Genomic DNA, 72089 nt, shown 5'->3' with positions numbered 1-72089 from the left:
CCATTTGGTTCTGTGGTTATGGATTCATATCCATGTGCAACATATGTACAAACCACGATATCATTTTTATTTTGTGCTGTGAGTCTGACACCATTTTCCCAGACAAATACAAGAAAGACTATAAATTCCAAACTGTGCTTGTCATCATAGACCATTAAGGGTGTGTTGCTGAAGTATTACAAAGACATTTCATAGCAATGAGATTAATATATCAGTTTGACATAACAATTGGTAGTTGGTATATTATATATATTTTGCTGCTTTTATTGTGACACCCCAATTTTTACATGCATGTTTATGGAATTGGATCAGTGTTTAATTTACACGGAATGTTGAGCCTCATATTGGATGTTATTACATCAATTTGTGTTATATAAATGATTAGAAGGAATTTCAATTGTTACTAGCTATTTTTTTTAGTTTAACATAAATGTAAGCTTGAATTTCCTTGAGTTATAACAAATGATATCAAGACTATGTTAGTAAGTCATGCAACGTGATTCCTAACTATTAGAAGGAGATTCAACTACGCTATGAGAATTATATAAACAATTTCTAGCTTACAACGCAAATGCTTGTCTTAACATCCTATTAATATTACCAATAATAATAATTAGTAAAACAAACCAAGAAAACCCTAATATTAATAACAATTTTTATTTTAGAGAAAGGTTTAGAAATTTTTATTAGAATAGGAAATCCTGATAAAATAATACTATAAAAAACTTGCCATAGTCAATGTTGATAAGCTTCAAATACTAGACCGAAGTGATAAGCTTCAAACACTAGACCAAATGACCCATTAGAGTTCCATAAAAATAAAAAATAAAAAAGACTTAGGAGTTGATTTGAAAAATAATATCATTTTAATAATAATTATTTAAATCAATAAGTTTTGAAGCTATTTCGAAATCTAAAATTTTTCTTAAAATTTTGTTTTGAAAATATGATTTCAAGACATGATTTTAGTAAAGATGTTAAATAATACTTGATGTTAAATAATACTTAAAATCATGCTTTGAAAACATAATTTTTTTTTTATATATAAAAAGGATTAGATTCTCAAATAACTTTAAAGAAATAATAATAATTAATGAATTATGCTGAATGACTTCATTGTGCATTAGATGCGACTGCATGTGCAATTTGGTACAAGCCCAGTCTGAATTTCTCTCTTTCTTTTTTTTTTCTTTATTTTGCATTAGCGTAGGAACATAAAAAACTCAACAACTATGTGCCTAGCTATATCACTCACATTTTTTGATTTAAATGGTTATTGGTGAAAGGTAGTCAATGGTTTAGTTACAAATGGGAAAGGTTTCAATTTGTTGATTTGGTTGAAATAGAGGGACATGTACAGATTAGGGAATCAGTGGGGATGATTGAAAACTCTGCATTATGGGAGGCAATATATTAAAATATTACCAGATAAATCCAAGAATAATTATAAGAATGGAAAGCAATGGTTGTTAAAGAAGATAAGAATGACGTATTGTCATATCACAACTCACATATATAGAAATAGTTTATTATTGATAGTGCTAAAGAATGTTTCTGATTTTTTTTAATGGGGGTAAAATACAGTATTTGGACTGATACTAGTTGGGTCTAAAATTATTCAAAATTGACCATTTTAATGTCTAAACTAGTAAACTTAACTTGAACCCAGAATTGTTATTCATTTTTCTCCCCATTCTCATGATGATTAAGGATCAAATTTGTTAGTTTTATAAATCCGATTTAAAACATTAATATTATTATTTTCTATGTGTTTTAATAAATATTACTATTAACTCAAAAATTAGACCTAACTGACATTAGTCTTAACTTCAATAATACTTTAATGTTTCATTCATAAAATTTTATTAACGTTTCTTTCCTCAAAATTAAAAAAATAAATACTTTTGTTTTTTTGGAAACGTTTGTTCAAATTTGTCCTTCCAAAAATTTACTGTCACGGCCAGCGTCACGTAACTGACGCACCTGATGTATTTATTATTTAATGACAAACTTTTTTTACACCACGAGTACACTTTTCAGAAAATTTGTTACTCTATTGTTTTTTTTTTTTTTGAAATTTTGTTATATCTTAAGTGCACTTCAAAACATCTTTCAGGCTTTTTTACATGCAGTATCATCATTAAGAAACCTACAGGACTTAGCCACTTTTATTTATGGTTCATTTTCATAGTTTGTTGAGTATATAAAAAAAAAAAAAAAAAAAATGGACGACCCACCCATAACTTGAATTTAACTCAAACTTGATGGCCTCAGACATGTTCTACGTATTAACACCACACCAACACATTATTATACGTACTGAAATCAAATCACAATACAAAAAAGAGAGAGACAAAATGACAAGAAAAATTAAGGGTATGTATATATGTTTGGAATGAAAATGTTAAAGAAAGCCTCATTGTATGAAATTGTGTAAAATGTTGTATAAGGGATAAGCAGAATATGAGAGTTATACAAGTGACGAGAGTATGATACAATGAACCTAAAGTATTATAGGCATATATTCTAACGAAAGAGATGAAAAATGAAGAAAATAATACTGGAGGGAAAGATGACCGAAATATAATAACATTTAATACATTTGTTACCTTCGTTTCTCTTCTCTCCTCTCTTCTTTGCTCACCACCCTCCATCCAAACATAGAAATGATAGAATAAGTAATTGATTTCTTTTCTATTTTCACCACCCAAAAAGAAGTATTACATCCCACATTCCACTAGTGAGTTGTGACCAAAAATGATTTGAATTGCTTGTGCATCAAGAATTAATGTTCACGTTTTAAAGCAAGTTGGTTAGAATTTTAGAACATACCCTGTGCTACTTTAAATCCCTACTTACCTTTCACTTTATGCATTTAATGGATGCAATCTGGACCAGGGGTCAGTAACCATCGAAACTGAGGAGTAGTGATTGCTACTATAAAGTATAAACCAGAAACTCTCTTAACCATGCCATTATAATTATATCAGAGCTCTAATCATGATAAATTAAACTCGTGTATTGTTTGAGAATTGAGATTAAAAAATAAAAGTATATTGACTAAAAAAAATCAAGTACATAACAATTTACATAATTGTGGGTTCTAGTCAAGAGCATTCACACCAACTCATCTAAAATAGCATAAAATTCAAAATATAGCCAATTAAGCCCAAAAATCATCACATTATGATCTAGTTATGCAAATTAGGGTTTTGCTATGGTACTTATGCAAATATACAAGTCATTGTAGCTTATGCCAAACAATGTTTTGTTATTTCTTTGCATTTCCCTAGGATGAAGAAAAAGATTCGATGGTGGTTACTCTGTGTAAAGAGAAAAAAATGAATTAGAAAATAATAAAATTTGATATTTTAATGAAATAGAGTATATAATAGATAATTAGATATGCGTGCTTTGAAAAATGGTTAGCTAAAATAGGAAAAAAAAAAAGTAAGTTCTTATTCTAAAATTAACAATAATTATTGCATATTCTTATGTAAATGCTCTTAATTTGACGACGAGAGACTTTCTGGTCAAATAATAAAAGTTTGTGCTTTGGTTTGCTTCCTTAAAAATATTTCAAGAGCTGTTGCTTTAATATTTATATTCAAATGTAGGCATTATGTGTGTTTACAAGATATCTATGTTATTGTATCTGAATTAAATGAGAACTCTTAAATACGATCAAATTGTTTTGGAGATATTTGGATTACATGAGAATTTCTAAATACTATTAGATTGCTTTGGAGGTTCCCATGGCAGTGATTTTTAGGCTGTAGATAATATTATCTTAATACACAAAAAACTAATTGATATCTTAACTTGATTATAAATAACAATCTTCATAAAAAGGGAACCTTATAAATTTGCATGGAAGCCACAACCAACCCCATTGCAAATCCACCCATATTGAAAGTGGCTCCGATTCAATTCATCCGAACCCAAACATAAAGCCTTTGAACCTAGATCTGCCCAAATCTCTACTTTGAGTTAGCTTCAATTAGAACAATTCAAACCCAAATCTAACAATTTTGAACCCAAATTTGGTTCTTGTTGGCTTTGATTTGGTTCGTAACGATGAGATCTTCTTCATTTTTCCTTGTTTGTGTGGCTGGTATTCTCTTTTGCCTATTGAAGATCGGAGCACCAATGACCATGTGAACGAAAACTGCCACCATATATGCTAAAAAGCCAACCTCAGGCGGTCTTGAACAACAATGGTCAAAGGTAAACCACCCATAATGATTTGGTGATGAAAGTGCCCAAAAATCGTCTCTATTTTACCGAAGAACACCCCTGAGAAAGAGAGGATCGAGTTAGCGAGAGAGAGAAAAGAGGACTAAAGAGAGAAGAGACGTCTAAAAAAGAATGAGAAGAATAAAAGAACAGAGACTAAAGACAGAGAAGAGACAGGTTTGAGTGAAGAAAAGATAAATGAATAACGAAGATGTAACGGTGTTAGAGATTAAGTTGTCTTTAAGATAAATTGACTAATTTTGAAATATCTTGGACCTGAGTGGTATTAACCTAACCTCATTAAATATTATTATAATTTACCCAAAAATAAACCATATACAGAAGTATATATAAGTTGGGAGTCAAAACTAAAAACTAAAAAGTTGTATAGCCTCAATAGCAATGCCAACTAGAAAGTAATAAAACATGTTGAAGGGGGGAGACAGTAACAACTTGGACCGTGGAACTAGAGATTCCATATCTTTCTCCTCAGCAAGACCCAATCATTCAATGTGCCCATCAAAAGGGATTGGCCCCACAAAAACGAATGAACGGTCTAGATTAATGAGCTGATGGGGTGGGGCCAATTGTCTGAGTGGGGTCATTAACACCCACCACTGATCTCTCTCTCTCTCTCTCTCTCTCTATGGTGCCAGCAACTGCACCATAAAAAAAAAAGATGGGGAATGATCCACCTGTTTGTCAGTGACATTGTACATTGGTTTGGGCAATGACCAACACCTGGGTCCCACCCACCTGAGCCAACACCTGGAACTGATAAGGTCTGGGCCCCACCTCTCTCTATTACCCCTCCCTCTCTCTCTCTCTCTGGAAAATCTTAATCATTGATGCAGTAAAACAATTGAAAGATTCATGGCAGAGATTTTTTGGAATCAGAATGATCATAAAGCAGTGTAAATTTTAGGTAAATTTTTTTCAATACACATCAGTAGATTTTTTTGGTTGTTGTTATTAGTACATTGCAGTAACACTGTTTTATCCCTTTCACTACACAAACTTTCTGGCTTATTTGAGATAGGGAGAGATGAGAGAAAAAAGAAATATATATATATATATGTATATATATATGCAAAACACAATTGCTAGTTAGGTAGGAGTCTTTACCATTTCATGCATAGAAGTCATTTTCATCAACATAAAAAAGCGTAAATTACAAAGTTACAGCTTTGGGGGGAAAAATAAAATAAGAAAAGAGAAAAAGAAAAAGGTTGCACAAACAATGATGATAAGATATTGTGTAGTAAAAAATAAAAATAAAATATATAATAAAAAAACCCAAATGAGACTTTCAGCAAAAACCAGCCAATACCCATGTTAAATAGTGTCTTCCCAAACCCTAAAAAACCTCAATATTAATCACACAAAAGGGAAAAAAAAAAATTGGGAAATAAATAAAAACTCAAATTTTTAAGAGCAATCAATCAATCCTCACGTGTGTTACACATCAAACTACTACACATGTGGGGATGAGCTTGATGATGATGATTTATGAATGGTGACTAGTTGTGTCGTGCCGATCATCGCTACCACCACCACCACCATGATGTGAGTGAGACCCACTCGCCTCTGAAACACTAGGCCGATATGGATTGAGTCCTGCGAGCATATTCAAGTGTCCATCACTCATATTATTACCACTACTGCCGCCACCACCACCGCCACCGCTACCTATTCCCGACCCCAATTGTTGACTAGGCAATAGGGCCATTGGGGCAGGAAAATTCATAAAATGTAACCCACTAGACATATTTCCCCTATACAAAGCAGCACTATTATTAACCGAAGGAAATGTCCAAATAGGGTCACCACTCATAACCTGGTTATTAGAATTAGCAACCATCCAAAAATTCGCCGGAATCTGACCGTGGCTCGCCGGAATTGCTCCGGCGCTAGACTGCAACAAATAGCTCCCCATTTGGTGCTGCTGCGACTGTGGAGACAAGTCCTGTTCCTGTCTTCTCTTCCTCCCTCCTATACTCTCCTCTGTTGTCTCCGACAAGTCCAAGGATGACGTGGCGTCCCTCAATTCTTGCTTAGCTTGTAACATGGTGTTGAGGTTACTACTTGTTTGGAAATTGAGAAGAGTGGAAGTGCTTTCTGATGATAACCCAATACCTGGAAACAAGCTTGATGATCTCCTTTGCTGTTGTTGTTGTTGATGTTGTTGGATATTGAAGCTTGGATTGAAGTACGAGGATCTTAGTTGAGAAGGGACAGACATGCTTGAACCAGAGCTTCTTAGAGAGATATTTAAAGAAGTGAAATTAGCTGGGATGGTACCAGTACCAGTGGCAGCGATCACAGCAGGCTCAGCTTGTTGAAGTAGCCATTCAATGGTTTCACCATCGGACTTGTGACCCAGTTCACGTGTGAGCTGAAAAACCCTGGCGGCACAGAGTGCCGGCATTCGGATACGGCGGCCACGGCCATCAACTTTTGTGTGGCGGTCCTTGGTGGAGGTTCGCTTCGGTGGTGGCTTCTTTGAAGCTTCAGCAGCAGCAGCAGCAATAGCAGAAGAAGTAGTAGAATTTGTGGGTTGAAGAGTGGTGGTGAGAGCAGTTGTACAAGTGTTGTTGTTGTTGTTGTTGTTGTTGTTATTGTTGGGGTCTTGGGATATAGCTAAAGAAGGGTAAGGAGAAGTGGAACAAGGTTCGTCTTCTTTCTTTTCTAGCAATTGGAATGGGAAATTTGGACGGTGGAGTTGTTCATCACCTCCATCCATGATCGCATGGAAATAATAGGGTAAGTGTGTGTGAGAGAGAGAGTCTAAAATGCTTTTTTATGAGAGACTGTGAGTGACCCTTAATTTAATCTTTTGGTGGGTCTCTCTCACGCTCTCTATAAAACTATAAAGATTGTTTTTTTTTTTGGTTGGGTTTGGTTTTATTTTTTTAGGGTTTGTGGGATGGGCTTGAATTTTTGTTTTGAAGAATTGGTGTAGGACTAGGTGTATAGCTCTATAGAGAGAGAGAAGATAAGGAAGGAAGAAGAGCAAGCAAAGCTTTAAGCAACAAAGATAATGAGTGGGAATTATATGGGTGAGCTTTAAAAAGCAAAAAAATAAAAATAAAAATTTGAAAAAGAAATTGCTTTGTTGTTGTTGGGTTGAACTTTTGAATTATTATTTTTTTTAAATTGAATTTTGAAAAGAAAAAAAATCTGGGATTTTTATTATATATTTGTGAATGAAGGAGAGGGTTCCTTTTTTAATTTGTGGTTGGACAGGCCCTTTGGTTCAGACTCCACGTGAGGTGCTCTTTTTATCATTCAATCCATAAAGACAATGGTGGCCGAGGTGGGACCCAATCCCAAGTCAAAAAATTGAGAGACTTGGAAAGGAAAGATTATCAGGTGGGTCCCAGCCTCATTCAAGTAATCATTTCGTTTTGCCTTTGGCCTTTGCCTTTTGTGCTGCACCTTTGCTGGGGGACTTTGGGATTCCTCAACTTGGCTTTGCACCTTTGGGCTTCAACTTGATTATAGGGCATTTTTGATTTTTCAATACCTTAATTCAAAGTCTATCCCTCTCTCTCTCTCTCTCTCTCTCTCTTTCTTTGTGTTTGGGATGGGTTTATTATTATGTTTATATATGCTAATTTGCTTTGCTATATGCATGAGCATGACTGGGTTTTGGAGTTTTTGGGATTGGACATGCATGCTTGGGAATATCAAGAAAAAAAAAATGTATGGAAGAGACTAGAATGAAATGAACAGAACAATCGCCTGCCTTTTGGGGCAGTATAGAGACTATATTGAATAATTGATTGGTCCATGACACAATCAATGTGTGTGTGTGACATGACTCAATCAAAGTGTGTGACTTGACTCAAAAAACATGCAATTATCTTTCACCCCATGGATCCAGTTTACTGAGTCTAAAAAAAAAGTTCTTTTTTAAAGAGGAAATATAGTCCTTCTTAATCTATTCAAAAAACAAAAAATAATAAGAGTTAAAATTGAAATGAGAAAACTGTCAATTTGATGGGAAAGAAACCAACAAGAAGTAAGAGTTAAGAATGTTACATTTCCCAGCTAATTAAAAAACCCAAAAAGATTTCACAAAGATGGAGAGGTTTCTTCAATTAAAATGTGCACAACCCTTTTGTAAATCTCTCTCTCTCTTTCCAAACTCTTATTCATGGTTCAGCCTAATACAATTGTGTTCCCATAAACAGTCTTTGCTAAATATCATGAATTCATGATGGTTCACGTGATAATTACAATAATTACTCCGTCCCATAAAAGCACAGTTTGATGAATTTTGAATTGACCCAATTGGTAACTTGGTATGGTCAAAATAGTAGGGAAAACAAAAATTCAATTATAGCAAAATTTGCAATATTCTTTACAATATATTCTTCCCAAAATAAATATTTAGACAATAAAATACCACTCATAAAAAATAATTTAAATGGCTCTTTACTCTTTGATTTTGACTATACATCATTTCAAGGAATTTGTGAGATTGTGTGATAGAGAAGGAAAAGTTAATTATGTGGTAAATAAAAGTAGTGGAAGCCAAGAACTCTTTTATACCTACAAATGAACCAAATTGTTTATAAGTAATTGAAGTTCAACTCGATAAAAAACTAGTATATTTTGTTAGTTTATTAAATAAACAAGCTTATGCTTGATTTTAAGGTTTGTTTAATTTTAGTGACTTAAGCTCGAGCAAGACACAGCTCATCTCTCTTGGGTTTTCAAAGTAAACTTGTGTGCTAGTTCATCAACGAGGCTCATAATTCATAAATAAGGAACATGAAATATTGTGTGATAGAGATATGAAGGGAAGTTCTAAAAACTTGTTTATATATGTTTATTTATTTAATTACCAATCAAACAGACTCAGACAGGCTTTTAAGGCTAAATGAGTCAAGCTTGAACAAGACAAACAGTGTGTTGCTCAGGCTTACAAAAATAAAATTCGCAAACTAAATTATAAAGAAGGGTGGTGATCATCTAGGCTCATAAGCAACTTGATATTACAAAAATATATCTAAAAAGTATTGATATATTCTTGTTAAACTTCAACTATAATATATAGTTTGGTTTTCTTAATTCAATTTTTATGTTTAATTAGGCTCTTAATTATGCGCAGTTTACATAATTGCATACCCTTTTGGGCCATTACTTATCATTGTGTCCAGAATGTTTGGTTTCTTTTTTTTCTTTTTTCTTTTTTTTGAGAAGAAATGTTTGGTTACTTGGTGCACAAGTAGTGGTACATTGGTACGTATTATAAAACTAGTAAGTTACTTGTATTAGTAAGTTACCTGTATGATGTACGGATAATGTTGTAATATTTTATGTAAGATGGTTTTGGAGAATGTTGTATAAGTATTATAGCATAATTGTTATAGAACTTTATTTGTAATAAGTTTATCATAAAAAAACAACAATTATAAATTGTACACACATGTCTATTATAAGTATTCAATTGAAGTGATGAGAAATAAAAAATAAAAAAATTTGGAGGAATATTATAGAATAAAAGTTGATATAAAAGTTGTCTTTCTCTTTCTCCTTAATTCTAAAACAAAATACACATCCTAAACACCCATTGTCAATCACATCATTTACAAAACCCATAAATTCATAACGTATGACCTTAACATCAAAATAGTCATTGTCATTGTCACTCAATATAAAATGCAAGCTCCGCTTCCTTGGTTGTAGCTAACTCATACGGGGTAGGATTAGATAAAATAACAATGTTAGGGCTCCAAAAATTAAAGGTAAATAACATCATTTTTAGTTTATGTAGTTGACAGAGGATGGTATGAAGGGTTATGAGTAGGTACATATAAAGGAATAGAAGTGCAAGAGGTGAAAATGGTGAATTAAAATGTTAAGAGGTTTGTGGTATGTGTGAGGGATAAAAAGTCTTGAAACATTGAACCAAAGGATACTAAAAATATTTATTTTTTAATTAGAAAAGTCTTGAAAAATTGAACCAAATGAAACAAAAAGTCCATATTTAATTTGTTCTTATCTTGAGAATATTTTAATTCTCTTTACATAGAATGCGTTACTTGGTAGAATCTCATACTTTCTCATATGAAGAATTTGTTTATATATATAAAAGCTACCTTAACGGATTTATATTTAGTAAAAATCAAATTTAGGTTTAAAATGTCAACATAAGCTTGATCCGAGCTCAAGCTCATTTAATTTTTAACAAACAAAGTCTAAGAAAGTATAAAGCTTGACTCAACTATTTAACTGGTTTGCAGCTCAAAACTCTTAGATGTAGGGTTATGATTCAAACTTGAAGCAACAAACTAAGTCATTCATAAACAACTTGAGCTTGACTCAATAAAAAGTTCTTTCATGCTTATTTATTTATAAACAAGCCAAGCTTAAACCTAAGTTTTAGGTTTGTTTATTAAATGAGCCAAGCTCAAGCAAAAAAAAAAAAAAATTATGAACATATTTGTGAACAATAAGGCTTGATAAAAAACAATTTAATTAAGTCTAGGCTCATTTATGTGCTTGATAATAAGCATGATATGAGTTTGAAAAATAAAATCATATCTTACTAATCCTTTACTTAGTTGAGAGTAGGGAGAGTTGGGACCATTTGTCCAAATCAAATAAGCTTGATAATATGCTCATATGAGCTTGATAATATACTTATGTTTGATTTTGAACTCAAAAGCTTGATGTATTACTCAAACTCGATTTTATTAATGAATCAAGTCAAACTTAAACTTTTTGATTTTTTGACATGCTGAGTTCAAACACTATTTTATGTTTGATTCGTGCTTCAGTTAAACTTAAACATTTAACTTTTATTTTCAAGTCAAATTTAACACATTCAAAATCTCAACAACAAAAAAAAAAGCTTGTTTATTTGTAGTAGATGAGATTGCTATTCATTACAAGACGCTAAGACTTATCCTCTATTTGCTTTTCTTATCACATTGAAGAGTTTAAATTAGAATGATTGTTTGTGATTGACTGATTGTGATTTGACATAATTTGTTAAATTAATTTATGCAAAGCTCAAGTGGGAAATCATTGGTTTAACTGTTAAAACTTTGGATCCATTGTATACACACGATGAGAGGAAATGCATGTGATTCTAATGGTCCAATAAAAAGTATAAAAATGACCAACGGGAACGAAGTCTCGTGGAATTGGTGCTTTAAATAGATGCTTACTGCATGTAGCTAGGTTGCCCTTGAAGACAATCAAGAAAAAAACGACCAATGGCTTCAATGGTCTCCAAATTTTTTACATGACAATCATAAAACATACAATCATGACCTTACAGTAAGTAGGGAATAGGGATTGGTCATATATGGTACAAGCCATTCTTATCATGCATGTTAATTTGTTAGGTCTCATTTAAGGTTTATTTGTACAATTGTGACATTAATCTTTCATTTACTTTCACACATTTGAGCAGTTAAGTTTGTGAGGGACATCTCTTTTTTACCGCCTTGCCTTTTTCTAAGAGTTTATTTATGATTTGGATATATCTTAAATATATCTTATTTTATCTAAAAATTAGAGCTTATGTGGCTTTGATGATTTTAGTGGATATGAGCATTCTCTAGAATACGTGTACTCGTACCCATGTCGACAATTAAAATGCTATCCATAATGCATACAACAATGTCCTCCATGAGTGTACTAAGCCCATTAAGATTAATTGTTACTTCATCAGTCATCATCTTCACTAGAGTAGTCTTTATTGGTACTCAGTTTCTTTTAAAGACCAACTTGCTAATATGTTCACTAAGTTTTATCGGCCAGGACGTCTTTGTGATCTCATCTTCAAACTCAAGTGAACTTCCTCAATCACCTCAAGTTTCAGGGGAATATTAATATATTGCACGTATTTAACACATGTTGTACATCATAGTCAGCCATTGATTATTACTAAAGTCAAAGAATTGTTCTTGATTTTACTGTAATGAAGGACTACCAATAGATCAACTTGTGTGTGTATTCAACAAAGATTATTGAACCTTTCTACTTTGTTCTTTCTGTATTATTTTTTATTTTAATACAAACAATTCACATTAGGTTTGTAAGTTAGTATTTTCTAAAAGTAACAAATTTCATCACAGAATGCTTCATGATAATAATGAATTTTTATTATTATCAATGTTGTGGAAAAAAACAATGTAGGCGTTATGTGATTAAAATGCGTTAGTCTTTTATGGAAAAAATTGTAAAATATTTAATTATAACAAAACTAGAGTGTAGAAGGTTAATTGTATATGAATCAAAAGTCCAAAAAAACTAAATTGACACACACATTAAAACTCCAAGGATGATATTTAATTTTTAAAAATTGTTCCTGAGTTATTGGTGAAAATAAACTTACATTTTAAACCAAAACAAACCAACCCTTACTTAGATATTCAAGACATTCATTTTCCATTATGGATATGAAAGAATAGCGACCAAATGGTAGACTTGAGGATATAAAAGAAAACAAAGTGTTTGTTTGGCAAACAATGTTTCTTCTAACATTTTAAATCATTCGTTTAATTTTTTTTAAGCCTCACTTTTTCTTGCTAAGATTATATTGCTTTAACTAATTTTCATTAAATAAACTTCTAGTAAAAATTTACATCTATATTCTCGTAGTTAATATAACATATAGTAATAACATTTTACTTAATTACAAGTTTAAGTTTATAAATTTCTGTTTTTCAAAAAATAAAAAATAAAAGATTTGTGAATCCAATTATATTATATTAATTAATTATTATTTTTATTATTATTGTGGCGGGTAAAAAGTAAGTCAGGTCTATATCAAGTACAAACTTGTTAATTTTGCTCACACAACTAATTTTTTAAGAGATGAGATGCTCAATCAACCTTAAATACCCTTAACAAGATGAAAAGATTTAAATTGATGTGATTGAATTAATCCTAAGTGTGAATTAATGATCATAGATAAGAAGCAGCCTTGAAAGGTTTATATTGAGTTCCTCAAGTTTAGTTCGAGATAGTGATTACAAATGGTTTTCAAGTCTCAAAAAGTTCATCTCTTCCTTCAGGGGCTTCTTAGTTTTATATAATCAATCAAGATGCATCTGAGCCCTACATTTGAAAGGTCAGGATTAGATTTATCTGATACTTGTCCCATCAAGACTTTACTAGAAGGTTTCCACACTGGGCTATGAACTGAGTTGACATTGTTCATAGTTCATTTCTTCATTAATGCGGCCAACTAAGTGGGTGCAAAATATTGAATGCGGAGGTGATGGATGCTTTATCCGTCCTCTTTCTTTTTTTCCCAACTTGACGACAAATCTTCCTCCTCGCCCTTGGTTTGCATCCAACAGCTTTTAGCCTTGGTTCTTGGTTTCTGAGGCCATATTGGCATCCTCGGAGTCCTCGGGCGTTGTAGGCTTTCTGCACTTGCATAAGGTCACTTGTATTTTCCTGAGGACGTTCTAATGGTGATTTTCGAGGTTTGTACTCCTAGTATTGTCCTTAATCCATCTATCTATATTCTCAACTTTTCATCCCCACAATTATATATAATCTAAAATTGTATATTCTTTAACTAACTACCGTTCACACATGAATCTTATCAAGTACTATTTTTTCATTCCTTTAAAATTACACAATGCTTTCCTTGGTTTAAGTAATTCTTTTCCAATCAATTAGTACAACAACTTCCTTTAATATGATTAGCTCAAAGATGGGGACTCTAAATTGTTGATCCAAATAATATTTTTTTTATATGAAAATTTTAAATAATTTCTATTTGTCAAAGAACAGGGTGTCATTTATATGTCCCTAGTCAATGGTCGTTTAGTAACGTTATTCGAGTAATATTATTTATATTTTTTAAAAATACATGAGTAAAAAAGTAAGTAAAAATATATATAATGTTATTTAAAAATTAAAAAATATTGTTTAAATAACTATACCAAATAGCCTCTAAAGCTCTTGTTGCGTCTATATTTTTAATATTACTTTTTACAAGCCTAAAATTACATAAAGATAATCTGAGCTGACAGTCGTATTAACAGTAAAGCTTTGAGTTAAAGGGTCTTCAAATTATTCTCGAACAATTGTCGTTGAAAATCAATCAATAAAAATCAGGGGTCTGCAAATTGTTATGATTCCAAGGGTCTGCAAATCAATCAATCAATAAAAGTCAATATTTTGTATCAAAGGTCTGCAAATTCTTACATTTCCAACGGTCGTTTTTCCGTCATGGTAAATAAAGAAGTACGGATATGGACGCAATCACAAACTTAATAATACTGCAATTTTTGAAAAATTAAAATAGTGAAAGATATACATACTAATTAATTATTAACTATATTATTAAATATTTATTTTTGTATACAATATTAGATATATATCAATTTAAAAGTAATAATTTATAGTAAAGTGAATTTATGACTAATAAATAATGTTTAAAAATTAAAATACAAAGCAACAATAAAATTTAAAATATTAAATAAAATATTACTAAATAAGTGCTCAAGAATGAAACTAAAAAGGATTAAAAGACGAGCATACCTTCCTTATATTCGGTCCTATTCTGCCACTATTATTATTGTTATTATTATTACTATTATTATTTTAAAAAGAAATGGTTGAAATAGTTGTGTGGAAGTGTTCCAAACATGTCCCATGTTTGATACAAGTTCAGAATCTCAAGTGAAGTATCCATGCTTCATAATATATAGGGGTCAATTGCAAAAAGTACAGTGAGAACGCACTTCCCTCCAAAACAAATTACATTTCAGACAAAAATTATAACTTATAAGTATTTCAGACAAACACTTTTTTCTGTTGCAAATATTTAAATATTTGATGAACAATTTACTATGGAAGAGGTTTGTTGTCCAAAACGTAATTTTTTTCTTATGGCTTTTCATATACATTGGAAAAGTTCATTACAAATAGCAACTTTTTTTTGTAGTGAATATTGATCATCACAACTATGTATTTGAATCATGACTTTTGAGTGAAGTTGTGGTGTACCTTTATGTTAGAACTCATTTCCCTCTTCCTTGTATGTGTGTTTGTTTCTCCAAAAAAAAAAAAATATTTGAATTTATTAATTAAATTACAATAACTAATGAACGGTAGCTCATGAATTATATACTATCATTTTGAGGTCTATAATTTTCATAACTATTCTTTTGTCCAGCTAGCCCAATGGATCTTTTCAACCAAACTTAGGTTGAAAGCAAAAACTTTCTGTAGTAGTGCCTTTTTTTTTTTCATACCTTTTCGAATATTTTCTCCATGGCATATTCGAATTTTAAAAAGATTTATGATTTTCATTAAAAAAAAAAGAAAAGATTTATGGTCAATTTGGATTTTCCATCTTTCTCAGATCATATATAATATACGTCCTAACCTGCACATATCTTTCTATCTTTTTCCTCAAGGAACAAAATATAGAAAATTGGTTTGGAAACTCAAATACAATATATTATTCCATGACTCATTTTCAAAGCGTGTAACAAGTAGTAATCTATTTTTTTTTAGAGGATCAAAGTGAAGCATATTCACATGTGGGCTTGCTAGGTCTCTGATGGTTGGATTGGTACGACGATGAGTTAATATTTCATGTTGCACTCTTCGATCTGTACATGACGCTTGTGGGTTGTGGACCTGTGTTGCTGAGAAACATGGACCACAAATTAACCAATGCTGCCTTTTGTGAGACCACACATACTTGCCACTTATGTATACCATTGACGAAGACAGCTTAATATCTTACTTAGCTCAGAGTTTTTGCTGAAATCTATAGGAGCTGCTAAATAGCCAGTTTTTTATTTTTTATTTTATTTTAATGGGACCCAAGAGATTATCCTGGGAAACTTTGTGGCCCTAGCTCACTAATAATATAGAAGATCCATGATTATATATTTTGTACACCCAGAGATTTGGTTCTATTTTCATGTACAAAGATCATATTAAGAGGGTTAAAGTTGAGTGTTCTTACTAAAGAAGTATAAAGAATTTGACTTCTAGACCAATCCAAAATGGTCTAACATGTTTTTGCATGCCCCATGATATATAGGTAGGTCAAGCAACTCTTATTAATCACTTTCTATCATCAGTTCCGGGCCCTTAATGGTTTCTCAATCACAGTGAGAAGTTATCTTCGGCCTTAAAGCTTCCAGCTTCAATGCTTGGTAGTTGGCACTACCACGAGCAGGGTGTTTCAATTTGTTGGAGAAATTTAATTGGAACAGTCATGCAAAGAGACAAATGTGAATATGATTTCTAGGCATATACACAGCAAAGGAGACACTCCCAAGTTAAAATATGACTGATATTGATGCTTGACCTACACTTAATATTTCCACATGGAAATTGAGTTGTTGATATAACGTCTCGATAATTAGAGAAGGTGAGATTTGAACCTGAAACGCTTATTATAAATACCAAAAAATGTTAATATAAAACTTTTTCGTGATTAATAGGATATATAATAAGATACAATGCATGTAATTGCATGTCAATTATATGTTCCACTTCGGTTGTAGGTCAATTAATGCACCCATCAAGATTATTGTCTCGAATACCTTGACTTTAGGAGAAAAAAATAAAAATCTTGCATTATTGAGGACAGAGATATATCAGAGCAGCAATATCTGGAAAAAAAGATCCGATAGTGGAAGAAGGCGATCCGGGTTTTACCAATTCTAGCCAATCCACTTGGTTGTCAAATACAATTACTATATTGGAATGGTTGTCAGTCAGTGGGTGGTGCACCCAGCAACTAGTAAAATAGGTTTTGGCTTAGATTACCCAACCTTAATGAGGAATATTTAGTGTCAATTTGGGTCTAGGTCTGACCTAATTACTCAACCTCGAGCCGAAACCCAACCTAGTCAATATTCTTTTAGCTTACGACCGTCTTTCCTTTTACAGCGTTAAGAACACAAAAAAGTTCACAGCTTTTACTACAACTCCTCACAGAGTGAATTGTTACTGGTGGAGGTGTTGACCCACCATTTTACCTCCATCACTCACAACTTACCATGTGATAAAAATTGTAAACTATTTTATGTTCCTAATATTTTTCTACTTTTTGTGCTAATTGAAGATATATATCATTTAAACAAAGCTTAGAATAGGCCAGACTCACAATTGATTAATATTATATTCCATCAAAAATTAAAATCAAAATCAAAATCTACTTCATGCTTGTTTTTAGTTTTTTATATACCACCGACCCTAAATAACCAATCATATTCATATATACTAAATTAATTGGATATGCAAAATTTATAGATCCTGAAAGTTGAATTTGGGCTCAAACAAGAAATACCCAATTTGGAAGTAGATCACATTTTGCTAATTTGCTTTGTTTGAAGGCATTGATAGGATTGGTTAATTAGTTTGGCCCATAAAAAAAAAAATAATAATAATAATAACAATAGAGAAGAGAAGAGAAGACAGCTGGAATCTTTTAGGTCCAAGGAGTCCAAAAGGAGATAGGGTTTGATCATATCATATCACTTCTTCCCCATTGTCATTTTCATTCATTTACCAAGGTGGGCCCCACTAGATCCCTGCTGTGACTCAATTGGATGAAAGGACATTTCTATGCTTCCCACGCTCCTTTCTTCTGTGTGTGCATCACTCTCTGTAATTGTTTTAGATTTTTATTTTTATTTTTTTTTGAATTTTGGCTAAAAATAATAAAAATGTCAGGGCTTGCGTCATTTTTGTTTTTGGTCAGTGGGCTGACGTCATAAAGCACGTAATAATGTGGAAGATTCCTTCCTCATTGTTTGGATTAGAATGTGATGGGCTCGTTGCCAAACACGTTTTGTTTTTATTTTAATTTAATTTATTTTTATTTTTATTATTTTCCTCATTTTTCCATTCTTGCCCTAACCCTGATTAGTCATGGATTAGAGTTGAGAGCTCGATTCAGGGAAAAATATTTTCAGAAAAAAATAAATTTTGTTTGTAATTTTCAGTATTTAGTGCAACAAGAAATCTTGATCAATCAAAAAAATTTCGTTGTTTTTAATTTTCAGTATTTAATTTCCTTGACTTGACTCTAAAGAAAGCTTCAATATTTTCTAAGTAAATTAAATTGGGGACAAAGAAGTTCTAGGTCAATTGAAAGTACAATAAGTCTAAGGAAATTTTTTTTTATGATAAAGTTTTTTTTTTGTTGTAATTAGAATATGTTTAGATACCGCTTATTACTGAAAATTAAAAACTGAAAACTTAAAATATTGTAGTAAAATAATTTTTAAATATGTGAATAGTACCATAAGATCCAATTTTTATAAAAATTTTGTTAAAAAAAGATGTTTGTGAGTCCCGTGAACAGTGCATGGGACTTACACAAAACAACGTGTGAATTGGAAAATGAGCAAAACGCGCTTCCCAAACTCACACTTAATTGAAGTAATTGATAGTAGGTGTTAGAAAATAAGTAGAGGGTTCTTATAATTTTTCATCATTCACAATCGACCATTTTAACAAATTATAAAAATAAATAATAAAAAAGTTATGGCAAGAATTTTACTCCTAAAATTATTATTTGAAATAATTGCAAAGTTACTTTAGTTTTCTATTTTCAAATAAATTAGCAATTTTTTAGTACGATAAGTCTTTGACCCGTACTTGATTTAAACCCGGATTCATGCCTTGGATTTGGCATGAGTTTTTTTTTTTTTGGTAAGGAATCTGAATAGTGTCAAATTATGGGGCTTGGACTGCCAATTACATGGAACTATCTCAGATCAACAGTCCATATGAATCTTGCCAAATTCTTAAACTTTTCAATATGAGAACAATTAATTGCATGAATTTGTTTCTTTTTAAAAGAAATTTGTGATGCATGGTCAATTTCTAAAACGTTTTTACTTTTTACCACTCCATAATCCATATTTCTCAAATTGCTTCGAAAGAAAAAATAAAGAGCCAAAAAATTTCTTAAATAATAGTAGTATTAATATTTTACCAAAACCGTGTGGCCTATACTAAGTGAGTTTTAAGAAAACTGTTGGGCAATGGGAGCCTTCACAAATTCGTGTCTTTTAAAATAATTAAACATGTAAACAACATGAATGCATTATTTTAATGCGTTTATTCCTCAATCTAGGGTCTTGAGTTTGTCATGAATTGTATGCCTGTGCTTGTGCAAGAAAGACATAAACAAAATATTGATAACACTATCTATATAAATCCCCTAATGACCATTTCTTCAACTATCATAAAACTAAGCTTATCACCATTTTTGTTTTGTTTTTATATTATAATGACTCTCCCTCTTCTACTTATACCAATCACCTTGATCTTCCTTGTTTTCAAACTCTATAAAGGGATAAGGTTCAAGCTCCCACCAGGTCCATATCCATGGCCCATCCTAGGAAACCTTGCTCACATCAAGCCAGTTAGGTGCCACAATTTCAATGAGTGGTCACAAATTTATGGTCCAATCATGTCTGTGTGGTATGGTTCAGATTTGAGCATAGTTGTGTTAAACTCAAAATTAGCAAAAGAAGTTCTCAAAGATAATGATCACCAATTAGCAAGTAGGCCCAGGAGTAGTCTAACTGCCAAGGTTGTCAAAGATGGTAAGAATCTTATTTGGGCTGATTATGGCCCCCACTATGTAAAGGTAAGGAAAGTTTGTACCATGAAGCTCTTCTCTCCTAAGAGCATTGAAGCTCTTAGGCCCATTAGAGAAGATGAAGTTAGAGCTATGGTTCAATCCATTTTTAAGGATTGCACCAATCCTGAATGTTATGGGAAAAGTCTAATGGTTAGGAAGTATTTGGGGTCAGTAGCATTCAACAATATTACAAGACTAGTATTTGGAGAGAGGTTTGAGAACGAGGGTGTCATGGACCAGCATGGATTGGAATTTAAGGCAATTGTGGAACAGGAAAAGAAGGTTGGTCAATCACTTATTATAACTCATTCAATAAAGTGGCTAGAATGGATTTCATGGCTTAAAAAAGGAGAAATTGCCAAGCATTTGGCACACAAAGATGCATTCACTAGGACTATCATGGACAAGCACATACAATCATGCAATAAAAGTGGTAATGCCAATCAACATTTTGTGGATACATTGCTTACTCTTAGAGAAAGAGATGAACTTAGTGAGGATACCATAATGGGACTACTTTGGGACATGATCACAGCAGGCATGGACACAATTGCTATAGTAGCTGAATGGGCCATGGCTGAGTTGATCAAGAACCCGAGGGTCCAACAAAAGGCCCAAGACGAGCTAGACCATGTAATCGGGCCCAACCGCGTGATGACCGAATCAGACTTGTCAAGTCTCCCTTACTTGCAATGTGTTGCCAAGGAGGCCCTTAGGCTGCACCCTCCAACACCATTGATGCTACCCCATTTAGCTGATGCCATTGTCAAGATTGGTGGCTATGACATACCAAAGGGTTCTCATGTTCAAGTCAACGTTTGGGCCATAGGTCGTGACCCAAAGGTTTGGAAAGACCCATTAGAGTTTAGGCCTGAAAGGTTCATTGAAGAGGATGTTGATATAAAGGGCCATGATTTTAGGTTGCTACCCTTTGGTGCTGGGAGGCGTATGTGTCCTGCTGCACAACTTAGCATCAATTTGGTCATGTCCATATTGGGTCACCTATTGCATCATTTCCATTGGGACCCTCCTAAAGGGGTCCAATTAGAGGAAATTGACATGTTTGAGAGCCCAGGGTTGGTCACTTACATGAGGACACCATTGCAAGCTGTTCCTCGTATTAGGCTATCACCACACTTGTACAAGCGTGAAGGTTGTGTGTGACTAGGGATATGTAATTTTGGGTATTAAGAATTGAAATACGAATCATGCTTTGTTCAGAAAGTTGTACAAGCACGTTCTTCGTTTCATGTTGTCATATCTTTCAAAAATGAAATGCTTCACAAATTTCAATTCATTCATATAGAATTAGGGATAATTAACTAGGAGAAAGTACTGGAGTATTACACACATTTGAAATGCTGAAGTCGTGACTGTTAAGCATGTGTAAAATTGTGTAATAAGATGTGTATAATAAATACTAGGTCGTGTTAACAAATTACTAACCCTTAGAAAGTGCCTCAAATTTCTAATTGTTTTTGTTTGGTTTTTTATTATTTATTTAATATGATAGAAAACTTTATCCTCATCAAGGATGTAACTTTTTTATTTATAGTTCATCAACGAATATATAACTTTTTTATTTATCAAGCAAAATGCATTAATATATATTTTGGTTCAAGAGTCTCTCATATTGGGAAAGGAAAAGTATCTTCCACTTTGCTTAGTTAACAAGATACAATCAAGGCAGAGGAAAAAAAAAAAGAAAAAAAAAAAAACTCACCTTGCTCACATTAACCAAACCTAGATCATTCCACAACCACACAACACAAGCATACTTTAATTTGAAGCATAAAATATATCCATTTGAAATGGAGAGAATCCTAATGCATTAGGTTCTAGGTGGTGGATATTGCATAGAGTAATATGAACTACATCTTCAGGTCTGGAAGGTGGATGGGTCTTGTTTCTCATCCTCGACTGACGGTACTCCTTATAAAGGAATCCTTTGTACTTGGGAGGCTCTCCAATATCTTTGATGAACTACGATAATGATTCAACACACTTGTCTACTTGCAGGTTATAGAAAAAGGCATATGATTATCGGCTTCTTCCCTAAGTTATCACTACTCTATGAGTTGCACTCTTAAATTTGTTGTTGCTCAACACCTTCTCCAAAAGTTTCAAAAATACAAAACATATTATTTTAATGTTGTTACTAGGTACAATACATAAAATAATTACAAATAAATTCTAATTACCTTATAATTGAAGTCATGTCCTTATTTAATGACTTCTTTTTTAATATATATATAAATACGATAGGATTTGAAACCTATTTTATTATGACTTGAGAGTTAATGAAGATGTGAATATTGGACTATTCCTGAATGACATCACCTATATTGACAACGATTGTGGCCTCTGCAGGAGTTACCGGAATCCATTCTCCATTTTTGCAAACTTCTAAGCCTCCAGCTTCATCTTGAAACACAAAGGTAATCAAATTCCCGTCTTCATGTTCCGAGATACCATTATTCTCAATTTCAGTTGAAGGAAAGTAATGCAAAGCTGACATGAAATCCCGGCTTCTATCATGATTGTATTCCTTGAGGAAGTTGGGAGGGAGACCCAAACATTCATTTAAAATACTCTCCACAAGCATACCAGTTCTGGTTAAGGGGGGGAAAATCTCTTTCGAATACATCCCTGTCAAAATCAATGCATTTAATATGTAATGAACAATTCCATCATGTTACTCCTCATATATATGCTTTGTTTTATCTATATTTTTAGTTAACAAATAGTTACCAAATCATGCAAACAAATAATGGATTATTCAATGTAGTGGTTTTCAAAGCCTCATGATGTCTTAGGTCCAAACCTTCTAACTAGCATCGATCTCTAGTGTTCCTGTCATTTCCTAGTGTTTGTAGGATCGGGAATTACACACCCACAAAATAGTTAATTGCTAGAAGAGTTATAGACACCTATGTTAACATGAAATAATATAGTGATATCACTATATTATTATTACATCGATATTTAAATTATTATGTATCTTCAATAAGACTAGCTAGTTCAAATGTCAAGCTCGCCCGTAACATTTGCTAAATGCTTTTTTGTGTAATATTGAGGCCTGGAAATATTCTCATCTTCTCCTTCCCTAATTTTTGCCTAGAGAGCCTAGAGTTCGATGGCACTAGAAACAGTTCCTTTTTCACGTTAATGATAAGCTATATATATAAAAGAATGACAAAAGTTCACTATACTGATAAAACCTTATCCTAAATTTTGAAATACTGATAACAATCAGTAATCAATATTATCAAAAAATTTATTCTTGATGATGCCAATAGTGCTAGACATACCTAAATTCAGGTGGGTTTTGGGGGTACACATTGAAGTTGGACTTGGGTGGAAACAGTAGCAAGTACTCATTCTTGTCCTGCGAGTGTTTGGGCTGCCTAGCATAACCTGCAGGAAGTGGTGCTTCAAACCCAGGACTAGACTAGAGCTTTTCCTCATCAGGGTACTCAAAGAATGTTTTGGAGACGTGAAGGGCACGGCTCATTAGATCATGGGGCACCCCAATTTCACAATCTGGAAGAACCCATACTCGGAACAAGCTTGACCTATTGCCTCCCTGGCCTTGTTCTTGTCACCCTTATGATCCCCATCTCTAAAGAAAGGAGAGAGATCAATAGTGGGAATGGCTGAGCTAACCATTTTAACTTCAAATTCTGTTTACTTTTTTTTAAGAAGAAAATTGTGTTTTCTTGATGACTATGTTTTGCAACTCTTGCACCACCATCAGTTCTTATAAGGTTGATAATTTTCTTAGTAGTCAAGCATTTTTCCCCCACCGAATGTCCATTTGTCCTTACACATAGTGATTAAGAGGAAAAGTTATCGGATGCCATTGATTTGGAAATATTTTATGAGAATATAATAAATCAATTAATTTTATTTGATAACTCTTTTATATTTTCCATGAAAGTGATATCAAGAACTTTTATAAAATGGTTTGTTAATAATTGTCTTAAGAACACATGTTAACATGATCCTTGGTTAAGAGTAATGTTATTAACACAACATTTTTCACAATAAATTTCATAATTGTTAAGTTAACAGATTATTATTGATTCTTTTGTTGTTGACACAACTTTAATATCCATCATTAACAACTTGTCATCTCAATCAGTTGTGAAATTTGTTGTGATTGCACCTCTAGACTAATTGATATGATTACTAGCTGCTTCTTGTTGTCTTGCTAAGCTTAAGATTCCTATAGTTGGGAGTTCAATTAGCAGCATCTAGCCTAGCTAATTGAGCCAAGAGAATATTTGATACAAGAGTAACACGACATGACAACTTAATTTGTGATACTTGTGTAGTGTTGTTTATTATTTACTAGCGGAAGCCAAAACTTATGTTTGTCTTTGTTTCAGTTTCCTTTGGAGTATCTCGAGTAGGGATTATGATTTTTTTTTTTTTTCGTATTCTTATACCATTAAATAGTATAATCTAAAATTTTAAAGGGCTTGCATGCAGTGTGGGTGATACTGTACCGTACTGGCCGGTACGGTCGGTATATACCGTGCCGGCCAATGAACCGGTACAGGTACACTCCTGTTTCGTACCGGAGAAAATACCAGCCGTACTGGCGAAATCCGGTTGTTTCGGCCGGTAAATGGATATCCGACCGAAACACGAAAATTCTCATTTGCAAGGACAGAAAATAGAGAAGAAGGAGAAAATGAAGAACAAAACTCTCTATTTGCTTCTCATCAGAAAACAACGGTGAAGCACAAAATTGACGGAGCTCTCAATCAAAATATAAACTCAAATCACAATTTTAAAACTAATCAAATTAGAACAAAAAAAAAAAAAAGAGAACAAAACTGACCCATCTGAGCCTCAGTGGGGAGGAGGACCTGCGGTGGTGTAGACGAAAAGAGCTGCAGACGAAGTGGAAGAGAAGAAAAGAAAAAAGAAAAGTGGAGAACTCCAGTGGAGTAGACGAAGAGAAGAGAAGAAAAGGAAAAAAAGGAAAGTGAAGTCCAGTGAGTGCTAGAGAACAAAAGAAAAAAGAAAAGTGGAGATACAGCTAATGGAAAGGTGTGGTGGAGAAAAAAAGAGGAAAAAAAAAAAAAAAACGTGTGGATGAGCTGAATTCATTTCTTCTTTTCAGCTTTGGTTTTTGACCCAATGTGATGTGATGTGACATAACATACACGTATTGCCGGATTGTCTTTGCATTGCAACAGATTTATATTTAAAAGAATGCTAATATTACCATATTTTAAACAATTTTTGTCATAATTTGTTGTGTGAGGAGTTGTAAGTGATGAAAATATGAACCCACATGCACCCACAATTTTTTTCACCTCTCACAACTTATCATATAACGAGTTGTGATAAAAGTTGTGTGAAATATTATAATACTAATATTTCTATAATATTTAAAGTTTTTTTTTTTGAAATAGATATACTTATACTTATAATTATAAATTATTAAATAATTATTTTAATTTTTAAATTATTAGATGATTTAAATATTTTATTTTATTTGAGGTAAGTGTCTTCTCATTATTATATATTTATATCTTGATAACTCCATAAAAAAATATAAAAAGTTGCCAAAATGATATATTGAGTTATTAGAAATATAACTTTGTATATTGTATAAAATAGTAAAAAAAAATAGCGATAAATCCGAAACGGTACACCGGTATTGACCGGTATCCGAAATATATCGTACTGTTGGCCAAACCGGTACAGCTTCCGGTACGGTATTGACTTCCTTGCTTGCATGAGGACATTGACATGTTTGAGAGCCTAGGGTTGGTCACTTACATGAGGACACCATTGCAAGTTGTTCCTCATATTAGGCTATCACCACTCTTGTACAAGCGTGAAGGATGTGAGTGTGGCTAGGGATATGTAATTTTCGGTATTTGGAATTGGGATATGAATCATGCTTGTTTAGAAACTTATACATACACGTTCCTCGTTTCATGTTGACATCTCTTTCAAAAACGAAATGCTTCACAAATTTCAATTCATTCACGTGGAATTTAGGAATAATTCACAAAGGGAAAATATTAGTACACAATTTTATTCACATTCTTAAAATGCAAATTTGTGTATAAAATCAATATCAATATCTATATAAAAGTCTCATGTAGGAAAATATGAAGTTCTGCCATGTGGTGCTTTAATATTGTATTTAGCCTTAGCATTAATTTCTATTCATTAAGTTCTTTTCATTGCTCTCCAAAAAAATGGGCTGCCCTTAAGGTTTTTGAAAAGCCCAAGCCTCCCTACGTGTAGTTGAAAGCAAAGATTGTGACTAAATACAGAGTTGAGAGTAGAAATGCACCTCGTCTACTTCTTTGAAAACATTGGTTTTTCAATCTGAAATCAGTGATTATTTGAAGCAATAAATGCAGAAGCTTAAGAGATTTTAGTCTTTTGGGCTTCAATACTAATCCCTTTAAGCAATAATAAATCTCACCCAGGCGCTTTATTCCTCCTGCGATGCCACTCTTCTTGGAACAATCTATCTCCTTCTCACAACAGTCATTCCCGACCTCTACCTAACCCAATCAGGGCATAATTTGGTCACCTTGATTTTGCCTTCTAATTCAAGGTTATATTATTTTGTGTCTCTCTCCCGATCATCCCCTTGTAAAATGTCCATTTTGCAAGTCTAATACGTGGACATGTATACTTCTTCCTACAGCCAATAAATCAACACGTGGTTTTCTTCCTCCTTCAATGTTCTATCAATTTATTGTCTATGTAAAATATTTTTCTAAAATATATCTCTCTCTAATTTTATTTCTGCCAATGAGTTGCTTGATCAGAGTTGAGTTGAGTTGCTTGATTAGAGTTGGAATGCATGTAGTCAGATTTAAATTTAACCCGCTTCTGTAAGAGGTTTGTGATGTTGCCCTCTATAGTGTCCATATTTATTTTGGAAAGTAGAGGAGATACCTAGGCTACAAGGCTTAGTCTATTGTGACAAGGACCAATTAAAAGGCATCTAAATGAATTTCTATACTTCAAGTTGAAGACACCACAAAGTTGAACTAATGAAGGCCAAAATGAATTTGGTGAAGGTTGTGAAACATGATGATACCTTATAAGTGATGACTTATCTAATTTTAGCCCATAGTGATTATGCCCTCATTGCTCTCCGTGTGGCTCTAATTTGATATTCTTATTGAGCACATTATTGGAGGCATAAACACAAGTGTAATGAGATTCTACTGATCACTGACATAGTTTTTGCCTCGATGAAAAGTACTTTTCTTTTTTTCTTAATATGCCTATATTAGAATGCCTTTCTACTTTCAAGTTTCTGCTTTGTATTTGCCTTTCAGAGGCACTGATGAGTAGAGTTGGATATTGTAATTACTTTGAATTTAATGATGGTATTAACTATTAACTTGACATGCGATTACTAATGTCCAACATTTTGTTGAACTATTCTAATATTCTTTATTCACCTTTGTCTTTACATATTAAAGCACATTGAAGATGCTACTCCTTACCTTGATTGTTGCATCTACATAAAGTTTCCAATTTGTTGGGTGTTGGAAAAAACTGGTTTTGTATCTCATATAAAACACATAGCGGAAGTAACAAATAAGAATCTTTTTCATTCATGATTGATAACGTGCATTATGTAAATTTCAGAATTTAAGAACAAGATAGCGTACCTTGGTGTGATGAAATTCAAAACCAAAGATTGAAGTACTCGAGAATACTTTTAATCTTCACTCAAATTCCACTTTACGCTCAAGATGTGTGGTTTCTCAATCAGTTTTCAAAAAGAGAATGAATGTGTGTCTCTCTCACATACACACAATTTCTTATATCACTAATAAAAATTCTGTATATTTCTTCATTTATAACTAACTGATTATCTAATTGGGCTGGCCTATTAGGCCTTTCCAATTGGACTTTAGTGTGTGGCTTGGAGTAAGACCAAAAGGGACTAATAAGACACTAGCTCCAATGGGCCTTGGGCTTTTCCATCAACTCTTGACAAGTCCAAAGTTACCATTAATTATATTTAATACCACTATATAAATCTAATTGCACTATAGGCCTTATTAATAAATTATATCCCAAGACTTTATTATACACGCAACCCCTTCATAAAATATTCATAGTAATACAAAGTTATGAATATAGACTACCACTTTGAAAATTACTACATCTTAATCCTTGAGTACCCGGTTTAATTCTTTAAAATTATTCATTATATATTTATGAAATCCAATTTCATAAATATATACTTTAGTAATTTCTTACCAAATGGTTAGGCCTAACTCTCTGAATAACTGAACCCATTAAACTTATCTCAAGGGAATATTTTATATCTCCATCAAGAGACTATGAATTCCATTTTGAGAATATATGTTCTATCAACACTAAATGTGGTTGTCCAACATACTGAGGTTTTGACCGTTACTTTAGATCTCACTCTTGATATATCAAAGCAACCTACACTTCATGATCAGGTTCATTATCCTCTCAGGATTAAGAGTTCATGTAAATAAAAGTCGTGAGATTTATTATTCATTTGGCAGTCATTAGGAGAATAATAAATCTCACAGCAGTCCAATTCAATATGTCTTAACTCTTAAAAGATATCAACATATCAACTAGAAGTCTCCACTTCCATGATCAAGACAAATCATCTTAGTTGATACGTTATAGTCTTCGCAGATGAAATGCTCAATTTCATCACTGACTACGAACTATAAATTCTAAGTTTACAAAGAACTTGTGATTTATATCTTCTGTGACTAAATCACATAAATTACATATTATGCATCTCATGGGCTATATGATAATGTCCAAATATTCATGTTACCATTATTTTAGATAATATTAAAACAACTTTATTAAACGCAACATTAAGTCATACATAGTGTCATACATAGCATCATACAATAGGATTTAAGGGCACACATCCTAACATTGGGGGCATTTCATGTGTTGCTAGACCTGAGAGTACGTGTTATTTGTAGCTTGGAGAGCATGTGTTTTTAAGATGCAGTAAATTGAGTGTGTCATGTGAATATTTCATAAGTAGCTATGTTTGTATCAATATATGTGCGCATGCTTGCATGTGTTCTAGCTATGGTAGCTAACCCTCATAGAGATTACACACTTTATTACACCCAACTCAAGCATGTTGTAATTTACTAATTTGTATTTGCTTCGACTCCTAGGTGGTAGCTTGGAACTAAAAATATGATGTTGGAGGGAAAATAGTGGTCACTACCTCAACATATGTTTGTCAAGTAAGATTTGTAGTTAACTGCTGCCAGATATCTCATCCCTCAACCACTTAAGCGAAGATCCAATTGCTACATCTTGCAGATTATTATTATTACTAGCATGTAACTCATGCAAATGAATGGATGCATTTAAAATTAAACACGATTTTTATTATAAAATATAAATAATTAGTCAAATTATTAAAAAAAAAATTAGCATGTAACACTTGCATACATATAGATACATTTAAAATTAAACGCAATTTTTATAATAAAAATATAAATAATTAGTCAAATTATTAATAAAAAAATCATGTAACATATGCATACATACAGATACATTTAAAATTAAACACAATTTTTATCATCAAAATATAAATAATTAGTCAAATTATTTTTTGAAAAAAGTAAATGTAATTAGTCACATATTAAGATTCTTATATAAATTTAATACTACCTATGATCATTTTTTTTTTCTAATTTTTAATAAGATAGAATGTGTAGTGATCTTTGTTGTGTGGAAATTTTATTGAGTATATGTGATTGGTTTTTTTTTTTTTTAAATTTTATAGTTCATTAATGTTAAATTCTTAGTATTTTGCACTCATTAACTCACTTGTACAAAGATTAAAAAACTTAAGTGGACATATGACACAAACTTAAATGGAAAATTATGGTGTGGTTTGCCCATAAATTTAAACACATGGCACAAAATTAGATTTTAATTTCAAATTCTAATTGAACTTTCTCTCAACTTTGCCTATATATATATATAGAGAGAGAGAGAGAAGTAAACTGCGCATAAGTTTATTTATATATGTATATATAAGTAAACTGTAGTTACTTTTTTTTGGAAAAGTTAGTTGATTATAAGTATTTACAGTGCTATATTTCAATATATAAGAGAATCTTTTGTTGTAACCATTGAACACATTACTAAGACTTTACTTTGGTGTGGCGTTTGGTACGGGGTAATATTTTAGAATTCCTAGGAATGTTTAAAAATTCACATGTTTGGTTGCAAATCACGCTAGGGAATCAGATACCAAGGGAATCTGGATTCCCCCCTTAAACCCCTCTCAGTAGGAATGTGGATTCCCTTTAAAACAGGTGGGAATCCAGATTCCTAAGTTTAAAGGAAATTGTATTTTTTATAAATTGACAATTTTAATCATTTTTCCTTATCATTTAAGAAATTAAGATAAATTATAAAGCAAATTATTGTGAATTAAACTCTTTGAAAGATTATTATTAAGAATAAAAGCATTTGAGAATTTAAATAGTTATTTTTGTATTATACTTGTCATTTTGAAATGTTAGACTATAATTTTAATGAATTTGTCATAATTAATAGTTTATTTGGTTTATCATTATTTATTTAGAGGAATATTTATAAAAAAAAGACTTGGTAGTTAATAATAAAATCTAAGGATAGAATGGAAAAAATAAATAATTCATTTAAGATTCCTGGGAATAAACCAAACATTATCATTTCACATTCTTAGGAATCTCAAGAGATTCCCAATAAAACCAAACATAGGAATAGTTACATTCCTAGGAATAGTTACATTCTTAGGAATGTGATCCCTAAGAAACTAGATGCCAAGAGTAATGTGGATTCTCCCGTACCAAACGCCACATGGATGTAACTTTGTGTTCCTGGATACTTAATTTCAGATGGGGTGCAAAATTATTGAGGTACTATTACATGTGTTTTACATGCAAGCCTCTTAGAGCTCATCATTATTAGGTCTGCAGAATGTATGTATTGAGGCTATATTGACTTTAATTAAAACCTTTGATTTGTGAATATAAATAGGAACGTGATTAAATTTTATGATTTTAGGTTCTTAGATTTGTTGCCAAAAATTATGTCCAGATCATCACGGTTTGTGGATGAATAAGTTTTAGCTTCCAAATGTTGGTTAAAATTTGATTTTTCATGTAAAATAAATTATTTTGTTTCCATTTTAATTGTTGAAAATCATATAAAAATAAGCCTACACAAAATTTGAGTATAATGATATGGTAATTGAAGCAAAGTTGGACTACTTTGGTCCAAGCCTGTTCTGCAAATCAAATCTCTCGATTTTTTTTTTTTTTTAGAAAGAAATATCTCAAATTGAGTGTTCTATGTATGAAGAAGATTTGAAAGCTTTATGAGGGCACACAAATATATATGTTATTGGAATTCATTTTTAACCATTGTGGCTTGTGGTTGCTAAATGACTTCATATTAGTTTGGGATATATACAAAAAATAACAGATAGTGTTGCTAGATTTGAATTTGGCAGATTTCATACTAATTGCACTCAATTGAAATTTTTCTTAATTTTAAACTTTAACAGGATTTGATTAAATATTGGCGTAAAAACCATGACTAACAATAATAGTATTGATGACCTCAATAGGTCATAAGATAATTTTTTACAAAATATTTCAAAATGCACCACGCACCGCGTGAGATATCTACTAGTTATATATAATATGGTGTATATAATAAACAAGGATTGAGATCCCTCTCACATCATTTTCACCTTTTTAAAATCTTTTACTTTTTTTTAATTCCCAACTTTTTTTTTTTTTTACCTTTTGTAACTTCTTTGATTCAATGATTGATATCAAAAGTAAACTCTTTAACTTTTGATTTGAACCGTTGAGAAGGTATTGCATGATGCCATAGCGCACCAAATCTCAATCTATCTGCGAATGTGTACCATATATAATAACCCTTAGAAAGTGCCTCAAATTTCTAATTGTTTTGGTTTGGTTTAGTTTTTATTTATTTATTTAATATGATTGAAAACTTTATACTCGTTGAGTAGGTAACTTTTTTTTTTTTTTTTTTTTTTTATATATCAAGCAAAATGCATTAATATATACTTTGGTTCAAAGGTCTCACATATTTTGGAAAGGAAAAGCATTGTCCATTTTGCTTGGTTAACAAGACAAAATCAATCCATCAAAAGAAAAAGAAAAAAAGACAAAACCAAGACAATATATATATATATATATGCACCTTGCTCACATTAACCAAACCTAGATCATTCCACAAGCACAAAAGCATACTTTAATTTGAAGCATAAAATAGATCCATTTGAAACGGAGAGAATTCTAATGCATTAGGTTCTAGGTGGATATTGCATAGTGAGTAATGTGAATTACATCTTCAGGTCTGGAAGGTGGATGGGTCTTGTTTCTCATCCTCAACTGTTGGTACTCCTTGTAAAGGAATCCTCTGTACTTGGGTGGCTCTCCAATCTCATTGGTGAACTGTGATATTGGTTCAACCCACATGTCTCCTTGCAGGTTATAGAAAAAGGCATAGGAGTATCGGCTTCTTCCTTCAGGCCTCACTACTCTATGAGTTGCACTTTTAAATTTGTTGTTGCTCAACACCTCCAAAAGTTTCAAAAAAACAAAACATATTATTTTTTTAAATTTCTTTCAACATGTTGTTAGTGGGAATATTATATAAATACAGATAAATTCTAATTACCTTATAATTGATAAAATAAAGATAAAATCTAATAAAGATAATAAAGATAAAATCTAATTACCTTATAATTGAAGTCGTGTCCTTATTATATAATATATAGATACGATAGGATAGGATTTGAAACCTATTTTATGATGACTTTGAGAATTAATGAAATTGTGAATATTGGACTATACCTGAATGACATCGCCTACATTGACGACGATTGTGGCCTCTGCAGGTGTTACCGGAATCCATTCTCCATTTTTGCAAACTTCTAGGCCTCCTGCTTCATCTTGAAACACAAAAGTGATCAAATTCCCATCTTCATGTTCGGAGAGACCATTATTCTCAATTTTAGTTGCCGGGAAGTAATGCAAAGCCGTCATGAAATCCCAGCTCCTATCATGATTGTATTCCTTGAAGAAGTTGGGAGGGAGACCCAAGCACTCATTTAAGATGCTCTCCACAAGGATACCAGTTCTGGTTAAGTGGGAGAAAATCTCTTCAAATACTTCCCTGTCAAAATCAATATATTTAATAAGTAATGAACTATTCCATCATGCTATTATTTCTCATACATGTTTTCTATATTTTTAGTTAACAAATAGTTGCCTGAACATACAAACCAATAATGGATTATTAATTATTTGATCTATTGGTTTCCAAAACCCAATGAGGTCTTAGGTCCAAACCTTCTAACTAGTATATTTAGTATCCCTGTCATTTCCTAATGTTTGAGGGATGGGAAATTACACACCTGCGAAATAGTTAGTTGCTAGAAGAGTTCTGGACACCAACGTTAACAAATAATAATGATAATAATAAGATATTATTATATATCCTCAATCTAGTTCAAATGATAAGCTCGCCTATAACATTGCTAAATTAGCTTTTTGTGTAATATTGAGGGAAATACTATTCTCATCTTCTCCATCCCTAATCTTTTCGTAGGGTGCCTAGATTAGATGGCACTAGTTTCCTTTCTCTGTAGTTCCTTTTTCTAATTAACGATAAGTATTATTAAGAATAAATAAATAAATGAGAAAATTTCACTGTAAGGATAAAACCTAATCTAAAATCTTGTATTCTGATAAGTGATAACATTCAGTAATCAATATTATCAAAAAATTTATTCTTGGTGTGTGATTTAGTTTTTCGGTGATGCAAATAGTCTTAAGACATACCTGAATTCAGGTGGGTTTTTGGGGTACACATTGAAGTTGGACTGGGGTGGAAACAGTAGCAAGTACTCATTCTTGTCCTGCGAGTGTTTAGGCTGCCTACTGTAACCTGCAGGAAGTGGTGCTTCAGACCCAGGACTAGACTTGAGCTTTTCTTCATCAGGGTACTCAAAGAATGTCTTAGAGAGGTGAAGGGCTTGGCTCATTAGATCATGTTTCACACCATGGTTCACAATCTGGAAGAAGCCATACTCAGAACAGGCTTGACCTATTGCCTCCATGGCCTTGTTCTTGTCACCCTGATGATCCCCATCTCTAAAGAAAGGAGAGAGATCAACAGTGGGAATGACTGGGCTAACCATTTCTGCAAATTTTGTTTTACTTGATAACTATGTTTTGCAACTCTTGCACCACCATCACTTTTATAAAGTTGATAATTTTCCTAGCACACTTGCAGTCAAATCATTTTGCCCCCGCCTAATGTGCATTTGTCACCCAACACATTACTCTTACGGACACAATATTTTTCGCAATAAATTTTACAATTATTGAGTTGACAAGTAGGAGTAGGAAAATCTGAACTTGCCCAAGAACATGACACCACCCAAAGTTAGCAGGTTATGGGTTAGGCTTAACAAGTTTGTGTTATATATGAGTTGACACGATTGATCCGTTTAACAAACATGTCATGATTGTGTCTAACCTACAGAACTCGTTTGACCCGTTTAATTGTCATTTTACCAATATACTCTTCAAAACCTTAGGTATATAAATTTGTTAGTTGTTGTAGTTTATTTTGTGATTAATTATTTGTGATATTGAAATATGTTTTAGTTTTGAATGATTATTTGTGATGCAAACCCTTGTTGGTTCTGAATTTTATATTAAAAAGTTTTGTTTGTTTGGTTTTTCATAGTTCAAATCAATTGGGTTAAAATTTTTCTTTTTTTTTTTTCGCTTTGATAAAATTTGATAAATGGGTCAATACAATTGACCCGTTTTATAAATAGATCGTATTAAAGTTAAAGAATCCTAACTCATTTAATAAACGTGTCAGTATTAACCCATATAATCAAATACTCATAAATCGACACAATACGAACCCGACACACAAAAACAAATTGTCACCGCTATTGACAAATTATTGATCCATCATCAACAACAACTTGTTATTTAATACAGTTGTAAAAATAAATAAATAAATTATTTTACATCCTCAAACACCACTTTATCTATTTTACCAACACATTTAACAATACACCCAACATCTCAATTTTTATTTTTACATACAACTCAATCAAATAATATAAACTACACAATCAAATAATATATAAAAATTTATTTCTCTCTTCTCTTCCATCTCTCTTCCTCTTTGTCTCTCTCTCTCTCTCCAATAATATATTTTTTTATGATTACAACCCTTGAATAGTAGGTTGTATATTTGAGAAACCACTATTCATGGTTACTAAAAATATATAGCAATACATTCCCGAATAAAAGAGAAATTTGAGATGATGGTTGGTAAAAATTGTAGCAACTGAAGGTTTTTACACCTACAATGCTAAAGCTAATTAAGCAGCTTCTAGCCTATAGCTAATGGAGCCAAGAGATTTGTGTGTGTGTGTGTGTGTGTGTGTGTGTGTGAGAGAGAGAGAGAGAGAAGGAGCCAAGAGAACAATTGATACACGAGTAATACAAGTTACAACATATCAACATGACAATTGTGATACTTGTGCAGCGTTGTTTCTTGGGAACCTGGATTTACCAGCAGAAGCCAAAACTTCTGTTTGTCTTTCGTTTCAGTTTCCTTTGGAGTTTCTCGAGTAGGGAATCTTTTTATTTTTCGTATTCTTCTATCATCAAATAGTATAATTTTAAATGGCTTGCATGACATCCAATACATTTTCTGGATTTATAACTTTTAATCCAAACCTTCAAATGAATCCATTTAAAAGAAAATTAATATTTTTTTTCCCCTGATTTATAAGGAGACAACGGCCCCGCTTTAATTTGGTCTATTGAAATATTTCAAAATCCACTGATTTTTTTTAAATAACATTTTTTTAAAAAAATTGGACTTTTAAAAATAAAAACAGAAGTTGTGATAAAATGGTAAACATGTATTATTACTATTTTTCTCACACAAGAAATGCTAAACCCAAAACATTTTCACAACAAATTCTAAATGATAAGTTTTTATTGATTGTTAAAATGGGATGACAGTGACAGGCACCAAAAAAAAAAAAAAACTAATAACAACTTGACATCTAGAATTTGGGGAGATCATACTGTGAAAATAGAATTACTCATTTTCTCACCATGACAATTATTTCATTACAATTAATATTAATAATCAGTTAATCATGTGGCTAGCCGTTACGCAGACCTATTACACCATCCCTTATTGCATCGGGTCTGAGCTAAAATTTTAACAAAAAAGGTCACAATAATGATCCATAACATGCTAAAAAATAGCGCAATTTGTGGATAATCTGGCATATATAGGATACTCGAACAGCTTTACACCAAGTACTATGATTTACTCCCCACATAGGTTATGATAAAATGTAACATATAAAGCTCATATACCATTTTTGTCTTAAGAGACAGGATATTAGGGAGGGAACCCACAAAAATAACCCCATAAAATAGCATAATATGGCCTTAAAAAGTACAAAAAGAACAAAGTCAGAAAATTACGGACTGGCCGCGGTGGCAGTCGGTTGCCTACACGATAGAGAGCTATCATAAAGGAGTGAAGATTGTGTCATCCTCACCATCACAGGATACTTCAGCAACTACTATAGACCACTTTACACAAAGCTGTTACCAAAGCAGTGCTAGCCACAAGTGAATGCACTAATGAAGCGAGATCACTTGCCATCGTCCTCACCACCATCATCATCATCATCCTCATCTTCTTCTTGGTCATCCTCATCATCTTCAGAGTCGTCACCTTCCTTTCCCTGCCATAGGAAAGACAGTAGTTCATTGGCATTGATTCAGCCTTGAAATATAACAGTCGTTCATTGGCATTGATTCAGCCTTGAAATATAACAGTCCAATATTCACATTAAGTGTGCATTTGGGTTAGGATAAAAATTAAATTTATTTCACTATTCAGCTTATTTTTGTTACTATTCATAGACCCCACTTCACTTTTTAGAACTATTCATGGCCCCACTGTACTATTTTAACCAACTTTTACCTTTATTTACAGTACTTTTAGCAATAATTTTTCAATTTCAGCAAAATAAGCGGTATCCAAACACATCCTAAAAAGATGGTTATAGGCAAAACAGAAAGTCGAAAAAGCATTCAACATCAAATATGACTTCAGAAAGCATAGGACTCAAATACTAAAAGATAGCTTCTAAACAGGTCTGGAAAATAGAAATGTGATGGAAAAGAGATAAAGGCAAGCACTGTGTGATTGTATGTATTGTTAAATATTTCAACAGTCAATTTTTTATTTTATTTCTACAATTTCAACAGTCAAAATTACTGATGGGATAATTACTATTATAATCAACAGAATTCCTCGCTGCTAAATTAAGAGTTCGTGCAAATATTCAGAACTATGTATTTGCATTGTGAAGTAAAATCAATCTCGGAATTAGAGGCCTCATCAGACATTTCATTGCAAAGTTTTAAACAGACATCTTCACACGACGAATTGAGTAGGTACAATATAATAAACCTCTATAGAGAAACACATTACATAATTGAGAACAATATATAGCAAAAGGGATTGCATAGTCCCTCTCTATCCATTTCAAACAGAAATTTATCTCAGTAGACACTACTCCAGATACAATCTTATATTATCTATTAACATCCAAAAATAAGCCTTCCTTTTTCTTTTAAAAAATATTAAAAAGATAGAATATGGTTTCAGGAATGGAAATAAATATTCTAGTGCCAACCCCACAGGAAAACTATTTCAACCTACATCATCCAAGCATGTTGCAAGTACTGATTCCAGCTTTGAAATATCTTTGAAACCTAAATTTTTAATTAACCAACTAAAACCCAGAGTGTTATTTGACCTCCTCATAGCACGAGCCTCAAATCTACTACAATTAATTCTCTATACCAACTGCCAATGAGTATAGCTAAACGAGGACTTCCTTATCCAATAGTAATTGATTGAAGGGTTAGGTTGTGGGTTCAAAACCCACTAGGTGCATGTATAACTTATCAATCAAAAAATATTTTATTTCAACATATAAATATGATGAACTTAAGAACCAAATTGGAGGAAGCCATGGTGAAAACTGTCTTTGATAAGTAAAATGCCTGCTTTCAATGAACGAAACAAACAAAACCGCTCAAGATGCAACTTTTAATGACAAATCTTCATCTTCAATTCATGGAAAAGAATTGAACTTCAATTCATGGAAAAGACTTTAACTAAACTCCATGTGCAGCAATTGCTTCCATTCACCATCTATTCGTCCATTTCCATCAAGGGACCCAGTGAAACTGATTCACCTTGGTTTTTTGTCTATGATGAATGATAACTATGCTCCAAAAATAGTTGCAAGCCATCAATGAGGCAAGTATTCTTTGACTTAAAGCTTACTCAGAGTAAAACAATTCATGAAGATATTGCTCATTACCTAACTGATGAAGAGAGGCTGAACTGAACATCTATCTAAAAGCCTCTTAATGATAACTTTACTGTATTCCCACCGGTGAGCCCAAAATTTTCCTCCACAGCTATTCAATATAGTTCTAAAGTTGACCTTTTATCATCCACGACCAGCAAGTACTTTAATTGTGTATCACCATTGTCATAAAAAAGTGTATTGTGTGCTAGAAACCTAAGCATACTTCTGCTTGTTGTCCTACCTAACAAAATTGATTAGCAGATGACACCTTTTTTTGCCTACATGGGTGTCCAGAGTTTTTCAAGCACCTGACTAATCCCCCCTAGTGTGTAGAGTTTTGTGCCACATACCAAGTAAGCAAGAAATCCCTTGGTGGTGGCCCAAAGATGTTGGCTAGGAATTTTGAATCCAAGATCTCATGGTCATGAAGCCTTGGGAACCACTAGCCCAACCCCTTAAGGTTGGGCGACAACACTTACATCCCATTTGAAGCAAGGGAAAGGAATGCTAAAAGTGGAAAGGAACTGAATAAAAAGGATCTTTAAGGGATATTCCAACTATTACATTATTTGGGAGTTTGGTGGGCATGAATGGAATGGCTATGAGGGAAATGCCCTTCCATTCCCTCCTAAGCATTCCTCCAAAAAGTGGTAGTAACAGTCATTCCTTTAATAAAGATAGTGTGATTTGAAAAGGCACTATAAAAATGTTTAAGCTTGAAAGTGTGCATGATAAGAAATCTCTCAGATTGACAAAAGAATCTTCTTTGCCTACTCCAATCTCTATCACAGAAAAATAACAAATCACAACATTAAGATAAATTCATCCTATATAATTTTTTTCTTTGGGTAATCCATTATGAAATTGTTGTTTCCACATAAACTGTTCATTAAATGTAGTCAACTCACCTTGATTTCCTCAGCCATATACCCCTTCAAGAGAGAGAGAGAGAAGCCATGATCCCGCAAACATACAATTGAACCTAAATGTCAGACCCTCTTTTTCGAGTAAAAATATGAGGCTAAACCAGAACTCCATAAATCCGGTTCAAATGATAGTGGATTTTATAAAATTACTGGAGTAATTTTAGTCAATTCATCGACATCCACACCTCCTCTTGCCATCTTGATATATTTATTCATTTAAGGCTAATAAAGAAAAGCCTAGAAGTATTTAGGAAGTTCATAAACCTTGAATTCACTGCTAAAACTGTTCTAGATCACTTAAATAATACTTTTTTTTACAATGAACCCCCTCAAGGTATGGGCCAGTGGGACCAGTGTAGTCAAAGGCGAGCCGGGAGCTCGCCTAGGCGCCCGGGCGAGGCGAGGCGCCACTAAGGCGCCTCAAAGGCTCTAAGGCGAGGCGCCTTTAGTGAGGCGCTCGCCTTTAGGGCCTAGGCGAGCGAGGCGACCGCCTTAAGCCATGAAAAAGGCGCTGAGGCGAGAGCCTCAAGTTTTTTTTTTTTTTTTTTAATTTTAATTTTTTTTATAGAAGTTTGTTGTGAAACCTATTTTTAGACTATTTATTTCCAAAGGCATGTCATAAAACCTATTGTTATTTAAATTAATTTACAAATTTGTTTTGTAAGACTTATTGTTATATAGAAGCTTATTGTAAAATGTATTGTTAGAACTAACTAATAGAGCCTAAACCATGTTAATCCTATTTTGAAATAATTTGATAGACCTAATTTCTTCATGCTACACATTGAAAAATACTTCATTATATTATTATAATACACTAGGTACATATGATTGAAATTCTATATGTAAAATAAATATATTAAGAATTTGGCGTCTCGCTTTCCTCAGGCTAGCACCTTTTTGTCGCCTCACGCCTCGGGCAATACAAGGCCTTGGCGCCTTAAGGTCGCCTTTCGCCTTTGACTACCTTGAGTGGGACCACCCCTAAGTGGCAAATCCCGGATGCCTACACACCCCTACTGAGCAAGCATCGGGTAAATCGCAAAATGCCTCAGCTAGGAGTCAAACTAGAGACTTCTAGAATTATAGTTTGTCCAGAAACTCTCCCTTACTGCTTGCGCTGAGGCACCCCAGGTGGGGGCACCTAACATACTACATGAAACTCAAATGTCAGCTTTAATATATTATCAGACTCATTTTTTGGATAGGTCTTAATATCCTATCAGACTGCTAATCTTCTTTTCATTAAGCATGTTTCCTAAATGATAAGCACCACATCTTCTCTGAACTAGATAATATATTACCTGAAAAGGTATCAATTGAATCTGCAAGCAATACAAAGCTAGGACTGACAAAGCACATAAAAGATAAAACAATAGCTCTTAAACAAATATTAAAGAACATGAAACCCTGCAATAGACAACAGCACCAGAATTACAGAAATTATGCCCTCAAATTATTCATATCAAGATCCATATCTTCATTTACCTCTTCACCAGCCTCTTCCTCATCGAAGTCTTCTTCATCAGCTTCCTATGACAGAGAGGTCATCAATTATTATTAGAAATATTATGTAAGTAAAAAGGCCAAGTACTTAATAAAAAACCCATTCATGAGATATGGGATTAAAGGGGAAAAAAAAACAGGGAAAAAGAAGTTACATTATTGAAGTAGGTGAGGGGATTCGGCCATAAATCCTCCTTGATGATCTCTGCAATCTGAAATTTTTTGGAAGTGAAAGCTTAGTACAGCAGTGCAATGAGACTAGTAGTAGTAGTAGTAATAAAAATAAACATCGCCAGTACCTCCCAGCATTGGATAAAAAACTCTTGCTAGAATTTTTGTAGACTAAAATAGAACTTACCTCATCATGAATGTCATCTAAGTCATCTTTCTCTGGAGTCTCTGAAAACCAGCTAAAGAAGCTGCATCCAACATGGCAAAGCGTGGACTTAGAATAAGGCATAAGCATGAAGTACTAGTGAAAGTGAAGATGTTCAATTGATCTAAAGAATGTCAAGGTGTTAATCTTATCCATAGATTGAAAGTTGGAGATAGAAGGAATAAGCATTAGTAACACTTAATACATGACTCAGGCAACCACTAGTATTCTTCTCCTCTCAATCCAGAACTCAAACAATGTAAAGGAACAATAACAATGAGGGAATATTTGACATGTAAAAAAAAAAAATTGACGGTAACAATCATCAAAAATCAGGGTACTGACACAAGGCATAAGGGAGGGCATGCCTTCTCCACCTTGCAATAGCGAATTACCAATGCAATATTGTGGAGCATGTTACTACAAAAATCAAATACACCTTAAATTCCCATTAAAAAAAAATACACCCTACATGAGGGATACCAACCAAAAAGATTGCCCAGGAGCCAACAGCAACAAACAGAACAAGTTTCAATAATCACGTTAATCATAGCACATCATGACCCCCAAACAACTAGAATTTCAGAAGTGACTAAAGCTAAATTGTTATTACATCCTTGTTTGCATTATTGTTACAGTTCCATTTTATTTTATTTTTTTGGTTGCACAAAATGGATTATTATGCCAATGGATTGGCTGAAATCCAGTTCACAGGCAGTGGAAAACCAACCTATCTTCAGTGGCAGGCCGCTTGTTCCCTTTCTTCTCATGGTTAACTCCGTTTTGTATGCCCTTCACATACCATCAACAGAATTAATCACCAAACCACAACAAAACAGACAAGTATAATATGGCTAGTAGTAATATAAGTAGGCCTTACCATGCCCTCTTTCCACTTTATTGATGTGGCCGTAATTTTTGTTGCTCCTTCATCATCAGCATAAGTAAAAGTCTTTGTAAGCTTTGTATCTTCAAAATAAGGGTTTGGGTTAAAGTGCTGCAAATCACAGAAACAAATCCATTACAATTTATTGCTTTCATTAGTTGAAACATTGCATAAAATTGACAACTACATCAAAATGAAGAGTTAAAGGAATTGATTTTCCATATTTGTCTATAGGACTAAGCATTTGGAAAAGAATTAAACTCACAAATGTGATAGAGTAACCCGATTTGACATCTTTGAAATCCTCCACTTCCAAGGAGCTTAGATGCTTGAATATCTATCAACAACATAGGCAAAAAAATAAAGCAAAATCACAATGTAAGCACATTGAGAAAAACCAGCTAAATAATAAGATAATTAAGAAGAATCCTTGTGGCATTGCTCATTGATTAAGATTTAAAATTATTATTAATGTAGGTACAATGCCCAAACCTTTTGATCATCTTCTGTCAATAGTTCACTTAGAGCAGGATGGCTCAAAAACTGCACGAAGTTGGAAACAAAAAAATTAGATAAAATATATAACAGCAAACATATTGCGTTTTTCCTTAAAATAGAGAGACAAAGACAGATTACTAACAGCAGTTAACCAGAAGTCCGGAATGGATTTAATAATCTCATTCCGCTTATCATAAACAGGCCCGCGTATTTCATTATACTTCTGCTCCACTTCTAGGACCTTATCACTGGCCTCCTCATTGATCTAGAACATTTTATAACCCATGTTAGAACATTTTAGATTCAAGTGATAAACAATGAATCAAAAACAACTCAAACAACAAGAACCAATTGAAATTGAAATTTAAAAAAACAAAAAACAAATCATATACAATATAGAGCATATCCATGGGTTGCCACTTGGTCCTGTCCAAATTCAACTTCCATCTCGTGCAAAATGAACGAATTTGATTTCTTTTCAATAGTTGGGAAGGGGGGATTTGAACGCTGGATGTCTCCCTTGGAAACACCAGAGAGTACCAGTTGATTTGGATTGGAATGAATTATGTGAATCCAAGCAAAATTTAAGCATTCACCATCCACGAAAAAATCAACACACCCAGATATTACAATGTGCAAATTGTTAAGTGTATAAAACCCACAACATACAAAACACATAAAAAAAAAAAACCAACACTATTCATTTTGCTAGGAATCCAACTAGCTAATTAATTCCTGAATTAGCTTAATTACCTTCACCCAGAAAAACAAAAATCAAATCTTTAAGTTTGTGCACTTCACTCATGCACTTACTAGAACCAAATTAGTCATTACAATTAGGAATCCACCGCAATTAATTAAAACATTACCAGCGCCCAAAAAAAAAAAAAAAAAAAAACCCCAGATAGACAGTACTCAATTACACAATCCTGATTGGTTTCCGAGAAAATTTAGGAATGCAAAAAAACACAGAAACACGCACAAGAAAAGAGTAAGAACCCAATTGAGTAAAAAACCTTTTCGAGCTCGTCTTGGATCTCCTGGAGCTTTTCGATGGAGAGGACGAGCTTCTCGTCGATGGTCTCGGAGTTGTTTTCCTCTTCGCCTTTCTCTGTTGTCTTTAGCTTCTTCCCTTTGTCGGCCACCATTGTCGCTCTCTCTCTCTCTCTCTCTAGCTTATTACCAAAACCCTAGCTCTCTCTCTCTCTCTCTCTCTCTAAAGCTCTTGCTTTTGATATTTTGCCTAAAACCCTAGTGGCTCTCTCTCTCTCTCTCTCTCTCTCTCTCGCTTTTGTAGGTGTGTGCGATAGAACAAAAGGGTTAGGGTTTTGGGAGTTTATATCTCCTCTAAGAATCTGTATGTTGGGTTTGATGGTTAGACCAATAGGTGATTGACAGGTGTCCGAATTAGGGGTAGTTTAGTCTTTTTCTATTGCATATTGTGGGTAGTTTGAGGATTTATTACCTTAGTATTGAACGACAAGTCGACAACTAAGTTTGTATTCGATGTAGGGGATCTACCCACCAACGGTCTTGCTTTTTTTGAAATATCAGACTGACTATCAGTGATTATCGGTCCGTATTAATGTTTCTTTTAGAAGGTTCCTAATCTTCCAATGAATGAAAATCTTTGGTAAAGTCTTTTGCTTGGAATAAGGTTTAGGTTTTTGTTTATACCAAAAATCAATTGATGTCATAATATGATAATTAAGAGCAATTATTATAAATGAATTTTAAAAATTTGAAAGAAAAAAAAAAAAAAAAATTGTGGTCATTGGGTTGGGTGTAAACTCAAAAGATCTCTAATACAATCCATCACGTTATCGATTTATGAGATTTTTAAAATATTTTAGTAAAGAGTAAAACGGACACCATTTTCTTATAATAAAAAAAATAAAATAAACTTTGGTATGACTTGGAAGTGTTGTACTTCCAATTTATGGTTTATACCTTTACTAACTGTAGTATGTTAGTTATATGGTTTTTTCTAACAAGAAAAAAGAAGTGATATATGCTGTAGGATTTCAACCTATAATGTAGGTTCTATGATGATTTTTTCAATTTTTAAACTGCTTTTATAAGTGTAAAGGAAAAAAAATACGTGACAAATAGTGATTAATAGAGCATAAAATACAACATTTGGGATAGAAGATTTTTTTATTCACTAATTAGTAATCACACAAGACATAAGCCAGAATTTTTCTTTGGAGAGCTTGCTCTAAGGCTTTACCAACGAAGGAAAATCTTGGAGAATGCAAATTGCAGCTTGTGTTGAACTACTCAAGAGTCCACGTTTCATGCTATCTAGGACTGCACGGTTCTTTGCCAAATCTAGGATCTAACATTTAGTTGGATTCATAAAGATTACCTCCGGTATTCATTCTTTTTCTGTACTATTATTTAAGGGATTTTCCTAGTTTGGATTCCTCATTTTTTAGTTCAAAACTGTTCTTATACCCTATATTTAAGTAGAGACAAAACTAAAGAATAATTCAGTAAAAATACAACCCTAACTTCCACTAAAATATTGTTTAAAAAATAGGACCATTCTCCTGTTAATTTTCAAATTACTTTATCCACTTATAAATTAGATTTACAAAATAAAAATTATATATATATATATAATAAAAACACAATTTTTTTTTTCTAAAAAAAAGCCTCATCACACGCACAAAGTGCGTGTGATGAGGCTAGTATGATCTAATTAACTTGGTTGGACTCACATAAGTTAAATCTTTTTGTCACAGTTGCTTGGTTTGTGTGGTATCACGGAAACAAATTAAGACTCAAGAAATTGTGTTTACCCGTTGAAAAAAATTTCAACACAGCGAGCAATTATCTTTCTAAATTTCAGCAAAAGACCTCAGGTTTCTACAACAAAGACAAGACTGAAGGGATTAAAACTAATTATGATGTGGTAACCTTTGAAGATACAGGTGAAGCGGGGATTGGAGTGGTAGTTTGTCTTGACAATGGAGAAGATTTAGCTGCCCTTTCTGAAAAAATTCCATTACCTTCTTCGATAGAGGTTTTGGAGGCTTTAACAAGGCGAAGGGCAACTCAGTTTGTTGTTGAATTAGGCTTACATCACTCAGTTTTTTAAGGAGATTTAGTGTTGGTTTACAAGGCTCTCACAGATGGTCCCTCTCCTCGCTCAGTTATTGGTCATATTGTTAAAAACACATTATTTATTGCGAGTTCTCTTAGAACTCATTCTTCTCTTATACTAGGAAGCAGTGTAACTTTGTAGCTCATGCCTTAGTTAGGAAAGCTAAGTTTTCTTTTCCTTTGTTAGTTTGGATGGAAGATGTTCCATCATACATTTCTCATTATGTTGTTGTTGATTTTCTTTCTAATTTAATAATAATACTAGGTTTCTTTCCTTTAAAAAATAAAATATAAGACATAAAGCCCAAAATTACAATATATTGCGGGCATAAACTTTGACAAGATGGGATAGGCCCAAAGCAATTTCCTTAAACTATTGCAAACATAGTAAAATGTATTAAAAGAATGAACAACATTCGAAAAGAATATAATTTTTTTTAAAATATTTGTATTTATTAAATAAGAGACCTTACTTTTTTTCGTATTATTATTTTGCAATACTAATAGACAATTAAATATAATATATTATATATTTTAGGAAACCTCCTTCCATTTGGAGCCTTAAGCCATTTAGAAAATGACCTAATAATTGAGCTACTCTTACATGGCAGATTGAACTAACACTACTAGTATTCCCTTTAAATAAATAAACTAGCAAGTAACTTCATGCAAACGCATAAATATATACATTTAGAATTAAACAAAATTTTTATTATAAAAATATAAACAATTAGTCCAATTATGCATTCATGTTTACATATAGATACATTTAAAATTAAACAAAATTTTTATCATAAAATATAGATAATTAGTTTTTTTTTAAGTAAACGTAATTAGTCAAATATTAAAATTCTTACCTAAATTTAATACTACTTATGATCATTTTTTTCTAATTTTTAATAAGATAGAACGTGGGGTGATTTTTATTTTATTTATTTTTTGAGAAACATGTGATTTTTATTGAGTATATGTGATTGTTTTTTTTTTTTTTTAAGTTTTATAGTTCATTAATATTAGATTTTTAGTATTTTGTACACATTAACTCACTTGACACAAAAATTAAAAAACTTAAGTAGACATATGGCACAAGCTTAAGTGGATAATTATGGTGTAATTCCTACATAAATTTAGACATATGATGCAAAATTGGATTATAATTATAATTCTAATTCAATTTTCTCTAAGTTTTACCTATTAATACATATATATATATATATATAGATGACTTATAAATTTGAATTTTTTTAGTTATATGATTATGTTTTTTATGGTTTATTATATTGGACTCCTCGTTTTCTACACTAAATTAACTAATTTGGCACAGAAATTTAAAAATTTAAATTAGATGAGACATATAACGCAAAATTAAACTCTAATTGAAATTCAATTTTTACACTAAATTAACTCACTTGGCACAAAATTATAAAATTTAGATTAGATGAGACACATGACGCAAAATTAGACCTTAATTGAATTCTAATTTGAAATTTAATTGGATTTTCTCTTTACTTTATTTATTATTATATATATATAGATAACTTTATTTATTATTATATATATAGATAATAGGGGAAAGGGGTGTGTTACACTTTAGTGGACCTCTAGAGTTTTCCATTATGTTACCTCGGAGTGCTCAATGGGGAGATTCATTTTTTATTTTTGAAGTTTTTTTTTTACTTTAAATTAACATTTATTAATTTTTTAGTCATAAGAAAATACTTTTTAACAGTTTTTTTGTTTTGTTTTGAGAAGGAACTTTTTAATAGTTAATTGAGTACTTGTACGGAATGATCAACATTGACAATAAACATAAACATTAATGATTAAAATTGACAATAAACATAAAATTAATGATTAAAATGACGCATTATTACCTTCTGTGTAATTTATCTTTTAACATATTTTTAATCAAATCCAAGGCACATGGATATTGCTCAATTTAAAAATCACGCACTATTATGGTGAAATGTTTACCCATAATATAAAATTTTCGAATACAACTTGTGTTCAATGCAATGGTATACGGAACATGTTAAGATACAAAGCATTGGACACGATCTAAGTCCAGATTTCACCATTTCTTTCAATACTTAAATTTCCAATGTTACGCAACTAACCATGGTTAATATGAGACTCAACAAATAAAAAAAAGTTTAAGATGATGTATTTATTTACATAGAACAAACATTATAATTGTAAATCCGATAGAAAAATCATAATTGTAATTTGTATTAAATGCTATTTTTTCCCCTCAATATTTGAGCTAGAACAATAGCAATTAGTAACAAAGTTTAATTTTCAGATTTTACTAGGTGTAAATAGCAAAAGAGAACTTTTTTTTCTCATCATAGAAGATGAACAATTACGATTAAATGGAACAAGCATGTTTGTCTTGAAATTTGAAACACAGAAGGATTTCCATTAAATAGAAAATGAAGGGGATGACCTGCAAATTTGATTTCAACAGGGTCTTGGGTTGTGCTTGTTAGTACAACAAAAAGTAAAACCATAAAAATATAGGCACAATAACAACAAGAACAATGCAACTAACTGTAGAACCAAAGCGCCAATTTTTTTATGGTGATAGCCACCAAAAAAGGAGTTATTGGAGCAGCCAAAAAAAAAGGTTATGAATGAAACTTAGTCACCAACTGTCATACCTGCTAAATTTTCAACACTATTATCCAGATTACTACCAAATACTACCATTGAACAACAAAGCTTACTAAGATGCCTCATCTGTGAAATGATCAAAATTCAAATGCATAGAGCTACGTCGATAATTGACAAACAAAAGGGTCATGAAAATTTGCCAATGTTGGTGTATCAAGGTCTAGGAAAAAATGGCAGTGGGATAAATAACAGTTTTAAGTAGCTTACTAAAATTCATCAGTGAGCAGCTTTGGCTCCCAAAGAAAGGATAACTATCATTCAGCACAAAAAAAGAAAGAAAGAAAGGGTAACTATCAAACTTCATCATCGCATAGCTCACTAAAAAAGTGCTAAATATCCACACTTTCTTTACATATGGCCATTTTTGTATCATAAAACCTATATTAACAGAGGTCATAGGATAATGTGGACCTTAAAGCACCATTATCATCCTCAAGTTATAGATTTCTACACGACAAAAATTAGTCCTTTGCACATAGTAAATTTGCAGCACTGATACCAACTTATTCAGCTTCAAGCTCAGCACCAAACTGCTCCAGCCGTACAGCATCCTCATCCAAATTCCGCACCAGAGCATGGTTGACCAAACCATCATCCTCACTGGCATGTATCTGTCTACCACCAAACCTGAAGAGAAGAAAGAGCCTTATACAAAATGCAAAAATGGAAAAGAATAGGAAAAAGAAAACGAGTTGAAACAATAAAACTATTAGCAAAAGATGCCAGCCAACATATACATCTTTAAATTTCAAGCCAAGCTACAGGGATTTCAGGAACAGATGCATGGAAGCAAAGATTCTCACTATCTCAAAGAGTGCATGGTTTACTTTATGAAATCTTCCGTGTTAGCTAATACAATGTCCCAATTTTACTCAAATATATTTTCTGTCAGCTAAAAAAATGACGCAATTTCAAGTATAACAGTAGCAAATAATATGGCAGTTGATCCTTCCCCATGGAAGTTCTATCACGCTCAAGGTAATACACCCACAAATCTTATGAATCTATTCTAGACATTGGCCATAAGGAAGAAGGTGAAAAAGACCTTCAATGCCATATCAGATAGGAGGATAGATACTGACACAAGGTGATGCCATTAGATCTAAAGAATCCTATGGTGATATACCAGCAAGACCCATATAGATTGGACAACAGTTACTGCGAGGACAAAACTTAATATCATAAACCAAATAACAGGATCTTTCCCCCACCACCCTCAGGGCCCCCATCCATGCATGGGGCCAAAAACTCACTTAGCATGAAAAAAAAAAAAACAAAACAAAGTCCATGTCATTCCATTTTGTGATATAGAAAGATGCAGTTAGCTACCAGGCTTTAAGTTAGGCAAGGAGTACAGTAACTGCACTCACATCATGAAAAATTTGATGGGGTTTTATTTATTTATTTGGGTAAGTAGGCTATTATCAATTACCATCTTCCATTCATTGTTTCTATGCACTTTTGAGCGTCCCTCCTATCCTTAAATTTTACCAAAACAACACCTTGTGGATGATTCTCACAAACCTGCAAGCAAAATCCAAAATGAGCATGAAAAAAATAAATAAGAAAGAATTTCAAAGAAATGAAAATGGGCAAAACCAAATCATCATTCTAGAGAAAAATCCAAAGCTATAAAGCAAAAAAAATAATAATAATAAAAAGAAGCTTGGCTCGTCGTGACTAAAAAAAAAAAGTGAAAAATGACTATATTTTTTTTATTATAATTTTAGAAAAATGAAAAAGAAAATAAAAGTACTAACATAAGAAAAACCATTTTCAATATATTTATTTTCCTCTTATTCTTCAGAAATGCCAAAGCAGAAAGTACAGAGAAAAGAAACTGAAATCTAGACATGGTTAAGTGAACTACTGAGAAGGGCATAAAAAAATCCTTCAGTCACAAATTAGAAAAATGGACAAGGAATAGAGGATTTAGCCAATACAAAACTTATAAACATAAAAACACATGGTGATTCTTTGTCACCCCTTCTGTTTCTTTTGATCATGGAAGTTTTGAGCCGGATTTTAAAGAAAACTGAGAAGAGTGACTTAATTCGTGGCTTTCATGTGGGGCTTAACAACTCTGACGGTGTGAGAATTTCACACCTCCTTTTTGCGAACGATACTATTTATTTTGCGATGCTTCTACGGAGCTGTTATTATGCATCAGGCTGGCTTTGTCATGTTTTGATATTGGTTTGAAGGTCAATGTGGGGAAAAGTGAAATTGTTGGATGTGAGTAATTTTGGAGAATTTAGCTGACATTCTTCAATGTAGGGTGGATTGTTTGGCTATGAAATACTTGGGTATGCCTTTGGGTTCCCCTTTCAAGAAATCTTCTATTTGGAATCCCATATTAGAGAAGATGAAACGGAAGCTTTCAGGTTGGAAATGTCTTAACCTTTCAAAGGAAGGCAGACTCACTTAGTTGAAGAGCACTCTGTCCAGTCTTCCTACATCTTTATCCTTGTTTACCATCCCTAAATCTGTGGCTCATTGTGGGGGCTTCGGATGAGGGGTTCAAATATCCTTTGGTGGCATGGGATAAAATTTGTTCACCTATTGAGGTGGGTGGATTTGGGATTAGGAGGATTGTTTGTTTTAATCAAGTTTTGTTGAGGAAATGGCTTTGGCAGTTTGGTAATGAAGGTCCCATTTATGGAGACGGGTTATTGCCACTAAGTATGGGGAGGAAAAGGGAGGATGGTGTACTAATGTTTAGTTTGTGGAGGGGGCTCATGGGTGTGGTTTATGGCATAGTATTCGTGCTGGTTGGGATTCTTTTTTTACCCATGTGGCCTTTGAAGTTGGTGTGGGTAATCGTATTCTTTTTTGGCATGACCAGTGGACAGGAGACACTCCTCTTAGGCTTCTTTACCCTAAACTTTATGTTTGATCAGCTGATAAGGAAGCTTTTATCTTCGATTTTTTGGGCCATCAGGTGGTTGGGGATGGTAGGAGTTGGAATTTGAGGTTTCACAGAAATCTTCACGATTGGGAACTAGAGACAGCAGTCTCTTTTCTTGATCATATATACTCTGAGGTTCCAATGGGTGAGGGCAATGACAGTATGCGTTGGTATCTTAAAGGAAGTGGTAAGTTTGATACCTGAACGGCTGAACTTATTATCAAGCGATTAGGGGTGTTAACAACTTCTCATTTCCTTGGAAGGGTATTTGGACTGCTAAGATTCCTAGAAGGGTTACGTTCTTTTTGTGGACAGCAGCTTGGAGTTGGATTCTTACGCTGGATAACCTTAAGGGGAGGGTTTACTTTTAGTGAATTGGTGTTGTACGTGTCGTAGGAAGAGAGAATCAGTATATCATCTCTAACTATTGTGATGTCGCCCATGCTTTATGGGGGGCTGTGCTTCAGTTACTTGGAATTTCTTGGGTCATGCCCGAGTCAATTAAGTGCTTACTACTTTGCTGGAGGAATGGGCTAGGGAAGCATTGTTTGAATATTTGGAATTTAATAAAGGGGTGTTTGATGTGGATTGTTTGGAAGGAATGGAATCGTTTGCTCGTTTGAGAATTGAGAGAGTTCCTTGAGTCGGTTAAAAATTGTGTTACATCGCACTCTTTTGATTGGTCCAGATGTTTGGGTTTCACTGATTGTCCATCCAGTTTTGATTTTCTAGGTTCTCTTAGACTTCACATATGATTTTTTGAATTCTCTATTCCTTTGTGCTCATTAACATTATTATGATTAATAAAATTACATCACTTAATTATCAAAAAAGAAAAAGAAAAAGTCTTTTAATAACTAATCATCTTACAGACCTGAGCAGTCAGCACTGGAAATAAGCTGGTGGAATTGTCAATTATATAGCTAATTCAACATATGTCTCAAGAAAGAGCATATTTATAAAGAGGAAAGAGAGTGAAAACCCCTGATTATGGGAGTTAAATTACCTTGACCAAGTCCAATGGACCAAGCTTTATGCATTCCTCCTTAACATCTGCCTCTAAATCTGAACGTAAATTTTCATCAGCCTGTGAACATTTGGAAAAAGTCAAACTCAGAGAATCCACAAGTCTAATTTGTTACTACTTGCTAGTAATAGCACATGCCCTATCAGTGAGGAGCATGTATTGTAATATCAACTATTCACAGATGGAGATCAGAAACAACTGTCCTCTTGTTCTATAATTTTAGGTTGCAACATTCACGTTTAAACAAAAAAAACCATAATTGAATAATAAAGCTGGTGCAGGACAATGAACTCCAAAAAAATTGGGATTCGGTGTTTGGGATCCAAAGAGAGAAAGAAAAAAATAAAATAAAATAAAACAACAACAACAACAACAAAATGGAGGACCTATAAATCAGCACCTAGGGTTTGTTTGGAATCAGCACTAAGCTGTTAAAACAGAAAAATAAACCCAAGGGCGCAAGCATGAGAGAACGATATGAACTACAAACCCAAGAACCAACACCTGGACTTCCTAGAATGGCATATTTTTTCTAGTAATGACAACGGCATGTAGTTTAGAATGAGAGAGGATTGTTGGAAGTGGGACAAAAAAGAGAGGGAATAGGAAAGATAGTATATGGGTTTCAAGACCTAAATGGCATGAGTTTGAGAAAATTTGTGAGAGCTGAAACAAACTGTAGGAACCATCGGACCTGCTTACAGGTCATCAGTTGTTATGCTTAGACCGGCAGTTTGATGGTCTTAGGCGGTTTCTATTAAGTACAAATTTGAAGTATTAATTGGACCATTACAGAGACCAATTCATGGTCAGATCAATCCAACCAATCTGTCTGGTCTGGTCTGGTTTTCAAAACACTGGTCAATAACAGTAACATTGACTTAACAATCTGCAAGTTATAAAATTGGATTCCAATGTCATTATCCAAATAGGGGCAGAACAGGCAAGGCCACAGATGTTGTAACAAGTTCTCTTCACGATAATCACAGGGTGTCCTACAAACCATGGGAGGTTCATAACTTACCCTCATTTCAGCAGGAGTGAACATGTAACGAAGAACAACAGTAGCAGGAATTGAGACCTTTGCATCATCACGACCAGCTGTGCCACATAAAAGAAAGGTCATGTTATCGTCAGGATACACAGAACAAACAATTATCAAAGCTGAGATTTCAGATCAATTCCTCCAACAGATACAAATCGGCTTTAGAATTTATTGTAAGAGTATAACATGTAATTTCAGGATTTCATCCTCATCAGATTCACAAAGAGATCAGTTATAAGTTCACTCAACCAAGAAAATCTTACATATAGATCTGAAAATACAAAGAAAATGATTTATAATGCATAAACAGAATCAACAACATTTCATTTTCAATTTTAGGAAGATAATAAGAGTCCACACGCAGTAAGTTGAGAGAAAGAGAGAGAGAGAGAGAGAGAGGAATTGTGGACTCCCTCCATCCTTCTTGGGTTTTTCAAAGTGGTTAATTACTTAGGAATGGAGAGTATAAGGCCAGTGCGTCATGCAAACAATTTTTTCTTCATAAACTTCTTCCACTTATCAAAAAATAATAAACTTCGTCCTTTTTCTTTTAGAAGTTTACACACAAAAACAGTGGGTTTTGAACCTACACCCTTACTCTCCACCCTTTCTTGTGGGGGAAGGAGGTATCGTTTAAGCTAGAGGTCATTGGCAATAAATTTCACCGATTTCTTGAAAGATGAAAAAACTCCATCCACTAATCAATTCTTTTTTCTTTTTTTCTTTTTTTTTTATAGGTAATGTAAAAAACTTTATAAGAAATATAAAACAGCCCTAAGTACACAGGAAATGTACTATAGGGGAATCAACATCAAGAAACCAAATTACAATGATCAAACAAAACAAGAAGGGATAATCAAGAAAAGGCCGGTAAAACTAAACACCATTCAAGAAGAGTCATCCACTAATCCATTCTACTCATAAGAGAATTGCCTCTAAACCATAATTTCTTAAATTTGCAAAAAAAAGAAAAAAAAGAAATAACAATATGGGGGAAAAAAACCAGTTATAGGATTATAAAATGATGAAAAGGAAGATTATAAACCAGAGTGACTTTCTTTTATGTGGAAACCATAACATTTGGATGGTTCATCTCTCCAGCCATAAATAAAAGGGGCTAAATTTCTTTTGATAGTTTTAATCTGAAAGTGATCATCAAGATCAGCACACCAAGCACTTCTCCATATTCTAATTCCCAGCATACAGACCCAAATATGTGAAAAGATAAGAAGATTCTAGGTTGCATAGTCCACAATCAAAACATCAATAAGTGCTGCAGCAATTATCACAAAGCTAAATGTCAAGGCAAAATCATGACATATACTTAGACACATCATTTCAAAAGGCGAAAAAGGATACAATGCTCAGTACCCATACCTACTACACCTAGCAAACTAGGTATAATGCATCAAAACACAACAATTAATTAATCAATAATACAAGACACAAGCTCAGGGGGGAAAAAGCAATAGCAAAAAGAAAAAGAAAATCAATGAATATAAATTCAAAAATATAGATTAATAATGTGAGATACTGATATTACTAAGAACCAATCAGCACTCAATTAAAAGGATTTATATCGTATATTATTGAGCTACTACGGAGTTCAAGATGCGAGATGAGAACCCACCCCAGCCAAGCATCCTCTCTTCTGCCTTCTTCAGCTTCTTCTTCTTCTTGTTGTCAACTTGTTTGGCACGAAATTTATCCCCTGAATGAGGTGACACAAAAGCTCATAAATTAATCGTTCTTAGTGAAATCAATAACAACTAAAAGTATAAATTATCACCAATACACATAATACCTTTCTGCTCAAACTTAGCCTGGGTGACTGACATAGGGACCTTGCCATCAGGACGTAGAGGCGCACCATCCAAAATTTGGACAGCTAGAGCAACAGACGGTTCCTAGTGTAAACATACACATATAAATGCCCAAATACGAGGACTGAAAATGTCATGTCACAAGCACAGCAACATGGAGAACATTACCTTCAGATACGTAACTAGCGCATCTCCCTTTTTCCTTCCTGTCTCCTTGTCAACATATAGCTTCACACGTGGTCTTTTTGATTCAGGGTCCTACAATTTTTATTTTTAGATAATATAACTAAAAGAGTGCTTACATGGATGCAACCTAATACATGAGATGAATACAGTAAAGCCACTGAAAAATAAAAACTTATAGAAGATCCTTAAATTCCAACAAATTGATAAAAGAGAAGCAATTAGTGGAAGTCGTCATGAAATATGTAATATGAAATGCTAGAAAACAAGAAATTATTTAATATCCATGGATACACCTATATGTATGTGTCTGATCTAAAATGAACATAACATAAAGTTAGAACCTTTACAAGGTTTAAATCTTCAAAAAAAAAACCTATCAAGGTTTACGGTAGGTACCATGATTTATAAATATCACATCAGCATTTAAGACCAAGTTATAGAAATAAATGAGATACAAAAACATGAGAGTAATTTCACACACCAATATGAGCTTACCCAACAGACCCATTAAGTAATTAAATCATATTTCATGATGAGGTTTGTAGCAAAAACAGTGGCCCTTCTTATAGACTAACAAGATTGTAAAATATATGCAAGCATGACAAAAGCATATTCCAGCTCATCAAATTTGTCCACTATGGATAACAAGACACAAAATAAATGGTGATGCAGGAGCAGCAAATTATTAATAAATAAATAACGACATAATGGTACTGTTCATGCAAATGTAGCAGTTTCACAATTAGCAGTTCACTTTCAATTGTAGTATGCAGTTTTATCATAAAAAGCACCTGCTACAATAACTCTGATCTAAGTAATTATTGTCAGTATTTGGTCAAAATTTGTCCACACAAACAATAAAAAATGTGTAAGAAGGCATTAAATTGTGCAGGAGATGGGGAAAATCCATGCCATAATTTTCCAAAAAAGTCATAACTTCCAGTTCAAATCCAACTTAACAATCCTGAGATCTTTTTTCACAGCATTTTAAGGTAAAATTCTAATGATCTGGCTAATAATAAGGACACTACATGTATAGGTTAAAAGTTTTAAAACCTTGTTGGATTGGATGTCATTTTTGCATAGTCTGCTCTTTATATTCTGTTATTGATTTATAGTAGATTCATGTAATTTGCTTGATTGATTGTATGGTTCCTAGCTGTATACTTTCTATATACTTGGTTGATTCTGTTTTTTTATATCAATAAGAATTACTTATCCAAAAAGATAATATACAAACTACAAGTAAAGGTTTAAACTTCTAAAATTTGGGTTACTATAGAATCAAGAGAAAAGCCTTCATACACTACAGGTTTTTGATTTTGTTATACCTCATTTTTTCAGGAATTCTATATAGGGTGTTCACCTGCAACAGTCCCCCTTATTATATTTATACGACTTAAATAATAGATCAAAATGATATCATAATCAGAAGAAATTATAAATCTTGAAACAATTAACTGTAAAATTACAACATAAGGAATAGGTCAATTAACTGTAATGCTAAATACTTTTTTTTGGGGGGGTGGATAAGTAATAAAAATTTTATTGAAATAACAAAGAATGGGGTCCCAATGTACACAGGCAGTTTACTTGGGAGGCAACAAAAAGTCAGCTAAAATGCTAATTTTTTTTTTTTTGATAAGTAATAAAGATGTATATTCAAAAAACTAACCTCATGCATAAAGGCACAAGGCAGATCAAATATTACAGAAAGAGGAAGCTAAATCTTTTTACATTCTGTAGAGTATGATTTTAATGGTGTCAAGTTTCTTGCCTCCATATATAAGCAGGGCTTTAATTATAAGATGATTTAAAACAAGTTACATTAATTGGGGCCTGACTCATTCTCAGATCTTACAAAATTATATCACATAATTAAATAATGGACTGAAATGCTACCTCCTTTATTATCCCACACTTGGAAAATACCTCCACCACCTGCAATGGATTCCAAATTAGTTTCCTGCAATGGGGAATTCTCAGACAAGATAAACAAAATGACCTTGACTTACTTCTTCAATGGTAACATCTTCAGGAAGCCCAGTCACATAAACATGTGTATTCACTTTTAATTCAAACCAGCTATCGGGAGGTTTATTAGCTTCCTGGAAGGTTATAAAGATACAAAAGGAAATATGAGGCAACATGTTCAGTTTCAATACAATTCCAATCAGGACTAATAAAAACGTATATAAATAATTAAATTTAGAGAGCGAGAGAGAAGCTGGAAAATTTAAGACAGAAGACCTTTTTTTCAGCTTCCTTGTCCAGTGATTTTCTCTTGCCATTTTGCATTGTTCCCACTATCTCACTGGCATCATTAACTTCTTCCTTTCCAGGGGCATCAGAAGCGATTACTGTTTCATTAACTTCTTTCACTGGGGTATCAGAAACACTAAAAGTTGGAAAGACTTCCTCTTCTTGCAAAAAGGTCATCTCTTCTGGTCCATATAGCTCGCTTCTGCCGAGTGTGTCATCCTATCAAGCATTATAACAGAAAGAAAAAAAAAAAGATGCACTTACAATTGATAGAAGGCATGTAACAAATAAGAAAACATCATAAGTGACAATGCAAAGCATTGTATATAATAAGAACATATAAATTTGAATTCTGTTAAATTATAGAGGCTAAATTTTCTTCCTAGGTGTTTCTTTGATAGGTAATAACAAACTTTATTGATAACAAAATTACAATGAATTTACGATAGTATACTCACTGCACTGAAAAGAATACAAACCAATCAAAAAGAGAAGCTAACAGAATTAAGGAATTCAAACAAAGAATGCCCATGCGTAAACCCCCAAATACAGGACCACTCACACAAAGTCCTAAGTAACAAAGACTTCACACAGTCTACAAGTCTCTCAGTTTCCTCAAAAGTTCGGGCATTGCGCTCTTTCCAAATTAACCACATAAGATACGCTGGAACCATATTCCACACATCTGAACTGTGACTCCCCAACCAATTCCACCATGCAGAGAGAAGAGAAACAACATTGTTCGGCATCACCCACTGAACCCCAAACAAACGAAGGACAACACCCCACAAGGTATGAGCAAACTTACAATAGATCAATAAGTGATCCACAGTTTCCTCTTCACATCGAAAAAGGCAGCACCAATTAACAAGAGGTAAATTCTTCTTAACGAGGTTGTCTATAGTAAGAATCCCACCCCTAGCAGCTGTCCATAAGAAGAAAGCCACTCTTTTAGGTACCTTAACACACCAAATGATCTTCCAAGGAAAAGACACCAATGGGGCTGCTAGCAACGAGAAATAAAAGGAGCGCATATCAAAAATACCACTACAATTCAATTGCCATATCATGGTATCATCACCCCCTCTAGGTAACTTGGATGATATATGCGCAAAAAAATCATAAAAGATCCCTGTCTCCCAATCTTGAAAAGCACGACGGAAGCATAAATTCCAACTTCTACCACCCCCATCCGGTGCAAACTCAATCAAATCAGAAATCATAGCTGTCTTATCCACAGCAATAGCAAATATTGCTGGATATAAATCTTTCAAGGCAGTAGGGCTACTCCAAGGATCATACCAAAATCTGATACGAAAACCCTCACCCGCCGCATACAACACATGACCAAAGAAGCTCTCAGCCCCCTTCCTAATGTTCTTCCACATACCACATCCATGCGTCCCTCTAACAACTCTAGTACACCATCCCCCACTGGCCTCCCCATTTTTGGAAGCTATAACCTGCCTCCATAAACGTGAGACCTCATTCCCAAATCGCTATAGCCACTTCCCAAGCAAAGCTTGGTTAAACAGCCCAATTTTCTGGATCCCCAAGCCACCTACCTCCACTGGCCACACAACTTTCTCCCAAGCAACAAGTGAGAATTTAAAAACATCATTAGATCTCCCCCAAAGGAAATTCCTCTGAATCCTCTCTAATCTGTCCACCACAAGTTGTGGGATAGTGAACAAAGATAAAAAATAAGTAGGGAGACTTGATAAGGTACTCTTCAATAAAGTAAGTCTACCCCTTTTTGACAAATATAACTGCTTCTAACCTGCAAGCTTCTTTTCCATTCGTTCAATAATCGGGTTCCATATTGAGGAATCCTTATAGTGTGCCCCCAAAGGCATACCCAAATAAGACATGGGTAAACAGCCTACCTTACGACAGAAAATACGAGCTAAGGCATCCAAATTCCCAACCTCACCAACCAGCACAATCTCACTCTTACCAACATTTACTTTCAATCCTGTGATAGCTTCAAAGAAAATTAGAACCATACGAATATGTAATAATTGTTCCTCGGATGCATCACAAAAGAGAATAGTATCATCAGCAAACAAAAGGTGAGAGATATGCAAACCTCCACTGGCATTGGGATTTGCTTGGAATCCACTGAGGAAGCCTCCATCTTCTGTCCTTTTCAACATCCTACTCAACACCTCCATTACCAATAAGAATAGGAGTGGAGATAAAGGATCCCCTTGGCGAAGACCACGAGAGCTGCCAAAGAAACCAGCTGGAAACCCATTAATAAGCACTGAGAAACGGGCAGTAGAAATACACATCTTCATCCATCTCCCCCACTTCTCCCCAAAACCCACCTCTCCATAAGGTAAAATAAGGCACTCCAACTTACATGATCACACCTGGAATACCACTCTTCAATCTACTGTCCAAGCATTCATTTGCGATAAGAACAGAATCAAGAATCTGTCTTCCCCCAACAAAAGAATTCTGGGAGTTGGAAATAAGTTTATCCAAAACACACTGTAGTCTATGTGCCAAGACCTTTGAAAGTAGCTTGTACAAACTACCCACAAGGCTTATAGGGCGAAAATCTCTAATATTGACAGCACTAAGCTTCTTGGGTATCAAATACAAAAAGGTGGCATTGAGAGGTTTTTCAAAGATACATTCCTTGTGGAAGTCTGCAAAAAAAGCCAAGATCTCCTCCTCAAGAACACACCAGCATTCTTGAAACAAAGCCATAGTAAAGCCATCTAGACCAAGAGCCTTATCACCCTTAGCCTCCCGTAGGGCTGCAATGATCTCCTCCTTCTCAAACTCCCTTTCTAAAGAAAGTCTATCGGTTTCATCCAGATTTGCAAACTCTAGACCATCAATAGTGGGCCTCCAAGATTCAGTCTCCTGGTACAAAGACTTATAAAATCCACCACTTGATCTTTAATTGCAGACTCATCATCATACAAAATGCCCTCAACCTCAGCAGCTCTCATAGTATTTGTACGTCTATGAGAATTAGCAAGCCTATGAAAAAACCTAGTATTATTATCCCCTTCTTTTAAGTACAAAGCCTTCAATTTCTGCCTCCAAGAAATCTCCTCCAAAGAAGCTAAAGACTCAATATCAGCCTTTATCTCAACTCTTCTTGCACTATCTGCCAGTGATAGAGAGTGCATCCCTTCCCTCAGGTCTAAGTCCAAAAGCTCAGACAGCAAGCATTTTTTTCCTAAAAGACACATCCCCAAAAACATGTTTATTCCAATGCTTCAAATCTCCCTTAAGAGCCATCAATTTACAAGCCAAAACATAACTAGGAGACCCCACAAAATGGTATCCATTCCACCAACCTCGCACAAGGTCCACAAACCCCTCCACCTTAAGCCACATATTCTCAAATTTGAAAGAAGACTTTCCCCTCGACATTCCACCTGCCTCCACCAGAAGAGGACAGTGGTCTGAAATCACTCGAGGAAGAGGCCTTTGAGTCACATCCAAAAAGTGATCCTCCCAATCAGCAGATACCAACACTCTATCAATTCTAGACATAGAAGGGTTCTCTGAGTCACGGAACCATGTATACCCACTCCCCACCAAAGGTATATCAACTAAAAAATTCCTCTCAATAAAGTCTGAGAATTTGAACATGGTTGGACTAAAAGAAGTGCACCCAAGACGCTCTGCTGGATATTTGATGATATTAAAATCACCAAAAACACACCAAGCTGCACTCCACCTCCCTCTCACACTATCAAGTTCAGTCCACAAAGCATCCGGAAGACCATCAGCATTCGGACCATACACCCCTGTACATATCCAAGCAAAACCGTCTGCCACTCCCTTTAACAAAATAGAAACAGAAAAGCACCCAACAAGACAATCCATTTTTTTATATGCCCTCGTGTCCCAAGCCAAAATAACCCCCCCTACTGTATGAATGGCATCCAAAGCTACCCAATCAACAAAAGGGCTACTCCAAAGACTTTTCACAACAGCAGAATTAACAGAATCCAATTTAGTTTCTTGGAAACACACTACATCACACTTCCACTCCTTGAGTAAATTCTTCACTGTACCCTTCTTTTGAGGATTGTTTAATCTTCTCACATTCCAAGATAAAATTTTCAAATTCATGGATAACTAACTGAACCCACCCCATAGGAATTCTCAATCCCTCTGGTTTTTTGACCAGCTTGCCCCTCATAGTTGACGGAAGAAACTAAATTCCTCAATTCCCTCATACCTTTTTTAGTTGAAGAGGTATTACGACGAAGACTACCTGTCGTAGCTTGATTTTCCCACACTTTCTCAAGCTTTTGAAATAAGGTAATACACTGCTGCTCACATGAATCAATAGGAAATCCCACAAATTTACTAAAGCCTTTAATCTTCCTCTTCACCCACACAGAAGGTTCCAGATCCTCCCCCACAAGAAAATCATCCAGTGCATCCTCTGATACTATTTCCAAGCCCCTGTGAGGATCCCACTTAGCCACAGGTACACAATCCAAAGCATCCCTACCCTCCTCATCCTTACTTGACCTCGTGGGGTTAACCCAGTCCAACAACAAAAGTTCATCTTCCTTAGAGTCAAAACCCAGCTCAGAAAGGGGAGAGAAACAATTTTTACCCAGTAGCTTGTGGTGGTGGATCATATCGGACAGTTCAAAAACTAATAGAGGCGGGGAAACAACGGGCTCAGCTATGACTGACTGCCCATCGGAGTTTAGAACAGCCCTAGAGTTTGGGGAGTCCTCCGCTGGACTATCGGCACCCATTGTAGTGTCTCCCAAACAACCCACCTCAGCCCCGCTTGATTTAGAGCCCACCGAGAGACCACCGACAGCCCCAACCTCATCTCCGTACCCATCAGACCTTGGAAGGACTCCACCCATCTCGCCGGAACCTGGAAACACCATCAGAAGCTTCTCAACAGAGTCGTGGGGGTCCGATCCTTCATTATACTGTGGTCCCACTGAAAAATCGCAAGTCAAAACCTCATCCACACACCGATCGGCCCTTGACAGGTCCCCACCCAACTCGCCGGTGCTCGGTGACAGCTCCGGAGCCTTCTCAACTGAGGCATGTGACCCCAACCCTTCACCCACCTCCCATGGACTTCTTTCAATAAGCCTTTCCAAATTATTAATAAACTCACCTTGGGCTTTAGTTGGTTTGGCCCGCTGAGCTAGATCAGGTATTATTGGGCCCAACTTAGCTGCTAATGGTTTGACCAAAGTACTCCAGCAAACCGTACGTTGTGTATTCCCATCAAAAGCAGCAGTAATTTTTAAGGAGAAGTGGGTCTGGGTCCATTTGGCAAAAGAGCCACGTAAGGGCCTCTTATTTATGGGAAGCTTATTTGAATTTTGAAGAGAATCAAATCCCCCAAAACTCTCCTTCTGCTTTAAATTTCCAGGAATATTTGGAAACTGTTCCAGACATAACTCCCTTCCTGATTTTACGTCACCATTAATATTTTTCCAAACTTGATTCCTTGAGTTTCCGGTGGATTGTTCTAGCCCATCACTGCCAGCAACCACCTCCTTCCCCGGCCTAGAAGTTGATTTTCCCAAAAAGAATTCACGTAGCTTCATTTCAAAAAAAGCCCAACCGCCCTTATTCCTCCCTTTCGGAACACACAAACAACCACGTCTTGCCCCATTATGATACTCAGAGATTTCCACAAAAAAACCACTCTTGTTTGACCTACTAGAAAACTCTAAGATTTTATACTGCTCATGAAACCATTTGAAAAAGTTTTTCTTGCTAAAATCCCACCGGCACAGCTCTACCAAACAAGCAATGGTCCAATCCAACCCCAATCTACCAACCCGGATAGAGCCATAATGCCTACCCCTTTTTTCAGTAATGGCATAAGCATCCATACATCCCCCATCAAATGCCAAGAGAAAAGATTTTGAATCAATACGAAAAGAAAAAGAGTGTTTCACCTCCGGTCCCCCTGGTTTGGCTAAAAAAGGCTTGGGACGGGGTTTTGGCGGGTGCTGTAGAGGCTTGGGATTAAAGGGTGTGGAGGTCTAAGTTTGGGTATAATGAGGAATGTACTGACCGAACTGAATTGGCCAATAGAAGGATTGTGTGAGAGGGCAAGGATATGGGGGAAGGATTTGTTGTGGAGTATGGAGAAAATTTTGGGAGGCAAGGGGTAGACATGGATATGTCACTGGTGGAGGCTGGGTTGGTATGGAAGAAGAGAGAGATGGTAGTGATTGTGGTGGGGGGAGGGGGTAAGGTGGAGGGTGGTAGCTGGCAAAGGGAGGGGGGAGGGGGTGAGCCATCACTCAATGATAATAACAAAAACAAAGTGAAGATATGAAAATTAAACCAAAATAAGGAACTTGAAGAGTGCTTGAGCTCCAAAGGCCAATGTCACATGAAGCTTTATGATGCAGGGTAAAATCATTATGATACTTAGGGGCATCAAATCATCAACAAAAACAAAGTGAAGATATGCAAATTACACCAAAGTAAAATCATTATGATTCTTAGGGTATTCACAATATTCCTATGCTAGGTTATCCAACCGATTAATAAGGTATTATTAAGTGAATTAACGGACTGGTCATTACAAGTTTTAGCATAGAAGGCAATGCTTATGCCAAAAGCACCAACCTGAGGAACCCATGCTCTAAGACCTCGATCCCAATTGTACACGGTCCCATCATCATCAGTGAACTCTTCCTCACCCTCTGGTGGCGTTGAAGGTCTATCAAGATCAAATTCCCCTGAGTCACCACCAAAATTGCCAGAAAGAAATTCACTCTTTAACCCATCCGCCTCTGCTGCTGCTTCTGCCTCTCCAACCACCTCCTGCCATTTCTCATACTCATCATCGTTGGAATGCACTGCACAATACATAATATGGTAAGATCTCTAATTCAGGAGATGAACTACTCAAACATAAAATAGAAAGAAGACTTCACATGTCGTTGAATAACCACCTCCCTGCTGAGCAATTCCAGTCAGCAACCCAGGGATTGCAGACAATGGTTGCCATTCACTTCTTCCTTCTGACCAGACAAGTGTACTTTCGGAGAGGTATCCATTTACGAAATGCTCTGTCAATAGATGTTTCAATAGCTCGTTATACCAATTCAACATGATAGAGATGGAACAATTTTCCTGAAACCGTGCAATTTTTTACTGGTAGAACTGAAATTCAAGAGAGAAGATAAATAAAATTAAATCACTAAAGATAAATTGTTTACAAAATGAACCGGAGGCCCTTTATTTTAGACAGTAAGCCAATCCAATTCATGTTTGCACTAGTTTTAAGACAACTGATCCATATTTCACCTAGTCGGCCATTTTTAACAAGAACAATAAAATTATCTACTAATACAACACTCACCACGCAACTCTGAAAAGGCATAAGGGCCAACATTTTGTTGATTATCACCAAGAATATACCATCCAACTTCAGTAATAGTCTCATAGTCCCCATCATTGTGTTCCACATCTGTTTTCAAAATCCAGGGAAACAAAATCTTATTATTCTTGCTTGTCTGCCCAAAAGGCCCCTCTTTTTCTCTCTTGCAGCCAATGCAAAGAGTGTAGACATGATTCAAAGTAAAAAGTGTATTAAAATGCCCATTAAAATAATTGCTATCATGGTAAAGCACACAATATAGAGCCAAAATGTGAGCCTGAAAAAATCCCCTAAACCATGGAAATTCATAAAATCACTCACCAACACATTTCCCATTTATTTTTATCTTTCTTTTCTCCCCCTTGTGTAATGAACCAAACCCAAAACCCCAGCACAACCTGTTAGGGTGCAGCCTAGTGGTTGGATGGACGCTTGGGATGAGCTCTAGACCCAAGCATCCTGGGTTTGACCCCCACTAGGAGTTCCCCTGGACTACCTGATACACGGTACTGGCAGGTAGGGTTGTGTATCTGTGATTTACTCACTAGGGGTGAGTCCAAAGGGCCCCCCGCTTTGGTGAGGTTCCATGTCATCCAAAAAAAAAAAAATAGGACAATTACACTTACCAGTATATGATGAAAGCAATATTTAACCAAAGTGGGTACCCAAAAAATTCCCCAAAACACTTAAATCAATAAAATTACTCACCAACCCACATCTTGACTCACTTCTAAGTTCTATCTTCTTCTCGTTATATTCACATGAACTAAACCCAGCTCAACCCAAGCCAAATTACACTCACCATTACATAAAGGAAACAATATAGAACCAAACCATGTACTTTATCATTTCTCTAAAACATGAAAATTCATAAAATTACTCACCAACCCATTTGCTCATTTTCACTTTCATCTCTTTCTTTTTTCTTTTTCTTTGTTTAATTATATGAAGCAAACAATATAAACACAAAATGGGTATAAATTTATTTTCCTCTAGAACACTAAAATTCCAACAATTCCTTATCTCTTAGACTAAACCAACCATAACTTAACCCTGTTAAAACCCTAACCCTATTCCCAAGAATCACTGAAATAAAATGTACAAAAATAAAGCTAAAAAATTTGCTGTCAAATAATCCTCCACAAATTAAAATGCTTTCTCCTATTCCTTTAAAAACTCTGTCAAATCTGATTGCAGAGATTAAGAGCATGTACCAGGTTGTTGTTGTTGTTGCTGTTGCTGTTGCTGTTGCTGTTGCTGTTGGTGGTGAGTCTCGAGGTCGTTATGAGCAGACATTGTTGTATTCGGCAGCGTATTTTCTGAAAGGTGGTGTTGGTTTGGTTGTGTATCAGGTATCCTTCTGTTCTGTGGAAAATGTAGAAAAAGTCAGAAGAAAAGGCTCCTCACTATATTTGTTACATATCTACAACTAGTTTTTTTTTTGCATCTTTCACCTCTTCAGTTACATGATCCCGTTCCGGATCACATGATGAATTATTAGCATTAGACCCGGTTGTAGAAGCAGGTTCATTAGATGCTGCAGAGGAGGCAGACTCCATTCCAACTCAACAAATTTCAAACTGGCAGCACAGCAAACCTTTTTTTTTTTTTTATCAACAAAATAAATCCATCAACACAACATACACAAAACCCACAAACAAATGATACCAGTGTATACAAATTAATCCATCAACTATGAACACAGCATCGTCACATACATTTCAATTGAATAAATAATAAATAATAATAATAATAATAATAATAATAATAATAATAATAAGCTAGGAATCACGGTTTCATATTATAATTTATGAAAAATTATAATATGAAATCGCATTTACGACACTGATGTGACACGGATATGACATGGTACGGTCCACCCTAAATGAAGTGTCCGTGCTTTCTAGATAATAAATTATAATGCTCTGTAAACTAAACTCAACTCAACTCAGCTTGTGACAAACATTTGAATTCAATGTATAATTAATTAATTAATTAAAATTATTGGAAGAATAATTGAAGATAGAAATTACCAGTAAGAGAGAGTCAGAGTCAGATAGATTCACATATAAATAAATACATAATATAGGGAGCAGAGAGAAAGATAGTTTACCGGGGAGAGAAGAAGAAGAAGAAGAGAAGGAGGCGAGAGACCGAGAGACAGAAGAAGTGAAAAAAACAGGCCACTGATCAGAGAAGAGAAAAATTAAGGGTTAGGTTGGTCAAAACGATGTAGTTTTAGGTTGGGCAAAAGGTCCAAAAAAAGGTGTTGTTTTGTTCCCGGTTTTCGGTTCCCACTTTCCACACACATGAATGATATATGTATCTTATCCATATCTATGCTATTATTATTATTATTAACTGGTCTTGTCACGTTAGTTTCGCAAGTAGGAATGAGGCTTTTTTTTAGCAGCAAAAAAAAAAAAGTTTTTTAATTGTATATAAATAATTTTTATTTTGAGAATCTATTTTATAAGTAAATAAAGCAATTTGAAAATCAACAGAAGAGTGACCTTATTTTTTAGGTAATGTTTTAGTGAAATTAGAGTTGTATTTTTACCGAATTATCATTTAGTTTTGTCTCTATTTTAAACATAGAAATGTAGAGATATTTTTGGAAAAAAAAAAATGAGAATCCCAAACAAGAAAAACCCATTAAATAGTAACTAGCTTCATCACACGAGCTTCACGCGTGAGATAAGGCTTTTTTTTTAGTTGTCCTATTTTGTAGCAAAAAAAAAACATGCGTCTTTATTTTATATATATAATTTTTATTTTGAAATTTTAATTTATAAGTGGATAAAGTAATTTGAAAATCAACAGGAGAGCGACCTTATTTTTTAGGTAATGTTTTAGTAGGAGTTAGAATTGTATTTTTACTGGATTGTCCTTTAATTTTGTTTCTACTTAAACATAAAGATGGAGGGGTATTTTAAAACCATAAAGATGAGGAAGCCCCTTAAATAGTTATATAGATATAGACAACAAGATTCACTGTTTGGGTTTCAACTTTTTGCATACTAAAATACTCTCACACAAATTCTTAAACTCTCTAAAATACCCACATCTTTTAGTGTTAACTAATTTTAAATTAAAAAACACAAATTAGTTAAAAGAATAATTTACTATTCTTAAGTTTTAAGATTTTTCATTTATCTTTTCCATTTGACCTAAAACTTAAAACACTATATTTATCTCATTTTTAAAAATTATTCCACGATACCTTACCTCTTTTTTTGAAAAACAAAATACACACGCTTATTTATATATCACTTTTAAACATTATAACACTAAACTAAAAAAAACAAATAAATAAAAAAGAGAATTATTACACATGCAAAATGCATGTGATGAGTCTAGTGTATGTCTATATATATATTCCCAGTTTTTAGGTATAACTAACCATGGTAATAAATTAATAATAGTGAATAGGCTTTTTTTTTTGCTTTTTATGAATTTCAATTTCCAATTTCTAATTCACTCTAGGACAAATGAGAACACATGAATAAGGTAGCGGCAGTAAGTAAGAATTGAAATACACAAACAAAACCTTCTCCCAAAAAAAAAAACATAATCAAATCTAAAATAACACATTTTTAATACATAATTGATAAACATCTATATAAAGTAAACAGTAGCACAAATTAATAATAGTGAAATCTCATGGACTAATTTGACAGTTATAGTTAGGGCTGTCCACGGGTCGAGCTGGGTCGGTTTTCGACCCTGCCCGGACCCAACCCACCGGCGTCGGTTGGAAGGCGGAGGGACCCGAAACCGACCACCGGCATCAATCGGTCGAGTCGGTTTCGGGCTCGGGTAGTTTTCGGTCAGTTCAGTCGGTTCAGAGGATCGCCGGATTCTGCAAACATCGCCGGAATCTTCAAAACACTCGCCGGAATTTGCAAAAACTCAGTTCATTTGCACCGAAAATCGCCGAAATAAGCTTGAATCGCCTCGAATCTCGCTAGATCTCACCAAATATGGTCGAGATCTCACCGAAATCAGCTTGTATCTCCTTAAATCTCGTCGGAAATCAACTTGGATCTCCTCGAATCTCGTCGGATTTCATGAAGTTTGGTCGAGATCTAGTCGAAATAAGCTTGGATCTCCTTGAATCTTGCCGAGTCTCACCAAATATGGTTGGATCTGATTGTTTTGGTTGACGAAATCTGCGAAATTAGGCTGAAATCTCGTCGGAAAGCTGGAGAATTCGCAGAACGTTCATGCTCTTCGGGTGGGTCGGGTTTCGCGGGTTTTGAAGGAAAGGACTCGAAATCGACCCGCTGGCGTCGAATTTTGGAGAACGGGACCCGCGTCCAACCACCGGAGCAGTCAGATCAGGTGGAAGCAGGTCGGGTACGGGTGGTTTGGGCGGGTTGGCCGGGTGGCCGGGTGGGTTGGACAGCCACTTATAGTACTGTAAAAGGAAATGATTAAATTGAATTTTACCCTAAATTTTTTTGAAACATATTTAAAAAATCTATTAGTTCAAAAGATAATTGAATTTCCTTAATATTTAGTTCACTTTATTAATTATTATGGAGCAAAAATGATTTTATTTATTTTGTAAACATATGAAGAAATGAAAGTCTGAACATATGTTGCTTAAGGAAATAATTAAAATCATAAATGTATATTTTTTTTTCATTTCAGAAGAATCCTTTCACTTTCTTGGAAAATTCTATAACTATACTGTTTTTTTCTTTTAATAATTTAAAATTATAATGATAAATGACTGAAATATGAATCCTCATTCTTTTCATAAAGAAGAACAAACTTAGAAAATTCTAGGCCTCTAACTAAAAGTGATAGAGGATTTTTTAATTTTTTTTTAAATTTTTTTCAATTATGATAACCACCATACTCATTTTATTTTGAAAATTTTTTATTTTTAAAAGGTAATTTTAAAAATCAAGCATATCAAAAATTTTCGTAAACTCTTTTTCTTTTCTTTTTTTTTTTCTTTTAGGGGGGCCATAAAATCTTCTTTAAGACCTATTTATATCTAACTCTTTTTCTTTTCTTTTTTAAAGATAAACAACCATCTAAGATTAAAAACGGACCTAGGAGGGGGCTTGGGCTCTTGCAGGCCCAAAAAAGAAAAGCTATATTTTGTTTTTTTTTTTCTTTAGTCAAGCCCTCTCTCTTCCAAAAGTTTACTCCCGTTAGCGAACCCAACTCGATCCAAACAACTCAACCCAAATCATTTTAATACTATATAGATACCTATTTAAAAAAATTTAATTTCTAATTTTTTCCATTTATACTTCCGCTCCTTTAACTTAAAATCTTCAATCCATGCCTATATAAGATTGCCAATAATTTAAAACATTTTTATCAAAACCAGCACTCATGTCATGTAACTTATCTAAACTCTAAAAGTCCCCAGTTGATTCTCCAAAAAAAAAAAAAAAGTCCCCAGTTCTTCATCAATGAATCTGAATCGTCTGATCTGCTTACTTCAATCTTCATTTTAACTAATGCATTGACATCAAACGTACAATTCAAAATCCAACAATCCAAATCAAATGAATGTTATATGTAGATCAGTATCACAACACATACAAAAGCTCCAAAAAATAAAAGTAATAAAAGCAAAGCTACCCGTTACAATTTGTCTTGTGGGGTCCTTTGGCTTTGCTCCAATTGTCATATTTTGTAATATAGTCGTTGCGCCTCTCAGCTCTCTCACTCTATATCTTCCCCTTTCCACTCCTCATTTCTCTCCAAACAAATCCATCATTTTTGAGCTTCCAAAACTCAATTCCTCTCATACCCATTTGCCTAAAACCTCTCCAAATCACTTTAAATTTATTGAATTCTGCTGAATTTTGAAAAAAAAAAAAAAAAAAAAACCCATTTCTCTTTTAACAAATCCACCATTTTTTGAGCTTCAAATCCTCTCCAAACCACTATTAATTTCTTGAATTCAGCTGATTTTTTTTTTTCTTCAAAAATCCTCAAATGGGTACGAACACCATCACCATGGGCTCAGTGACTCAATCCCACTACCACACCCACAATGTCTTCCTCTTCTGCAACTACATTCTCCTTGGTGCAGCCTCCAGTTGCATCTTCCTCACTCTCTCTCTCCGGCTCTTCCCGTCTATATGCGGCTTCTTCCTAATCCTCCTCCACATTTTCATCATATCCGGAGCAGTATCTGGCTGTGCAGCGGCCGACTCATCGGGGACTAGCCGGTGGTACGCAGCTCACATGGTGGCAACAGTGCTCACAGCAATATTACAAGGGTCGGTTTCCGTGCTGATCTTCACGAGAACCGGGGATTTCCTCGGCCAGTTGAAGTCCTATGTGAGGGAAGAGGATGGTGCTGTGATACTGAAGTTGGCTGGTGGGCTGTGTGTGTTGATATTTTGCCTGGAATGGGTGGTCTTGACACTTGCGTTTTTCTTGAAGTACTATGCTTATGTTGAAGGTGATAATGTTGGGGCTAATAGCTATGCTATGAGGAAGAGTGCCAAGGTGGGACAAGAGGAGGACTTGAAGGATTGGCCATGGCCTTTCCAAGTCTAAATATTGATACTTTGGCCATGGCATTGTCGACATAATATTTCATTATTCGTTGATTCATTGAAGTGATTATGATAACGTGTTTGTATAATTGTGTTTGCAATATTGATGTAATAAAAATTTATCTTCGGAGTCTTTTCAAGCTTTCTTCCCGGGAATTTTTTAGTCTTCTTTTAGCACATTTTTGCAATATACTTATTTGAATATTCATTTTTTATACATATGATTACTTTGCAAGTTGAAAATTAGTAATCTTTTGATGATTATTTTTTTTTTAAAACCCTCCAAACATGCCCTTGAGCGTGCTCAAAGAGGCTAGTATATGCGTGTTTGGGGGGGGGGTTATATTTCGTTTTGTTCTTGTTAAATTGATGGGACTTTGTTGTTTTCCTGGGGCTATGTGGCTAAGTTTTGAAAAAGTTTTGCAAAGAATCTGAGTGGGTTTCCTCTATATGACTCAGGCCTACTACTATTACATAAATAATCAGTGTTTTGCAATTAATAAAGCTTAAGGCCTTGTTTGGATTTTGCCAAACTCAGTTAACAAAACTGAGTTTTGTTACCTCATCATCCAAAAATCATGGGCCCCGCATGTAAAAGTTTGT

General features: G+C 34.0%; 5 protein-coding genes and 2 pseudogenes across 7 annotated transcripts; 2 read left to right on the top strand and 5 right to left on the bottom strand.

Annotated features, from left to right (window-relative positions):
* Positions 1-5543: 5543 nt before the first annotated feature.
* Positions 5544-7236, bottom strand: LOC142630409 (transcription factor TCP15). The gene has a single exon (XM_075804398.1). The coding sequence runs from the start codon at positions 6977-6979 to the stop codon at positions 5744-5746; it is 1236 nt and encodes a 411-aa protein (XP_075660513.1). The 5' UTR covers positions 6980-7236; the 3' UTR covers positions 5544-5743.
* A 12253-nt stretch (positions 7237-19489) lies between these two features.
* On the top strand, positions 19490-21010 carry LOC142632822 (cytochrome P450 98A2 pseudogene; annotated as a pseudogene).
* A 701-nt stretch (positions 21011-21711) lies between these two features.
* LOC142633127 (flavonol synthase/flavanone 3-hydroxylase-like) lies at positions 21712-23674 on the bottom strand (annotated as a pseudogene).
* Positions 23675-32066: 8392 nt separating this feature from the next.
* LOC142630973 (flavonol synthase/flavanone 3-hydroxylase-like) lies at positions 32067-34219 on the bottom strand. The gene is made up of 3 exons (XM_075805031.1): positions 33754-34219; positions 32764-33085; positions 32067-32487 (listed from the first exon to the last, which is right to left on the bottom strand). The coding sequence occupies exons 1-3, from the start codon at positions 34110-34112 to the stop codon at positions 32218-32220; spliced, it is 951 nt and encodes a 316-aa protein (XP_075661146.1). The 5' UTR covers positions 34113-34219; the 3' UTR covers positions 32067-32217.
* A 2003-nt stretch (positions 34220-36222) lies between these two features.
* Positions 36223-43919, bottom strand: LOC142631660 (NAP1-related protein 2-like). The gene is made up of 10 exons (XM_075805887.1): positions 43572-43919; positions 42698-42820; positions 42550-42600; positions 42323-42394; positions 42052-42168; positions 41902-41963; positions 41154-41214; positions 40951-41007; positions 40778-40822; positions 36223-36716 (listed from the first exon to the last, which is right to left on the bottom strand). The coding sequence occupies exons 1-10, from the start codon at positions 43701-43703 to the stop codon at positions 36624-36626; spliced, it is 813 nt and encodes a 270-aa protein (XP_075662002.1). The 5' UTR covers positions 43704-43919; the 3' UTR covers positions 36223-36623.
* A 4704-nt stretch (positions 43920-48623) lies between these two features.
* LOC142631200 (splicing factor U2AF-associated protein 2) lies at positions 48624-67166 on the bottom strand. Of its 3 annotated transcripts, none has more exons than XM_075805302.1 (16): positions 67064-67166; positions 66405-66547; positions 66165-66315; positions 64933-65040; positions 64505-64639; positions 64194-64426; positions 57576-57806; positions 57341-57433; positions 57228-57266; positions 55308-55397; positions 55121-55223; positions 54947-55027; positions 53296-53372; positions 52251-52331; positions 49769-49860; positions 48624-48963 (listed from the first exon to the last, which is right to left on the bottom strand). In XM_075805302.1, exons 2-16 carry the CDS (start codon positions 66507-66509, stop codon positions 48840-48842), a joined length of 1743 nt encoding a protein of 580 aa, XP_075661417.1. In that variant the 5' UTR covers positions 66510-66547; positions 67064-67166; the 3' UTR covers positions 48624-48839. The 3 variants fall into 3 exon arrangements, with proteins under 3 accessions (XP_075661417.1, XP_075661418.1, XP_075661419.1); XM_075805303.1 differs by having other exon boundaries at positions 64523-64639; XM_075805304.1 differs by lacking the exons at positions 66405-66547; positions 67064-67166 and having other exon boundaries at positions 64505-64733; positions 66165-66188.
* Positions 67167-70674: 3508 nt separating this feature from the next.
* Positions 70675-71619, top strand: LOC142630932 (uncharacterized). Its single transcript, XM_075804999.1, has one exon. The coding sequence runs from the start codon at positions 70918-70920 to the stop codon at positions 71485-71487; it is 570 nt and encodes a 189-aa protein (XP_075661114.1). The 5' UTR covers positions 70675-70917; the 3' UTR covers positions 71488-71619.
* The last annotated feature ends 470 nt before the right edge of the window (positions 71620-72089 follow it).

Source organism: Castanea sativa, chromosome 4 (genome assembly GCF_040712315.1).
Source record: "Castanea sativa cultivar Marrone di Chiusa Pesio chromosome 4, ASM4071231v1".
NCBI lineage: Eukaryota > Viridiplantae > Streptophyta > Magnoliopsida > Fagales > Fagaceae > Castanea > Castanea sativa.
This window is presented reverse-complemented; position numbering and strand designations above follow the sequence as displayed.

What these genes read in the sequence shown, in the direction of transcription:
- LOC142630973 (XM_075805031.1), bottom strand. Translation starts at nt 34,112, where the DNA reads ATGGTTAGCCCAGTCATTCCCACTGTTGATCTCTCTCCTTTCTTTAGA. An exon ending in AAAAACCCACCTGAATTCAG is followed by an intron (nt 33,086 to 33,753) that starts GTATGTCTTAAG and finishes TGATTTTGACAG; the next exon opens with GGAAGTATTTGAAGAGATTT. An exon ending in ATGTAGGCGATGTCATTCAG is followed by an intron (nt 32,488 to 32,763) that starts GTATAGTCCAAT and finishes AAACTTTTGGAG; the next exon opens with GTGTTGAGCAACAACAAATT.
- LOC142630409 (XM_075804398.1), bottom strand. Translation starts at nt 6,979, where the DNA reads ATGGATGGAGGTGATGAACAACTCCACCGTCCAAATTTCCCATTCCAA.
- LOC142631660 (XM_075805887.1), bottom strand. Translation starts at nt 43,703, where the DNA reads ATGGTGGCCGACAAAGGGAAGAAGCTAAAGACAACAGAGAAAGGCGAA. An exon ending in TAAAGTGGAAAGAGGGCATG is followed by an intron (nt 41,964 to 42,051) that starts GTAAGGCCTACT and finishes TGGTATGTGAAG; the next exon opens with GGCATACAAAACGGAGTTAA. An exon ending in AGGAAGAGGCTGGTGAAGAG is followed by an intron (nt 36,717 to 40,777) that starts GTAAATGAAGAT and finishes TTCCTATGGCAG; the next exon opens with GGAAAGGAAGGTGACGACTC.
- LOC142631200 (XM_075805302.1), bottom strand. Translation starts at nt 66,509, where the DNA reads ATGGAGTCTGCCTCCTCTGCAGCATCTAATGAACCTGCTTCTACAACC. An exon ending in AGGTGGTTATTCAACGACAT is followed by an intron (nt 64,427 to 64,504) that starts GTGAAGTCTTCT and finishes TGTATTGTGCAG; the next exon opens with TGCATTCCAACGATGATGAG. An exon ending in CGCTAGTTACGTATCTGAAG is followed by an intron (nt 55,224 to 55,307) that starts GTAATGTTCTCC and finishes TGTTTACACTAG; the next exon opens with GAACCGTCTGTTGCTCTAGC.
- LOC142630932 (XM_075804999.1), top strand. Translation starts at nt 70,918, where the DNA reads ATGGGTACGAACACCATCACCATGGGCTCAGTGACTCAATCCCACTAC.